The sequence below is a fragment of the Protopterus annectens genome, chromosome 5.part1, assembly GCF_019279795.1.
Source record: "Protopterus annectens isolate FY-2018-M chromosome 5.part1, PAN1.0, whole genome shotgun sequence".
Taxonomy (NCBI): Eukaryota; Metazoa; Chordata; order Ceratodontiformes; family Protopteridae; genus Protopterus; species Protopterus annectens.
The window spans coordinates 53,497,815-53,569,903 of record NC_056736.1 but is presented as its reverse complement, the minus strand read 5'-3'; positions in this window follow the sequence as shown (position 1 = coordinate 53,569,903).

Genomic DNA, 72,089 nt, shown 5'->3' with positions numbered 1-72,089 from the left:
AGGACCTGATGTAAATCAGACTCATATGACATATCATATCATATCATATGACATACCATGTTTTTGCAAGGAGGCTGTGCCCACCACACCCCTGCTCCTAATACAGTCTAACGCTGAGATCGCACTACAGTGGGGATATAGATGTATTTCCAATCCCCACTGTACCGCGATCTCCACATAAGTGTGTTTAACTATCCCATCCATTTAAATTTTGTGCACGACATTCTGATTTTCAGCAGCAGTGCTGCCGACACACTGTCATTCGCACAGTAAACTGATATAGATATACGTAAAGCACCCAGCACACACATACATATATCTTTATATCTATATATATATATATATATATATATCTATATCTTTTTATATATATATATATATATATATATATATATATATATATATATATAGATCTATAGCCATATCTGTATATAGATATAGATACAGATAGATATTTAGATAGATATGCATGTGTGTGCAGTGTGTGTGCATGTGTGTGTGTGTGTGTGTGTGTGTGTGTGTGTGTGTGTGTGTCTTATCTATCTATATGTATGTATATATATATATATATATATATATATATATATATATATATATATATATATATATATATATATTGAGAGAGAGAGAGAGAGATAAACACACATACCAGCTGCATGCAAGATTGCACAAACTCAGAGAATATGGAGAAAGTGAGAGAAATGCATTGCTAATCTTCTTATCTTCTTCAAATCTAACATCCATCACAAGACACCTTTTGAAACATAAAAAGGGACAGTTCAAAGAGACTCACACCCATCTTGTTTATAAAAGAAAATGTTCTGTCATTATTGCATGCTTTATCTTGAAGGGAATCAACCATTTATTAACCTATTGCAAAGTTTAGTTAATCAGTTTTGTCCTAAGTCAACAAACTCTGCAATATTCTCAGTGAATCTATGGTCAGCTCTGCATAAGGCAAGAAAGAAAAGCCTTAAACGTGGAACATGAAAGACTGAAATATGGACACGTATGTATGAACTGAAACCCTTCAGCTAAAAGATTGAAGTTTGAAAGTCCATGACAGAGTATTTTACGTAAGAAAAAATGTAGATCTAACTGCTAAAACTTTGCATTATTTTGGCCAAATATTTTGCATTATAAACTATAAACAGTTATTAAAAAATTCTGATTAATGAATGATAAGTCTGCAATACAAACAAACAGGGATTTTACTCAAAGTGTCAGTTAAGAAACCAAGTAAAGACACAGAAATACATTTCCAAATAGATATTACAGTACACATGGAGTATCTATGTACCAATGCTGCACTCCAAAAAATGTTATTTATAACAGCAAAGATGAAATAAAATAAAAGATATGCTATGCATTATTTTTCTCTGTAGCACTCTGTTAAAGATATTACATTTGAGATAAAGTTGGTGTGATTTTAATTTTCTTTTTCTAAATGGTGGTGCACTGATATGAGTTGGAGTATTCCTTACATTAAGTACTGTTATGTCTGCATAACAACTGCTAGTATTTCAACCACTGTACCTGTTTTTTGTAGCCATCTGATGTATCAAAATGTATGTGATCCTACAAGGTGATAGAAAAGTCTCCAAAGCCGTGGATGAGAGTAAGGCAGTACACACAGCCTATCTGGACCTCGCCAAGACCTTTGACACCATCCCCCACTCTGTAATCATAGATAAACTTACTAACCTGGGCATTAATCCCTACGTCACTCAATAAGTAGATGACTCCAAATCCAGCTACAGACAAGTGACAAGTGGAGTACCTCAGGGTTCAGTCCTGGGACCTGTCTTGTTTGGCATCTACTTCTCTGAAGTACAGGCCAACACTATTGGACTCTGGCTAAAGAATTTCGCAGATGACTGCAAACTGAGAGCCATTATTGAATCCCCAAATTATGTGGATACTCTACAAAAGGGCCTTACAGAAACAGATGCTTGGTGCCAGAGCCATGGGCTCAAGATCAGTGTCTAGAAATGTATAGTTATCCCCTTTGGGAAAAAAAACATGTACCCATGAATTACCACATAGGTGGCAGTACACTAAACACCGAAAGTGTGATAAGAGACTTAGGGACACAGGTGGACGGTGGTCTCACCTTCAATAACCACATTGCCACAACAGTCAGGAAATCCTTCTATGTGGCACACCTCATCACTAAGGGCTTTTCATCAAGAAAAAAGGAGGTCATTGTCCCACTGTACTCATCCCTCATTAGACCCATTATAGAATACAATGCCCCATTTGGTATGTACCTCTCAAGACATCTTCAACAACTAGAAAGGCCACAGAAATACCTCACTAAAAGAATCACAGGCCTAAAGCAGATGCCCTATGCTGACCGCCTTAAAAAACTCCAGCTATACTCTGTCGCATAACATCTACTCCGAGGCGATTTCTGCTTAACATACAAGGCCATGTCAAACCAAGAGCTGTTGGACATGCTACACTTAAAGAAATCCCAATTCCTGAGAGCCACACGCTCCAGGAATCTAAACCTTGTCATCACAATAAACAAAACATGCTGGAGGGATAGGTTCCTGACCCAGAGTCTCCCCAGACTCTGGAATAGACTGCCCATACATGTCAAGCAGAGCGCCTCTTTGGCCCTCTTCAAAACGAACCTTGATGATTAGATGGGAGAAAGGAAATTCACCCCATGGATCACGTCAGTCACCCTATTAGACAGGGGTCCAGGAAAGTAAATAGTGTGGGAAGAAATAGCCAGGGAATTGTTATGGCTAGGCTTGTATAGGTCCTAGGGCCGATAGCCTAGTACCAACCTATGAACCTATAAACCTATGAAAACCTTTCTGAAGGTAATTAAGATATAATTAAAAGATTGAGTGCCACTGAAAAAGATTTTAATGGAAGCAAGGAGAAGCAAAAACAACAGTAGAAAGCATTACATAGAAATATATAACAGCTACATTTTAAATTGATAAGAAGAGGTAGTGCCACTGTGGAACTTAGATTGCTAATAATTTTGCATTTACCGCTGTTAGGGAATTTTGTTTTTTGCCTAAATTCAGATGTGCACCATTTACTCTAATAGGCTGCTCTAGACCACCTTCCTTGTAATGATAAAGATTCCTAGAATGTTAAAAGCTTCTTCAGGACAATTTTCAAGTTGCTAAGTGAAATAGCATTAGTTCACTTCTTCCTACTAATCTAAGTGCTTTGAAGAAATTTATTCATGCCCGGTAATAAACATGAGGGGAAAAAGCTATTTATTTCCTGTCAGTAAGCCAAGATGATTTTTTCCAGCTCTGTAGAAAAGTTTTGTGTCAGCTGTTGCTAAGTATTTTTAATTTTAACTGAAAATGACGGCATTGCTGTTATTTGAGACTCTTGGAATTTTATGGTTAACAAACCACCCAGTGGGATTACATCCACTGTTTTACAGCCTCCCTTTGCCTACTGTGTAACCCTGGGCAATTCACATAACCAGACTGTGCTCCCAGGATTCTCCTGAAAAGAGGTACTTGTATTTGTTGAGTTTCTATTTCTAGTTTTTCAAATGAATAAGAAAGTGCTATTATGTTAAAAGTGAGTCATAAGAGGATATAAAGTTGTGCTGTGATATACTACACTAAAATAAATGAGACATGCACAGCACTGCACAATCTGTGATTACTATTTAGTAATTTCTTCCTTCAGTAAAGCTTGTTCCTATAAAGAAAATACATAAATGTGAAAGAAGCTAAGAATGTGCCTGCATTATCTGCTTAAACATTGAGCAGAATTAATGTGGTATGGTAACAAGACCTTATGAGACAAAATTCTGAAATAAAAAGGAAGAAAACTCTTAGTACGTATTTACTTCTCACTCCTATTGTTGCAAATAACATTGTTTTAAGGCCCTTAAGTCTGTGTCAGCCTTAAGCTTACTGTCACATAGCAGCCTTTTTCCATTTCAAACTTTTATCAGCTTTTCAAGCAAGATAATAGAACTAAAGGCCTTTTACAAATTAAAATATATATCCTGGCAAAAATCGAAATGCACACACACAGTTCCTGAGAGAATAGAGAAAAATAGCTACCCTAAAAAGCCTTGCAAAATAATTAAATAGATATGTAGACAGACCAACAGATAGGCAGCTCTATAAACAACTTCCTTAAAACAATTTAAAACTTCAGGGATTGGTCTTTGGACCACTCCTTTTTGGCATTTACTTCTCTGAAGTCAAGGTCAATGTCAGTGGTCTCTGGCTGAATACATTTGCAGATGATTGCAAATTAGGAGCAGTCATTTAATCCCACACTGGCACAAATGTTCTCCAGGAAAGACTGATGCAGACAAACAGCTGGTGTCAGGGTCATGGACTAAAACTAAATGTCGAGAAATGCATAATAGTATCCTTTGGGAAGTCATTCACCCCTGGTAACTATCATATTGACAACATGCCTCAGGGTTGGCCCAGTAGTCAGGGACTTAGGGACACATAGACAGCAATCTTGTCTTTGACCATCATACATCTACAGTTGTGAGGAAATCATTCGAGGTTGTGCAACTTATAAACAAAGAAATTACTTCTAGGTCCAAGGAAGTCACTGTTCCACTGTATTTGGCAATCATCAGACCTATCATTGAGTACAGTGCCTCCTTTGGTATGTACCTAACCAGGCATATCCAACAACTGGAACATCCACAGTCGTTCCTCACTAAAAGAAAACAGGGAATAAGTAAAATATCTTATGCAGACTGCTTCAAGGCCCTATCATTGTCTCCTACACCCTGTTGAGGGGAAATCTATGCCTGGCATATAAGGCATTGTCAGACCTCACTCTGATGGACCTCCTGCATATCCACAAAACAAACAACACAGAGTTACCCATTCTAAAGACTTAAACCTTACCTGCGATATAAATAGGACCTGCTAGAGAAAGACAAATATGTATCCCAAAGACTGCCCATCTCTGAAAGAGGCTCCCTATCCATGTGAAGCCGAGTTCCTCCCTAACCTAAGTCAAGTGTAACGTGGACAATTGGATGGGGAACAGGAAAATCATCCCTGGTTTGGCATTTATGTCTCTAATGGACACCAGAAACCTGTAAATGGCTCATGTCCCACGCCCCTGCTTGTAAATGTTTAATCTCCCAGCCCCTTACTTACACTTATCAAGGGTAGCAGAACTTGTCAGAGATTTAGGATGCATAGATAGGCTTAAAAAGTCTCTTCTGGCTGTTAGCCTAGTAAACACCTATGAACTTACTATAACATGCTCAAAAACATTTCTGGTGTCTTATTAACCATATTATGGGATAAAATTAAGAAAATAACAAACTAAAAATACATAGCCCCCACCATTTCTGGAAATGATTTTCTACTAGACTTTCTTAAATTATTTTCTACACTCCTCCCATTCTACCTGTTGACATTAAAACCCCAAATACCCATTCACAATTCCATTATATGCACCCCTTATGCTTCAGAACCATCCAAACCAATGACACATTTCAAACATATACAGTTATAAAAATATTGGCCATCCCCGTTTTCGCCCTATTGTTTCAGGCAGTCATTCTAAAATGTACCCTATTGGGGTGGTTATAGATAGATGGCTAAAACCTATGTATTAGGATATCCTACATATGATTAAAGACTCTTGTTTTTTTTTTTTTTTTGGCTAATCTAACTACCACCATTTGGAAACAAAATTTGATTTTCATCACTACTGATGTTGTCGAATTATTTTCCTGTATACCCAAACAACAAGGGTTGGAAGACTTTTGCAACAGTCTGAGGAAATTTTCCCCACCTGGAATTTGTTTTATTATGGATATGATGACAATGGTATTAGACCATAATTACATTCATTTTGAAGGAGAGAATTTTCATCAAACTAGAGGGGTAGCTATGGGCACGGCATGCACCCCTATTTTTGCAAATTTGGTTATGCTGGAATGGGAGACTAATAAACTATTCTGCAGTAAATATTACAAATATGTAACATATTATTCTAGATTTTTGGATGACATCTTTATACTCTGGGATGGCCCCATTGACAGTATCCAGTCATGTACTGAATATTTGAATAGTATGAGTTCTTTTTTGAAGTTTACTTTTAATTACAGTACTGAGGGTATTGCATATCTAGATACTTACATATACCATTCAAGGCAAGGATTTCAGTCTCGGATATTTAGAAAGAACACATTTTCAAATAGTTATCTGGAATACACTAGTAATCATCCTAGATACATGATGAGAAATATATATAAAGGACAATGTATAAGAGCTGCCCAGATGACTTCTAGTTTTGAGAACATGGTAGATGAAATTTTATACATCAAATCTATGTTCACCAATAGATGTTACCCTGAGAAATTGTTGAATGATGTCACTAATTATGTGGTTGACTAATGGGGTAAGCAATATCCACCCTTATTAGGTACTGGGACCGAAATGAATATTGCAAACTCTGCACAATGTTTGACTAAGCAATACAATAGAGCTTGTGTATTGCAATATTCACCACACGTCAACACAGTGAGAAATAATTGGAATATTCTGATGGTGAACCAAGAAGTAAAGAACATTTTAGGCCATTGTCCTACATTTGTTTACAAAATGGGAATAAATTTGAAGAAATCTTTAGAGTATGGACCTACTACTAGGATACGAAGCAAGAGTAATCACACAAAAAAATGTGGATGTTGTAAACGGTGTTCTGCTATTTGGGATATTAAATGAGTGAAGCTGGAGAACATTAATAGGACTTATATAAACTTTAGATATGGTATTTGCAATAGTAAAAATATTATTTATCTGGCTAAATGCATGTCTTGTCCTGCATACTATATAGGTAAAACTGAACGATTTTTTAAGAAATGTATATACGATCACCTATATAGTATTTGATCTAAGGACAAGAACAACGCACTTTATAGACATATAGAATTACATGGTGATGCTCATTTATTTAAGTTTGCGATAATTGATCAAGTCACCATTGGACAACATGGTGGCAATATAAAGGCTCTTTTGGGTAAAAGGTAGACTGTATGGCAAATTTTGACTGATGCAACAAGGGAGCCAGGACTTAATGAACATATATCAATTAAACCTATATTGCAATTAAAGTAAATCAAATTAATACAACATAAATTATTATAATATAACCACATCAATTTTGTGGATTATTTTGTGAACAACACCTAGTACAAACTGAAAGAGCTATTAGGGTCCACATATAAGATATTTCAGGATTTTTTGAGACCAGTGTGAATTGTTTTGTAGGTAAACATTTGGTCTAGACATATATGTACTTATGTACAAGGTCTTGTTATATAGGTATTGTACTATTAAGTAAATATATATGAGTGTTTTATGGTTTTATTAGTTTCACAAGTTTTTACATGAATAATGAAATGCAGTGTCATGGGGATTGCATTTGATTTGGGAAAGCATTCACCTACTACATTAATTTTACTTATTTATTTATTTTTATTTATATTTAGCTTCTCTCTTTTTAACAGCCTATTTTAATTAATTTATTTACATGCAATTTATACATAGAGCCACTGTGGTGCAGCGGTTAGCATTGCTGCCTCTCAGCAAGAGGTTCTCTGGTTTGATTCTCAGCTGGGGTGCCTTCTGTGCGGAGTCTGCATGTCCTCCCTGTGGTCGCGTGGGTTTCTTCTGTGTGCTCCGGTTTCCTCCCATATCCCAAAGACATGCAGTAGGTGGATTAGACACTCTAAATTGGTCCTAGGTGTGTGTGTGCATGTGTGTGCCTTCTGTGGAAGGCTGGGCACCGGGCTGGCAACTCGACACCGTAAAACTCCACTGCCAATGATGAGCGGACACATGATCCGCTGTGGTGACCCCTAACCAAGAAAAAGCTGAAAGAAGAAGAAGTGCTTTAGTTTTTAAACTTGTGGTTATCAAATTACACAGTTATGACATTTTGTTGTAGTTACAGGAAATACCGAATGACTGAACTATGAGCACTTTTCACTTTAACTGAGTTAATGGAGCGCTACGTGGGCACCAAAAAAGTTTTAAATACTAATTGATTTAGTGCATTCAGTGTTCTGATGAAGTCCACTTTCTAGTGGATGAAAGCGCTTAATTTATTGTTAAATTATTATTGAATAAACATTGTTTTCTCACTCATCCGAGCATTGGCTATACTTGAACAGTACTGTTGCCATTACGGATCAGTTCCAGCTGATTTCTGAGTGTTTTACAATTAAGGTGCTCCCACAGGAGTCGATGGCCTACTGTCCTGGTTTATTATACTTTGCAAAGAACATGTACTACTCTCCCTCTGCTGACTCTACTACTCTGAATTGAAAGATGATATAGCTAATACCATCCCTAAGAAATCTAAACTGCAAATCACAAAGATTTTGACCAATGTCCATTCTTCTCAGCCTATGCAACAATTTTGAAAAGCTCATCTCTCAGAGTGCACTAAGAAATACATGTCAATTTGCATAGAAACATAGTTTTTGATCAGTTTGCAGGACAATGGCAGCCGTTCACAGTTTCAGTGATGATATTCACAAAAATATTAGCAGAGTTCTATGAAAAAGTTAAACATTTATTGATTTCATCAAAACCTTTAATCTAGTTGAATATGAACTATTACATTAATTCCACAGTTACAGCATGAAATTTGCAAGGCCAGCCTACTCTGGTTCAAGGACTTCCTCAACAATAGGCATTTTATAGTCAAATGGGGTCTACCAATTCTCCATCTTCACTTTCCAAATGAAAACAATACAGATAAATCTTAACATCAGTCATATTCACAATATGAATTAAAGATTCCCAACTTATTTCCTACATATCAAAATTATTTTATATGCTGATGATATAACCACCCCATCAATCATAATAAAAAAAATACAGATAGTGGATGATTTCTTCCATATTTAGAATTAGCTCCTCCATAACAAATGTATTTCAAATACTGATAAAATTAAGAGTATGATCTTTGGTATCATTGAAAAACTCAGTTGCCTCTAAATATCTGGCCATCGAGTAAAATAACCAGAACACAATTCAAACAATTCAAACTATACCATTCTTATATGGATGCATACAAATATCTCACACATGGACAATAATGCCCTTCTAGTCTGCCAATATATCAGAACAGTCATTCCCCTAGTAAATGTCCAAGTTGTTCTTAAAAATATCTAAACTAGTACTTGCTTTCATATAATGTGGTAGTCTATTCCATGAATCAGGTACTATCTCAGAGAACCAATTAGTATACTTGTCATTCCTAAAGAATATTCTACATAGGTTGTTTGATGCTTCTCTACTACATTTTGATAACCCCAGACATTCACAGAGGTAGTTACCTCCAAATGCCCTATATTCCTTAATACAGTTTCTTCTTAAATATCTATATGAGGCAATGTATACGTTCAAACATTTTAGTCTTATGTAATAATGTAAATGTTCACATCCATTGATGCCTTTGTTATATTTCCACTGCACTCTTTCCAATTTACTCATGTTTGTTTTCTTACAAGGTTTTTATTTTGTTATTCCATACTGTAGTTTAGGTTTAATATAACTTACAAACAAACATTTCATCATTTCTTATTTCCTAGAATTTATAAATCTTTTTATACAACCTACAGTTTTATAATTATCATTAAACAACTGGTTGATATTAGGAAAACTCAAAGCACACACACACACACACACACACACACACACACACACACACACATATAAATATAGCTATATATATATATATATATATATATATATATATATATATATATACTCATGTCTTTAAATGTATCTATAGTTTTAATTACTGTGCTGCATTAAATACATACCTTTCAGTCTTTCTCTCCCTAATCTCACATGCTTAGTTTTTGTAGTATCTCTCAGGATATTACTCTCCTGTGCCCAAATGGTCAGTTTAATGAAGTTGTTTTGTAGACATGCCATATCTGTACACATGTAATTAGTTTACCTACTTGCAAGTTATCTGCCTACAGACTGTAGAATGTCTCAGATGCCAAAAAAAAAAAAAAAAAAAATTTGAAAGATACAACCTAAACAAGTATGGAACCGGGGAAGAGCCTTGTAGAACTCCTTGACTGTATCCTAGAATTTCACCTGTTCAATTGCTGTAGGATACTTGTCGCATCCTATTTGTAAGCCATGCAGCTATCCATCTTATTAAGCTTGCATCAATACCTAGTGATCATGTCAGAAAAATATGCATTAATATGTGTATTAGTAATATGCTTAGTGCATTTAGAGCTTGAAAAGGGTTAACACATTTATTCTGTTTCATACTGCATAAATCTGTACAAACTGCAGATGCATTCTGACCTTGTATTGTTAGCTAAAATCTTGCTTTTGCCTTGGAAATTTACTGAGAAGCAGATGATTCCTGCTTATGTTAGGAAAATAATGAATAGAACAATACTACTTGTATGAATCTTAGACAAGGAGTTCCGTTTGTGCTGTGAGAAAATACACAGCTGTAGAAGCTATAGATAATTAGGACAAAGCCTGCTTGAAAATATGAACTGCAATCAGCATTTGCTTGTATCTGAGTTAGAAGAGCACCTTGAAATGTAGCACTGTACAATGGAAGCTTGTAAATGAATTAGTGCCCAAGGCCAGGTTGTTTTTCTCAAAGGTTTCTCACAAATCTAGTCATGTCAGCAGAAAATCTGAGTAACATCTGCTGTAGAACAATACTGAAAGTTGTGTTTGATTACGTCAGCCATATAAGGCCATGTCTTGTAAAATAGTATAAGAATAAGCATACTTCCTGTTAGTAGTTAGACAAATCCTTGTATTTGCATGTTTTTGTCTCCTTGCGGCAAGTAAATAAATATGCCTTAACTGAACCTTACGTGTATTGGTCTTTGAAGTTTTTTCCTTTGACAGATTGGTCCTTCGGACCAGAAACCCTCACTTCGCCTCGGATCAGACAGGCCAGGTGGCTTGAAACCGTACGGGGAAAAAAACACATTGGTTCTTCTTAGTTGAAAAGCCCTCCGACTGAATTGTCGTACAAAAGAGGCCAGACACTTTCTGATCTGTGACTGAAGGACGGGTTTACTCGAACCAGGTGATCAATCACGAAGGCTCAGGTAAGGTGAATCTACCTTTTTTTCTGTTTTAGATCAGGGACTAGATTTGTATTTATTTTGTTAAGACTTTGTTTATACAAGTCAGGGACAAAAAGATTACTGTCTTGTCATAGATCAGGGAAACAGAGCAGGTAGGCAGTCATTCTGAAGAGACTATAACAAAATCCATGGTACCAAGTTAAAAATAAGGAGTTACGTAACGATTAAAAGGGTAGGACAAAATGGGTAATAATTGTACAAAAAGATCCCAAAGTCCGCTGTTAACCGAAGATGCGAAATACATGCAGTCACAGCATGCTGATAATATTAAATACTACTCAAAATGGGTTAATAAGTATGAATTTGATGGTAAACTAGAAAAATCCTCGCTTGTCAAACTTGTCAAACAGCTTAAAACCGATTCTAAAGGTCGGGTAAAAAAGCAACGTCAATTAAGAATTCCTCAGGCACACAGGTGGATTGAGGAAGTAAACCAAAGGGAACAAAAGAGTAATAATTCAAAAGCAATGTTTTTTAGATAGGGAGGACAATAACTTAGTAATAGTGTCAGCCCCTCCGCCTCCCTTACCAGAATATGAGGCAAGTGAATATGTTAGTCCACCCCTGTGATATCCTGCTGTCACTGTAAGTAGAGACACTACAAAAGCGAAACCGTTTATTAGAGATCCCGTTGAGACCACAGGCAGGAAACTCAAAAGGGGACATTGAATTATATCAAATGGGTAGAAATTCACGATTTATGAGTGAAGAAGAAATATGCCCACATATAGAAGTGCCTAATCCTCAGGCAGGGCAAGAAGATCAAGACCCAACTATTCTAGTGTATAGACCCTGTACTCCGGAAGACATCCAGAAAGCCACTGAAGGAATTCCCCATCCAAAAGTTAATTTTAGAAAATTCTTAGAAGATTTGCAAAGAATGAGGCTAAGTTATAATTTAAATGGAGAAAAGGTAGAAAAAGTAGTCAGACAAATTGTGGGACCAGATTGGCACATGATTAGTGGTGACTGGAATCCCTGTGACGCTGCGCTCAGGCCCCTCCCACATATCAGTGCAGAATTAGACAACAGAGTGAAAGGTCTTACAGACCGAATCTCTGAGAAATGGAAGCCTAGGGGAGACTGGACTTGCATTAATCAATGCATCCAACAGGAAGGCAAAACTATTGACAGATATTATGCCAGACTATTAGAATGTTTTAATAACCATTGTGGAATGCAGGCTCCTGAAGCTCAGGCACATGATTCCCCATATAAGCAGCAGTTAAAGAATGCATTTTTGAAAGGCAGTATTGCACCCATAAGCAGCTTTAGTACAAAGCACATGGTAGATCATCATACAAACAGGTTACAGTCATTACTTGAATATGCTAGGCATGCCGAAAGGCATTTTAATAGCAAAAAGAAAAAGAAATCCCAAGTATTTTCTGTAGAAGATGGAGCAGAAGCTTATGTAGTACAGTCTGGGAAAAAGGGCAAGAGAAATGCCCAGGGAAACAAACAATCTGATCAGCGATCAGAGGACTTTGAAGGGTGAAAGAAAAGGGGTGAATGTTTTAAATGTGGTAAAAAGGAACACTTGGCAAGGGATTGCAAGAAAAACAAGAAAGCAACCACGGAAGATAAGGAGGGTGAGGACTGACTATATGATAGTCAGGAATCACTAGAAGGGGATAGCAGAGAAGGGACAAATGAGTATGTGATAGAGGGAGTAGAGAATGTGACAGAAGAAATAGTGGAAGTGCAGGAAGTCATGGATAGTGAAGAAAATGAAATATTAGATTTGGCTTTATTGAGCTTAGAGCTCTATTTAGCAGACACGAAACCAGAAGTTACACTCCTGGTAGAAGGGAGGGAAGTCAGATTCTTGTGTGACTCAGGGGCATCACGGACCCTGATACATCCCTCCAAACTGCCAGAGAACTCAGAGTCACCTGATTACATATTAGTGACAGCAGCTAACGGACAGCTGTATCGGGATCCCCTCTCCCATAATATTGTGATAACTGATCCTGTTTCAGGATTGACCCAGAAAAGCAAAATTGTTGTTTATGCAAAATGCCCAGTAAACCTCTTGGGCAGAGACCTTATGCAGCTATTTGGTATAGCAGTAGTTCCGACTATGCAAGGTATGGAAACACAGCGACAAATTGATACCTTTTGCAGTGCAAACAGAGGGTAAAATGTTTTATTGGTACAGCCAGAACTTGGTTATGACTGGTCTAGGGGCAGTGACCGAAGAGCTGATGAACGTAGCCATCAGCAAATTCCCCTCCCTTGACATTGATAAACATCATTTGTTGCACTGTACTCTGTATTATTGTAACACACCAGGACCTGATAAGGAATATGAGCAAGAATTGTTTAGAAATCATGCAAACAGATTGATATTACGTAATCTGTACTGGGACATGGAAGGGAACAGTGTAGCCAGCTGTTCATTGCCCCAGGAGTTCTTTGCACTCTATAAATCTAATTGATTACCACACATTAGGTTAACTAAGGACAAGAATGTAAAATGGGTAGACTTAGGGGGAAAAGTCACGAGATGGGAAAAACAGACAGAGTTAGAACTGTCAGAACAGGGAATACAAATGCAGAAGCTGAACTGGATAACTCAGACCCACCCAGCTGTACACTTGCAGTCTTGCAAGGACAGCTGATTAGCACTCCTATTGAAGGAGGAAGAGAATGCCTTACAGAATATACCAGAAACTCTCTGGTCAACAGGAAAATCAGATGTAGGACTTATTCGTACAGCGGGACCAGTTACTATAATGCCAAAGTCAGCATTTAGACCACAAAAAAGACAGTATCCCTTAAGAAAAGATGCAGAGGTAGGAATCAAACAAATTATAGCAGCTTTACTTAAGGAAGGGGTGCTGGTGGAATCTCCTGATTCACCATGTAACACACCCTTATTTCCTGTTAAGAAAGTGAATGGAGAGTGGCGTATGGTCCAAGATTTACAAGCTGTAAATGACGCAGTAATACCAAGGGCACCTACGGTGCCAGACCCACACACCCTGTTGAATGATTTAAAACCTCAACAGAAATATTTTTCTGTGGTAGATATCAGCAATGTGTTCTTCTCGATACCGATACACCCTGACAGCCAGTATTGGTTTGCATTCACATTTCAGGGGAAAAGGTATACATATACGTGACTACCACAGGGGTATTGTGAAAGTCCAACAATATTCTCACAAGAAATGGCAAGCAACTTGGCGGGATTTACCCCACCATGAGGTAGCCAGATTTTGCTTTATGTTGATGATATCCTGCTGGCGTCCCCCACCCAGCAAGATTGTAAAGAAGATACCATAGCGCTATTACAATTTTTAGCCACTGAAGGACATAAAGTAAACAAAAATAAACTGTAGCTTTGGAAAAAACAAGTTAAATACCTAGGATATGTAATATCCAAGGAAGGTAGGACATTAGATGAGGACAGAAAAGTAATGATTTTGCAAGCACCAAAACCCACTACCAAGAAGGAAATGATGTCCTTCCTGGGTACAACTAATTTTTGTCGGAGTTGGATTCCAAACTATGCCTTGGAATCTGCACCGTTGACTAACCTGATTTATAAAAAGCCTATGGCAGCACAGGATTTGTTACAATGGACACCAGAAGCAGAATCTGCTTTCTGCAAACTGAAACAGTTAATAGCATCCTCATTAGTTTTGGGATTACCAAACTATCATAAACGTTTTTTCCAAACTGTAGATTGTAAGCAAGGTTATATGACATCAGTGTTAACACAGCAGCATGGGGACAAGCAACGCCCTATTGCTTATTATTCATCACAACTGGACCCAGTGGCACGGTCTTTACCACACTGTGTACAAGCAGTAGTTGCAGCTGCAATGGCAGTACAGGCTTCGGCCTCAGTAGTTTTGTTCCACCCTCTCACATTGAGAGTGCCTCATGGAGTCACAATTATTTTACTGAAAGAGAAGGTAGCATATCTTTCCACTGCTAGGCATCTTTCCTGTATTGCTATATTGTTGACCCAATCTCATATGACAATTGAACGATGTACGACTTTGAACCCTTATAAATTGCTCCCAACCCCTGCAAATGGTACACCACACAGCTGCCTGCAGGTGATTGAGCAAAAGACACTGCCTAGAAAAGACCTTAGGGATTTTCCCTTGGATGATGCTGAGGTAACATACTACGTGGATGGCTCATGCAAAAGGAGTCCTGCAGGACAGAACCTAGTAGGATATGCAGTAGTTTCTGATATTGAGATTATAGAAGCGAAATCTTTACCACACAATTTATCTGCACAGGCAGCAGAATTGATTGCCTTGACATGGGCATGTACCTTGGTAAAACCAAGAAATAGTCCAAACCACAGACACAGAACAGGATACGCCAACTTCTCGAGAATAGTTTCACACCAACTGTTCAGTAAAAGTTGTTTATTTAACTTCAAAGTTAAAAAATGTTGCACTACCAATACAGTATTGGTAGTGCAACATTTTTTAACTTTGAAGTTAAATAAACAACTTTTACTGAACAGTTGGTGTGAAACCATTCTCGAGAAGTTGGCGTATCCTGTTCTGTGTCTATGGGCATGTACCTTATCAAAGGGTAAATGTGTGAACATTTTTACTGACAGCCAGTATGTTTTTTCTACTGTACATGTTTTTGCGCAACAGTGGAAAAATCGAGGAATGATAACATCTACTGGCAAACCAATCAATCATGCACAGTTTATTTTGGATCTTTTAGAATCTATTCAGTTACCTCAGAAAGTAGCTATTTGCAAATGCACAGCTCATACCAAGCAACAGGACAGTATTTCAAAAGGTAATGCGAGAGCTGATACAGCTGCAAAGCAGGCAGCTTCAGAAGTATTTCTTTTGAATGAGGAATTACAACCCTCTGAGATTTTAGACTTATAGGTTCATAGGTTCATAGGTTCATAGAAATGTTAAAGACAATGCAGACACTTACTACGCAAGTTAAAAAGCAAAGATGGATAAAACGAGGAGCAATTCTCGAAAAGGGGCTGTACATCTCTAAAGAAGGGAAACCGATATTGCCGTCTAATTTGTTTAGATATGCAGCTTTGTTGAGCCATGGGCAGTGCCATGTCTCAACAGGGGGGATGGTACAGCTGGTGAACCAAGTGTTCACGACATATGGATTCTTAAATTACACTAAAAAATTCTGTTCAATGTGCCATGTTTGTAATAAACATCATGCACAAGGGGCATTAAAGCCCAAGCAAGGGAGTTTCCCTACACCACCGTATCTGTTTCATACTATCTGTATGGATTTCATAGAGTTGAATAAATGTGAAAATACGAAGTGTTGTCTTGTCACTGTAAATATGTTTTCCAGATGGGTGGAAGCCTTTCTGACTAAAAATCCAGACGTGGCAACTGTGTCCAAAGTTCTTGTTAAAAAAATCATCCCTAGATTTGGCATTCCAGAAAGGATCTACAGTGACAATGGCACACACTTCATAAACCAGACCATACAACAGTTAAGTACACATTTTGGTATTTCTTTAAAAAATCATTGTGCATATCACCCACAATCTGTAGGGCTAGTAGAGAGGCATAATGGGATTTTACAGAATAAGCTAAGGAAGTTAATAGTAGAAATGCAGAGAAATTGGGTGTACTGTCTGCCCCTGGCATTGTTGAGCATGAGAACTGTTCCAAATGCAAAAGGATTGACTCCTTTTGAAAAATTATTTGGAAGGGCTTATTATATACCTAAGTGGAAATCTCTCAAGCCCGCAGACCAGGAAGCTGACAGTACACTAGCTGAGTACATGCAAAACTTGTTAAATTCTAAACATTTGTTGCAGTCAAATTCTGTTTCAGATAAAGAATGAACCAGACCGTCAGAAGTGGCAGTGTCCCCTGGAACATGGATCTGGGTGAAGACAGTAAAGAGAAAGAATCGGGCATCACCAAAGTGGTAAGGTCCATATCAAGTGCTTTTGTCGACACCCACTGCAGTCAAGATAGCGGAGTGCGCCTCCTGGATCCACCTGACGCACTATAAATTAGTCAAAAACTTTGAACTGGACAAAAATCTTGTCACATGCCAAGAGTAAAAATGATAGAGTCCAGAAGAAACAGGAATGCAGAACAGCCCTTTCCTCAGAAGTATTGCATAATCATCCTGTTAACTGTACTAGTGACAATAATTTTTTTGTTGTGGCCTTTCCTTTTCCCAGCCACACAGACTGAACTGAATAAATGTGAAGCGTTACTCATAGACTGGCATCCAAACTTTAACACTTACCAGGCAATTAAATATGTGTATGCTGAGACTTTCAATGTTTCAAATTGCTGGATTTGCACAGCTTTGCCGACAGCATACGGGGGGTTATTAATGATTACAGTCCCCCTAGGGGTCAATGAGACCTGGGAGAACTTGATGTATGATACCTCAACCATTACATCACAAGATAAAATAGCATTGCACTTGTCTGTTCCACAAAAGGGAACTGTGTGTTTTTATAAAAATGATACTGTTCAGGTGGGTTGGAGCAATTGCAATGTGACTGTTTCTTATAAATGTTACACTAAAGATAACATTGTAGATCTTATTGTAATACAAAATATGATTCATTTCTTGAATTGATGCACAAAACACTTGAAGTAAAACATAATTCTGTTCTTTATAAACAACTGTCTATAATAGATAGAAAAATGTTTCATGCAGGGTGAGTGTATATTCATAGCAAGGTTACTACTAAAGTAGAGGATTGTTATTTTGTGTGTGGCAGAAAGGCATACAAATGGTTACCTGAGAATTGGTCCGGCAATTGTTTTTTGGGTTACCTGGTTCCGGCCACATGACACACTGCAGTTTTGCCTCGAGGAAAAATTTGAAATGTCCGAAAGGTCGTCAAGAAACCTGTAAATCCAGTGGGACAAATCGATGCACATTGGAAAATTTCCTCTCTCGAACTGGTGACTGATGAACTGAATGCTATGAGAACTGTAGTGCTTCAAAACCGCATGGCTCTCGACTTCACCCTAGTGGCGAGAGGTGGTACTTGCGCTTTAATCCAAGAAGAATGCTGTTTGTATATTCCTGACCATAAACACGAAATAGACAATCATCTTGAGGTAATTCAGCAAGTGTCGGCCATGACCAAACCAGGCCCAAACCCACTGACGGACTTTTTTCAGAAATTGTTTGGGGGGGTGGGGTACCATCCTAATGAACATCCTGATTGCCATTTGTGTAGGAATGCTCCTACTGGGAATATGTGTTTGTTGTGGCATCCCCTGCATGAAAAGACTGATTAAAGATTTTATAGACATGTCAGTTTCTGAAACCTTATATCAAAGTACTGAGTTTGAAGAACTGTTAAAAGATTGAAAATGCTTTCATGAGTTTAAACTGAATGACTCTCTTAACTGCAAATCCTAAGTGGAAGAGGTTAGGAGAAGAAAACAAACTGTGTATGCTTAGTTTGAAAGTAGAATAAAAGTATTAAAGGGGGGGGGAAATGTCAGAAAATATGTATTAATGTGTGTATTAGTAATATGCTTAGTGCATTTAGAGCTTGAAAAGGGTTAACACATTTATTCTATTTCATACTGCATAAATCTGTACAAACTGCAGATGCTTTCTGACCTTGTATTGTTAGCTAAAATCTTGCTTGTGCCTTGGAAATTTACTGAGAAGCAGATGATTCCTGCTTATGTTAGGAAAATAATGAATAGAACAATACTACTTGTATGAAGCTTAGACAAGAAGTTCCGTTTGTGCTGTGAGAAAATACACAGCTGTAGAAGCTATAGATAATTAGGACAAAGCCTGTTTGAAAATATGAACTGCAATCAGCATTTGCTTGTATCTCAGTTAGAAGAGTACCTTGAAATGTAACATTGTACAATGGAAGCTTGTAAATGAATTAGTGCCCACCAAGGCCAGGTGTTTTTCTCAAAAGTTCCTCACAAATCTAGTCATGTCAGCAGAAAATCTGAATAACATCTGCTGTAGAACAATACTGAAAGTTGTGTTTGATTACGTCAGCCATAGAAGGCCATGTCTTGTAAAATAGTATAAGAATAAGCATACTTCCTGTTAGTAGTTAGACAAATCCTTGTATTTGCATGTTTTTGTCTCCTTGCGGCAAGTAAATAAATATGCCTTAACTGAACCTTACGTGTATTGGTCTTTGAAGTTTTTTTCTTTGACAGATCAGTATTTTGTGTAGGACCCTATGAAATACTGAAATTAAGTCTATATAAATCAGATCACAGCACAATTTGTCATTTATAGCTGCTATTATATTGTTACAGAGCATTGTTACAGGAGATTATAGATCTGTTTTCAACATATGCATGATGATATATGGTTTCAAGTCCCATTCTTTCCAGTTCTGACTACAATTTGTCCAAAAAAAACATCGTCCATAATTTTTTTTTCTGCAACAGGAAATCAAAGTTATAGGTGTCTATTACTCAGGATTTGGTCTATTCTCCACTTCCTTAAAGATAGATTTAACAAGTGCATGTATCCAATCTTGAGGATTCTCTCTGTACTAAAATGACCTTGTGAATAATAGGTATAACAGTAGTGGATGTTAATAGCACAATGTATGACCTGCTTTATGGAGCCAAACTGCTTTGCATAAAATTTTGTAAATGTATCTTTAATCTGCTCTGTCTGAGAATAAATTTTAGTATCTACCCACACTTTATCAATTTGCATGTCTTTAATTCTACCATATCTTATGTACCTATAAAATAATTTCCTGTTGTACTCAATATCTTTATGTAAACTTTCTTCAAATTTTTCTTGATCTAGTTTCACACCATGTTTAATTTGTCTGGCCATCTTATTTCATTTTTCAAAAATATAGTTTAACCTTATATCCATTTCTTATATTTTTGTCTCTTATGTTAATTAAGCATCTTGTTTCTATGGAAATATATCCTCCTGACCTTGTGTACCTAGGTCCTGATATTATACATATGTTAGGCTTTGCATTCAAGCTATTTCCTTTCAAAACTTGCCACATTCCTTCTGCAATTTTTTTTCCCACTGAATGTACCACTCTAATTAGTTTTACATTGTAAACGACTTAGGCCTTTGCTTGAAAACATCCAGTGCTACACCAAAACCACCAAAACAATAATCAACAAACGAGTTTTTAGAACAAAGCTATTCTCCCACTTTCCATCTCCAGAGGGACAAATAGCAACTGAAAAAGGAATTATGTACACTCAATGTATGCATAGATTGCCCATAGTCCCAGACACTTCAAAGAAAAACAAAACATCCCTCTAAATCACTGCAAAGAGTATTTGCAGACTGATCCCCATAGCCACACAAAAAGACTATTGCTGTAGTTTGCTAGCAAAATCATAATATCATCTAATACAACAGAAATGCACTTTATTAATAGTATTTCTCTCATATAAGCTCCTGAAAGCTCCTCAAGATAGAAACATTCCAATAGTATTCTGGAAAGCTGATTAAAGGAGTTCTAATTATAATCTAAGATTTCAATCACATTCTCTCCTCACTTTACTTGTCCCAAGAGGTAATTCAACAATATGGATCATCACTTATCCTAAATGACTAATCTTATATGGGAATTGTTGACATTAAAACTAAAATCGGTCTGTTGCTTTCAAGATCCCTATATTTATCTCATTTTCTTTACTTTAAAGTAGTTAGTTATAAATGGTTGAAGAAAACATTACCCCTTTTAGATTATTCTCTTTTCAAATATCTCCATTAATTACTTTAGTATCTTCTTAATTCCAGTACCCCTCTCTTGAATACAGCAATTTTATGAAGTTTTTTTTTGTTTGTTTGAAATGTAACTTCTATTTTTTCAAGCTTTTTAACACCTTTGGCATATACAGTTTTGTAAGGCTGATTACAGTTTTGTTATCTCTACTTCTTGCATTCTCTTCTTCCTAACTAAACCTGAAAATTGCCAATATCAATCAGTGTTCCGATCAAGTTAACCAATAAGCATATCCACATCTGTTCATAAATACATCAGTATATCAATGCATAAATAAACAAATAATTATCCAGACTTTGTTTCTAGAAAAAAATCCTTTGTAAAGTCACAATACATTGTAAGGTGATGTCTGTTAAACTGAACATTTTGGTGTCCAAGTACATTGATCAGCTTTTGCTTTTGTCTTTTATTCTGCATAATATCACCACAACAACTACACTTTGATTAAAAAAAAGAAATATTTTTATTCCTCTTTGTCTTCTGCCACAAGGTAATTGAGGCTAACAGGCTTTAAAAGGAATGCTGAATAGTGCAAACTAATGTGACACACTATTTTTTTAACTGTTCTTTATACTAAATTTTATCATTTGTTAATTTACATTATACAATTCCTCCCTATTAATATTCTAAAACATGCATGCTGATTAGTCAGCCCAACCTGCGTGCCAGTTGTAAATCCCACAATATACCAACGGAAAAAGGTCCGGTCACCTGGACTTTTTTCCGTTGGTATAAACTGCCCCCAAACATTTTTTTTTTTTACAATAAAAAAAAAAAAAAAAAAAAAAAGAGAAAGAAAATGGAGCAACGGAGACTTTCTTTTCTCCGTTGCTTCCATTTCAAAGCCTTGTTGTACTGGGTATGTGTGGGAATGCAAGTCCCATACGCATGTGCAGTACATCAAAATGCAGACTCAGTATACCACAACTGGTGGAAGAATGGCAATCCAACATTATACAAAGACATTATTTAAGAAAAGTATTTTTAGTTTTAATATTGAAATATTGAATAATTCCAAAGCAATTTGTGTGTACTGAATTTCACCTTATTGAAAGGAATCATAGGAAATCTTTAGCTTGCTCATCACAATTTTATCAGATTGATGAAGAAAGGAAATCTAGGAAAAAGGTATACTTTCAACTTAATGTCTTTGTTTACTTCCAGAACTTGGCTCGTACTAGGGTCAAACATGGATAGTCTGGTAAAATTTTGAGAATAGGAACAAATTATTTTTTGTGAACTATGAGAAACACAGATAAAAGTAATAAGTGCTGTTTATTGTTTTTCCTTTGCTCTGAAGTTCAATCCCTGACTGTGTGGTTTCTTTGTGATGCTTCTGTGCCCTCACTGTGTCCATGTGGGATTTCATGGCTTCATTTTTGAGGCATGTATTGACATTAATTTGGTTGATTATGCTCTGTTGGCATTATTTTTGTTGTTGTTGAAAGGTCTTAATTTCTTGTTGGGAAACAATAGGACCATCATTTGTGAAGACCAGTCTGTACCATCAGTCAGAGTTTTCACCTATACCTATTGCTGATTGACTATGGAATGAAGATATTTAAATGATGGGGTCTAGGGTGAACCTCCTACATGTCAGTTTTAGAAATGCTTACATAAGTGCCTTTTAGTGTTTTTAAGAATCATTTTGTTTGATTTATAGGCAACAATTAAAAGTTATGCACAGAAGCAATATTTCATGACTCTTTGGTAATGATATATTTTAATGGGTACTTAGGTTTCCTTATGCTTCTGAGGCACATACAAGCAGGCAAGACAGCAATATCTAAACTTCCTATAAGTGTGTGTGTGTTTGTGTGTGTGTGTGTGTGTGTGTGTGTGTGTGTGTGTGTGTGTGTGTGTGTGTGTGTCCATCTGTGTTTGTCTCTTTGTGTGTATTCTGTAATAGGCTGACATACATTTAGAACTAGTTAGGTATCATAACCTATACTTTCTATTTAACAAATGCAGGACTAGGTCTCTACCTTGCATACAGTGAGAGTAGGGATGGTCTGTGGCTTGTCCTGCAACATGAATAGAAGAAATAGAGTGTCAGTGATGCATAAATAAATAAATACATAACGTATGGGCTATTTATAATTAAGTACTGCCTGCTGGGATAGACTTAGTTCTACATTGCACTATACTTCTTTTAGCCACCGATATTGTTAACATATTATATCACAAAAGATGAAAAAATATGGTATCCTTTAATGAAATAATGCTAGTGATTATTAACAATTTAATTGTAAATAGACTAAAGAAACCTAACCTATTCCAGTAATTCCAGTATGAGTTTTTACTACATTTAATATATGGGAAAAATAGTAACTTGTGTCATAAAGAACTATTTCCTGAAATAAGGCAACTCAAGATAAATAGGGTCAGACTTGTAAGGGTTCTAGGATCATTAGCCAAGTAACCTTCTACAAACCTATGAACCTATGAATGATTTGTATTTACTTTTTCATATGAAAGAGGTAATCCTGTTGTCAGTCATTTCTAAAAGTGTTTCAAGCACAGATACAACATTTACATCAATATAGTTAAAATATTAAGTAGTATTTCTAAACTGAAATGTGAATTTAAAACCTTTAAACTATAATAGAATTAATACAGACAGTGCTTGAAAGAAAAGAGGGCTTCCGATTACCTCACTGGATGTTTAGGTTAGCGAATACCTAAACGTCAATATGTTAATAGCAAAAGCAAAAAAACGCGAACAGCTGATTTATTGCAGGGAAATAATTCCCTTAGCTGTTATGTGGATTTTGCCCCTTTCCCCACTGTAGAGCGATCTCAGAGTTGGTATATTTAGTTAGGGGGGTGTGGGGGCCAGACCCCCCACATCGGAGGGTGTGAAGGGCAAAGCCCCCCACTTCATTTTTGTTTAATTTTTTTTTTTTTTTTTTTTTTTTTTTTTTTTGCGGCTGAAGGAATTCATTCCCTATGTTAAATCGGCTGTTCACTGTTTTAATTTTTCAATATTACCCGATTTACATTTAGGTATTCGCTAACCTAAACATTCGATCAGGTAATATAGACGCAGAGCAGAGTGCATTGATTCCTGACTCTTTCTGGTTGGAGAGTGAGTGGCTGTGCTTAACATGCCTGATTGCTCTTGTTGCTGTTTGAGACATCTACCACAAAAAGGCTATAAGCCTACCGACCTTTGCATCATCTGGGACAAGACTGTGGATCACCAAACAGGCTGTGGCCTGCTTCTCTTCTTGGGACTGGTGCTAACATTTTGCTTATGGTGACAGAAGAAGCAAAGGAGTATTGTATCCAAACATAGTGAAGCTGTGGTGAGACCAGCATTAGTAGTAGCCAGGCAGTACCCATTCATGCTACTTCCCTCTTTTCATCATTCTTGACAAGTTAAGTCTTTGTTTTCAGTAAGTACTGCTTGATTTCTTTCCAACTTCAGAATATCTGCCTAAATACTTCATCCTTAAATTTTCAGGTTCTACGTATTAGTTTACCCTCAAGTGTTTGGCAGTGCTCTGTACAGATTCAGACACCTTGAATGACATTTTTCCTGTAAAAGCACAATTGAAATTTCTCAAATATCTAGTTGCACACAGGACAACTAGTTTGCAATGACAAGCACTGTCCACAAAGTTGCAAACCAGATACCCCTGATAGTGATTGATATCCACACTCCAACAGTCTAATCAATAAAAAAGGGTATGTTGCCATGGATATGAACTTTCCTACTGTCTCAGTTACCATCTTGGTGGACATGGGCATCCTGCGGCAATGTAGAAATTGCCTCATGTTTGCTGACAACCAGTTAATTTTCAAACAAACTGATACGGTATATCAGAGATGTATTTACACAACATCACTGGAAGCAAAGCTCTCACATAAAAGTACTCCTAATGTCAATAAGGTTGTCAGTAGTACACATGCTGCACCATTCACACACAATTCAAAGCAGACATATAGACCCCCCATATACTGAGGCACTTACATGTAACCTTTCTAAACCACAAAGACCTCTTAGACAAAGCACACATAAGAAATACCCTCAGCAGCCCCAAACACACTCTTTCAAAACAACACCCACATCAACATGAACAGCTACATCTCATGGAGCCTCTACCTCTAAGCCCATAAGGCAGGTCATCACACAATCCAACATTCTAGTTATTAGAGACCCATTGTGAGACACACTGATGTCCCTCTCACCAGGCTGAGTAAGGAAAAAGTTACAGTCAATTGCTTAACAGGAGCTAGGATCCACCAAATTACGCATGCACTCAGGACAATGGATTACAATTACCAATATGACTCAGTCATAGTCCATGTGGGAGTAAATGACCTGAGACATACCTCCCTAGACTATATGAAGAGAGACATCATAGAGCTTTTGGAATATGTGTCTCAGGCTGGTATGAGCCTAGCATTGAGCAGCATTTTACCTTCTCCAAGGATGATGCCACAATATAAACAAAATATGATTGAATTTAATAAGTGGCTTAGTTTATGGTGTGATTCTAAGGTGGTGCAATATTTGTCAGCATGGAAGGAGATGATCAGCAGACCATGCTGCTTTGCCAGGGATGGTCTGCACCTCTCCCCTCTAAGCTTTCGAATATCAGCTAAAACATTGTCTTCCCCCATAGTGCCTTTTTTAGGCAATGCCAAACTGAAAGTACTCCCAACATAGCAAATCAAACCCAAGAATATCTAAAGGCATTACAGCTCAATGCTAGGAGTCTAAACAAAAAGCTCCACTCCCTAGAAGCTCTCTTTACCCTAGAGAATGTTGATGTCCGTGCGGTCTCAACTATGTGGTTTAAAGCCATGGACAGCCAACCAACAATACAGGGTTATAATGCCTTCCACACATTTAGACCAGCTACTTCACAGGCAGGGACTAAAGGTGGAGGTGTGTCCATTTACATCAAAAATAAATATACTTCAAGGGTGGTCAAATAGGACAATGCACTTGAGCTGCTCCATGCCCAAATCTCCACAGGTAAAATCCAATACCACTTCCTTGCAAGCTATAGGTACCCCTCTATGACCCAGGAAACCCATACCATGTGTTTAAACTAATTAGAAACACTAACCATCCAACCCAATACCATATTCATGGGTCACTTTAATTACCCCACTATTAACTGGGAATCCTATATGACATCTAATGTACATGCACGGAGATTCCTGGATTTTGTAAACACAAACTCCCTGGACCAGATAGTCAATACACCAAATAGGGGTGCAATCATACTGGACGTTGTCCTCACTAATATGGGAGAGTGCTGCACACCCCCTACTGTAATGTCTTCCCTGGAAAGGTCAGACCACAAAATGGTCTCCTTTGAAGTAAAAATAAATCATGAACCACCAGATAAACCGAGAACATTCAGGAACTATTCTAAGGCTAACCTCCTGCTGTTAAGTGAGAACATGGCAAAATTTCAAGCCCCTGTATGTCCTGCGAACACTTCTGCCTATGCAGAACTGTTCACACTGTTCACAGAAACCCTGTACAAGCATGTTAAAAGCTGTATAGAGGCAGGTGTACCCACCAGAAACACGTACAGAACTATCTCAAAAAACAAGTCACCATGGTGGAATCAAAAAATCAATCAGATGTATAACAGGAGGAAGAAAATCATGGCAAAAATTAGGAGGTCCAGCACCTAGAAAGATAAAAGCAGACACATTAAACTAAACAAACAACTTAGAGGACAAATAAAGTCTACCAAAGCCAAATTTGAGGTAAGGGTGGCCTCCCAAGAGAAGGACAATGACAAAGCATTCTTTAGCTATGTCCACAACCTCAAAGTCAATACAAAATTGTGTGCAGAGCTCATTGTAAATGGAGCCACCTGTACTGATCCAGAAGATATAGAAAACCTCCTGGCTGATAAATTCAGCTCCAGCTTTACTCCTCTCTCCCCTTCATCCTTCCCTCAGGCAATATCATCAAATATAACTCCTCCTACTATCACTAGGGAACAGTTCCTTAATGCTCTCTCGAAGGCCAAGAAAATTGCATGAATGGGCCCAGACAATATCCGAGGATGCCTTCTAAATAGCATGAAACATGACCTAGCAGGGCCTCTGGAATTACCGTTTAACTGTAGCTGCCAAACAGGCTTCATGCCTCATGAATGGAGAAAGGCAACAGTCATCCCTCTGCAAAAAGGTGGGTCATCTACAGACCCTGGAAACTACAGACCCATAAGTTTCAGTAGTCTTATATGTAAAGCTATGGAAAGAATTATCATGGACATGATCAATAAAGATATTGTAAACCTCCAGACACTGCACCCAACCCAGTCTGGTTTCGTCAAGGGCAGATCATGCCTACTCAACCTGGTGGACTACTTTTTGAAGGTCACCAAAGCAATGGATGAGGGCAAAATCGTTCACACTGCCTACCTTGACCTGGCCACTTGAGCATTGTTGACAAACTCATGAGGTTAGGTAGAAACCCGCATGTCACCTGATGAATAGCCAACTGGCTCACAGACAGGACCCAGGAAGTTAGAATTGGGGAGTCCACCTCTACAAAGGTGAGTCACAAGTGGAGTCCCTCAGGGATCAGTCCTTGGACTGCTCCTTTTTGGCATTTACTTCTCAGAAGTCAAGGTCAATGTCAATGGTCTCAGGCTGACTAAATTTGCAGATGATTGCAAATTAGGAGCTGTCATTGAATCTCACATTGACACAAATGTTCTCCAGGAGGAGTTGACACAGACAAACAACTGGTATCAGAGTCATGGACTAAAATTAAATGCCAAGAAATGCATAATAGTTTCCTTTGGGAAGTCATCCATCCCTGGTAACTATCGTATTGACAACACACCCCTTAGAGTCGGCCCAGTAGTCAGGGACTTAGAGACACACACAGATAGTAATCTAGCTTTTGATCATCGTGTGTCTACAGTGGTGAAGAAATCATTCTATATTGCACAACTTATAAACAAAGTTATGGCATCTAAGTCCAAGGAAGTCATTGTTTCACTGTATTTGGCATTCAGCACACCTATCATTAAGTACAATGCCCCCTTTGGTATGTACCTAACCGAGCATATCCAACAACTGGAACATCCACAGAGGTTCCTCACTAAAAGAATACAAGGTGTAAGTAAAATGTCCTATGCAGACTGCCTCAGGGCCCTATCCCTGTATTCTGTTTCCTACAGGGTGTTCAGGGGAGATCTACGCTTGGCATACAGGGCATTGTCAGACCCCACTCTGATGGACCTCCTGCATATCCACAAAATGAACAGTACCAGAATTACCTATTCTAAAGACTTAAATCTTGCATGTGATATAAATAGGACCTGCTGGAGACATAGGTATGTATCCCAGAGACTACCCCATCTATGGAACAGGCTCCCCATCCATGTGAAGCAGAATTCCTCCCTAATCCAATTCAAGTGCAACTTGGACAATTGGATGGGAAACTGGAAATTCATCCCTGGTTTGGCACCTATGTCTCTAATGGAAACAGGTAACCTAGAAATGGTTCATCTCCCAGGCCCATGCTTACACTTATCATGGGTATCAGAACTCGTCAGAGATTTGGGATGCATGGCTAGGCTTAAAAAGGTCCTTGTGGTCGCTAGCCTAGTAAATTCCTATGAACCTCTAAACCTTTGTTTCTAAGGGGGAGTTATTGGAATAAGGGTTAAGGACATTATTAATTCCTGAGTGTAAAATGTGCTTAATGAATGATCAGAATTTATCTGGGTTTATATCTATGATTATTATGTCAATTAGAATAGCATTGTATTTATGAAGGTTGACTTGCTTTTTAGCAAGGTTGCAAAGTTCTTTAAAGGGCTGTAGATTTAATTATGTTTTAAGTTTATGTCACTCTTTCCGTGCTCTATCTCTAGTTTGCATAAGACTTCTTCTGTGATTAGTAAGGCAAGGGGAAAAGTTAGATTTTGCTCTCTTTCTACATAGTGGCAAGGTTATTTAGGGTGCATTAAAAATGTTGAATTGAACCTTTGTATCGCCCCATCTAGCAGAAAAGCTTTTAGAATAATCCAGTTAAATGAGTTTAAGAGCAGCTGAAAATGATTCAGGGTTAAATTACAAGTATTTTTGTCCACTTGTTTGGCATGATGAGTAATATGTCTGCGTTTATATCACGTTATCGAAAGATGAAAATAGTGAACGCTATTTCATCGGCCCCAAAACATCTAAACATGGAAATATTAAACATTAACAGTCGCTGCTCCAAAACACATACAACACAAGCACATCAAACAAACAGCAACCACACACATACACTTAAATTCCTGCATATAACGCTACACTAAACTAAACATACACTACTATCTACCCACTTACTTTAACCCAAACCCTAATTCTAAGATCTGTCACTATCGCACACTCACCTAACCTGCGCCCTAACCCTAACTCACTTAAACCGCCCCTAACCCTAAAGTCTGTCACTATCGCACACACGCCTAACCTGCGCCCTAACCCTAACTCACTTAACCCGCCCCTAACCCTAATATTCAAACAATCACACACTTACCTGAACCCAACCCGTAACTTTCCACCACAGTGCTAAGAATAGTGAAGCCACAGAAATGGCCAACTGAATCCTTTCCTGAGGAAAGAATTTGCTGTTCTGCAGCTTCGCTATTCTTAGCATTCGCTGAATAGTGTTCGATATCAGAACATTCAAAGTTTTAATACTTCGATGTTCTGATATAGACCCATATGTCTGATAGCATATGTAGAACAGTGATCACTAAGGAGTTCAGGAAGGGTTCATTATAAAAGGAAGTTTCAAGGATCAGAGACCATAGTCCAGTAAAGAATGAGACTAGTGTCCAGGGATTTGTTATACTGAGTAGAAGTAATAAAATGTTTAAAGTCATAAAGGATGATGCTAGAAGGATAGTTAGAAGTGAAAGTACTCCAATGGATGTTGACATTACGTAGGATGATGATGGTTTTATTGGTAATATTGTGTGAGATCCAGTAAAGAATGTCTTCAAGGGTAGATATATTGCTTCTAAGTAAATATACCAAACAATTATACAAAGGAGTCTGTTGTCATTTAATTTTATGTAGAAGATAAATAGCTCTGCATTATTGAATTTGAGTAGAGTTTTTATAACAAGTGAATCATCTGTGTTAAGCAAGAGGTTAGCTACCCCTCTGGCTTTTTTGTTTAGCCTGTCAGCTAGAATGATGCTGTATCCTTGGAAAACATTTTCTGAGTCTTTTATATAAGGTTTTAACCATGTCTCAGTTAGAGCTACAATATGTACTATATAACTCACATCCACTAACAGTGCAAGTGCTGACAGAACATATTTATATAAAAACGAGCTGAAAATGTTTTATAAAAAGTTCTAGATTCTCATAATACTGAGCAGTTATTTTTAAAGCTATAACTGCTTTCAAGGCATCAGTTCTATCATTAGTTAGAATCAACTGATCTAATTGTTCTAGTGTTGTCTTCAGTGTGAAAAAATCTTTTCTATTCACCTGTTCATTCTGGCCTGCTACAGGTGGCAGGAAATGATTTGATGTAGGCAGCACTATTTGGATCAAATGTATAGTATGCTCACACTTAGAATGAAGCATGGAGTTTGGCATGTTTCAGCAGTAGCATTGCTTAAGTCTTTTGTCCGAGGAAGGCTTACTGGGAAAAGTGATTGCTGGTCTTCCCATTTATCTATCTATCTATCTATCTATCTATCTATCTATCTATCTATCTATCTATCTATCTGTCTGCCTCTGTCTGTCTATCGATCTATCTGTCTATCTATCTATCTATCTATCTATCTATCTATCTATTACCTTTATTCACTGTACTCACTTCTATTTTGTTAAAAATGTACTTAACTGTCTCTAACAAAATGTATCTATAAAAGCATCCACTTCCTTCAACCTGGGAAACAAACTTGCTGACGGTTTACAGATAAGGAAAAAGTTGTAAGAAATCTAAGTTAGCAGAATTTGGCCAGGGTCCCTTTATCGATGTATAACAGTGACTACTACTTTTTGCTTTAGAAAAATGGTATTATAATTGCTGGTCTCTTGTCATTATAGTCTAAGAAACAGATAATGACATGCCTTGGGATCTCTTTTTTTCTATTTCTGTTGACAACACTTTGTGATCTTTCAAAACTAGGGGGTTGCTTGAGTTTAATAGAGAAAGTTACTTCAGATCTGATGAATGCTACATGGTCAGCCCTTTCCTTGCCAAAAAACAGGTTGATCACCAGATATTATTCTTGCTCCTCTGAGTTTCCAGGTTATGCAGTTTCAGATCTGCATGACGTGTCTTTTGCTGTGCATTTTTTATCTGAAAAGAATGCTGTTCTGACATTGCTTTCTGATGGTTCACCTCTACCTGCTGCGTAAAGACTGTCTTGGACATTTCTTTGAATTACTCCTCCTGCTTTGCATTTGCCTACTTGAGACTCATATTGTCATACAGCACTGCTTGTATTAGTTTAATCAAAGGAACTTGAGGTACTCTGAATATTTTGCAAATCAGAGTTACAGTCTGTGGGTTAGCCACCATGATGATTCTTGGCCATCAGTGCCAGGCTGTTATAAACAGTCATAATTCTGACGTTTATACAAAGAAATAAAAAAATGAACAACTTCAATTTATGTGTTACTGAACTGCAATTCTCTGTAGTGAAGAAGTAACATTATTTCAGACAGTCAGACTGCTCTGGTGGTGTGCAAGGATAAAGCCCTGACTATAGCCCAACTGACTCAAGTTTGATTATCGACTCAGGAAACTTGCAGAGTGGAAGGTTGGGATGGGCATTTTCATCCCTGGATGAAGGTGATCCTATGGGTATCTCCAGTGATCCTTGATGGAGGCTGGGGATATTATCATCAGGAGGTGTGTCCAAAGGGGGAATAGGTAGGGGACATGACTGAGCTTCCACAGAGGTGGGTTGAAATGCCAAATGTCCCCACTGTATGCTTGCCTCTATATTTTCCACAGGAACTACAAGGGATAGGGAAATAGGGTAGGTTTAAAAGAGAAACACCTCTGGAAGATGTTTATCACTAGACTCCCTAGTGCCCTTAAGCCCTGCACCAGTCCCAGCCCTATCCGATATATGGAGGTAGGAGGTGGCTGGTTGACCCAGTGGTAGACATGGGGCACTAGATGAATGCAATAAGATGATGGAGAGAGGAGAACCCCCCCCCCAAAAAAAAAAAATCATTTCAGACAAAGAAAGACACAGAATTCATTAAGTATTACTCCAGACGGTCAGAGCTCATGTTCAGAACATATTGCCTCTATGATTTATTTTAACAGAATCTCCTTCTTGATGTTATGATTGCTGTAGTTTCAGGAAGTGTTTTTAGGAGTCCACTGTGAACAATGTGCTACATGTTTTGTAGTAATCATGAATGTTCCAAAAATGCAGTGGACCTTATAGGAAATTCAGACCATTAGTGGGGAAAAGAGGTTCCAACAGACTAATACTGATAATGCCTATGGAGCTGCACTATGCTCAACACTATTATATATTTTCTTTCATTTAAAGAGAGAGACTTATGTGACAGTCAAGACACAGACAACTCTTCTTCTAAGCTAAATGCAGCTGTCTGTCCGTTTTCTCTTTCAAAATGCCATAATTGCTTACTCGCTGTTCATGAGGTCAGTCTGCAATTATACTTTGAAATAAATCACATCATTTATTCACAGCCATTGTGGTGAGGTAAACAAATGAGAAATGAAGGACTATCAATAGTCCCCATAAAAGGTTAGATAGTGCTTCCTCATATATTATCAGTATGTACTGTAAAGCTTCGACAATAGATTGTTCTGACTTTAAATACCTTCTTTACCTGTAAAAATGTCAGGTTTGTGGACAATGCCATTTATAGGCTGTGAATGTCTTCATCTTCCAAACCAACACTAATTATTGTATAGTATCCTGAGGCTCTTATTTACCTGACACTTTATTTCAGCATCAGTTTTCTTTGAAAAAACATGTAATATCCACAACCTTAAGGCACTTTATGAAGTTTAAACCTGTTCCCTGGCAACTACAAAAATATTCTATTTACTTGCGTTATTGCCTTTCTGTAATCCAGAACAGGTATATACAAAGCCTGTGATTATGAAGTTGTTAGTAAGATGCTCTGAAGATGATGAAAAATTAGATGAGAAAGCTGATGACCATGGGCACAGTAAAAAATGTTAATTACTACTATTACCTAGCGCTATCTAACACTGCAAAACTGAAAATGTATATGTGGCAGTGTTTAAGTTTTATGTTCCCACATCACCAAAGTTAAAAAGAAACCTCTGCACAAAATTGTTGAAGTAGACTATCCTTTATAAATTGAGAAGTAATCTTAGAAATTTCACCAAACAAGTAAAATGTAAAACTTTTGTCTTGTAACTGATGTTAAGAAAGCATCATGGATTAACAAAACTGCAGAATGTTCTTCAGATTAAATATAGAGCCTCACTGGATACTTCTACATTATGAATGCAAATTTCATATCAGCCGTGCAAGATAAGTCTTTCGGAAGTGCCTGGGATGAAGCCAGGATATGAGTAAACTCCATGAAGATTAAAATTGTTTTGTAGGTGAAACTGTAGCTTAAGCCGATGATGTAATGAATTGTAAATTGTAACATTTAAACAATATATAGCAGCACTTCCTAAATATGACATAGTAGAATGCTTCACATTCCATAATATAAATCAATGCACTTGTTCTCCAAGTCTAATTTTGACAATGAATCTGTAGTTAGCAGGCCAATTATGCTTTTTATAACTCAGACTTGCAAAGAGAAAAAAATAACACATGGACAGATCATGCTTTATTTTTGGCTATTAAATCAAAAGGCTTTATGTGCCATAATAGGCACATTCATGCTTATCCAGACTAGCTGCAAAAGACTGAAAGGATGAAAAAGAAAGATAGTCTGAAACTGGATTTTGTTTCTTTGATGCTGCCAGCCAAGGCTTGCACTGTCTTCAAGCAAAGTAAAGTTATACTGTTTGGCTTTGATGTAGACAGGATGAGTTTCAATCAAAACACATCTTGTTCAGAATAACTTGAATAATTCTGAAAAAAAGTTTCATGTTCATGGCTAGATAAAACCATGGAGATTAACAGTATTATACTGCCAACGCTGACAGTTTAACCTCATATTGTCAGTCAGTGAGCATTGACATCCTTATTTGCAGCTAAGTGCTAAAGTACTAATCTATTAACAAGAATTATAAATCTCCTGAAATATGCACAGGCATGCACAAACAATATAGACATAAAAACACATGAGCTTGTAAACAGGCATGCATTTGTACATGCACACACAGACACATATGCAGTTACTCTTGCACACACATACACACACACATGCACAAACACACCCAAAACGTGTGCACACGTAAATAAATATGCATGCAGTCACTGTTACAGAAGCACATATGCACAAACACATACAAATGTACACATGGAAACAGAAACACACACACGTACGCATGCACACACACACACACACACACACACACACACACAAACACACACACACACATCACAAAATGTCCAGACTTTTGTCTCATATTATTAGTGTGTTCCCCCTAATATCTGCCCCTTTCTGGCAAATAGCCAAGGAATAGAGTCGAAAATAATGGCAAACATTTGAGTTTAAGACTCCACATTCTCTGGAAAATTCATGTTTATGAAAACCTATTATTCTATCAACTTTCTAAGTTTGTAAGAGCAATATTTAAAATCTCTACCTATTTGTCCCTTGGTCATTTTAGGCTTTGTCCATATTTTTTCCTCTAAGAGGTAGAGAGGTATGACATGCACACACATACACACACACACACACACATACAAGTGTCCTAGTGATCTTTTTCACTTGTACACTTTCCATTGTACTATCCATTAACATCCACTGAAATGCATTTCTTGTAAGGACTGTTGGCTGTCATAGATATCATTAGTCATGAGCAGCTTACGAAACATAGTCAGGTATTTATTAAGGGACATTTAGAATCTTATTAACTTGAATGTCCTCCATAAATCTTCTGATTTAGCAAAAAAAAAGTCCTGGAATGCATTGCAAATATACATGACTGCATCATTTCCTGTTAGTGATGATCTGAGGAAAGAAATTAGTGGACTATAAGTAGTATCAATTATTTAAAAAAGGATGATAGCTTTGAATGTATATTGGTACGTACAGGTGCAACAGTTTATTTTCATGTTATGAAAACAAGCAGAAAAAGGAGCACCACTCTCAGAAAAAAAAAAAAAAAAAACAGAATAAAGGCTTACACAGGCAGATGGTACTAGTTACAAATTGCTGGAACCTTTGTTCTGAGAGACTGCCTTATCTGCAAATGTACAGAGCTGAGTATATATTTTTTGGTTATATAGTTTGTTAATCGTTGCTTAGATCTCTGTTGAAACTGTTGTCTCACTGTTCTGAGAGACTGATATACAGAGCTGAGAATATTTTTTTGGTTTTAAAGTTTGTACTGTTAGTTGTTGCTTAGATCTCTGTTGAAACTGTTACACCCACCCTCCCTATTTTTGGTTTGTAGTTTAAATTTGGTGGTTTTTGCAGTTGCCAGCCCCACTGTAGATTTGATCTGGGACACTCCCCCAGTCCTGTATCTTTAACACATTCTACCTAATAAACTCTTTCTGCACTTGCTTTTAGTCCTTTTTAATTTAATTGCATTTTTTAAACGTGTTTGATCTAATATTGCTGCATACTCGTGCACTAACTTGCACTGCATGTGAATTTTTTTACTACTGTTTTAGCTACTTTTCTGTAAAACAAAAAAAAAAAAAAAAAAAAAAAAAACTGTAAACCTGTTTCCTACCTTTCCTGTAACTAGTGTTACAGATACGGATTTGCTGTATCCAGGACTGTATGTAAGCTTCTGAACCCCCCAAACCTTTCTGTGTTGGAGGGAAGCCTTCTAGCTTATCAGTGGGAGTGGTAAGCACTAGGTAACCTGTCTACCACATAAGGAGTGGTTCTGGCCCAGAAATTGTAGTTATTGGCCATTTCGGCAGTCTTCCATCTCTCTCAACTTTCTGATTTGAAAGCATGCATTTGCACTTGTTTCTGTCCTGTAGCTCGTCTAGTGCAGATATAGATTCTTAGTTTTAGCACTTAAATTTGCTTATTCATGCCCATCACTTGTTCAGAACTTGTAAGCACTAAATAAGCTACTAATTACTGTAGCACTCAATCTTCCTCTTTACCTAGAGAAAAACAGTTTTTGTACTTACTTTTCTCACTTGCTTAGAGAAAAACAGCTCTTGTACTCACTTTCCTCACTTATCTAGAGGAAAATAGTTTTTTATTCAGGCATGTCCAAGGGTCAGCTCCCAGTGTTCTCTCCTGTCTATCTGATGAATCTGAGCATCTTGAGGCAATGTAGAAATTGCCTAATGTACACAGACAACCCTCTCCTCCTACCACCTAACACTACAACCTGTGAGAGATGCACTTATCTAGCCAAACTGGAGGCAAAGCTCTCTCCAGCCAAGACTGAACTTGACAGTCATGAGGAGAAGGTAAACATTTGCACCACACCACACTCATCACATAGTCTCACTACATCTACACCACCAAAATCCACACATAGTAACAGAAAAACATTTGCAGAGGCTCTCAATAATAATCTGTCTAAGCAACAGAGACCTCCAAAGCAGAAATGCAAGCAACCTCCACCCCCCAACACAACCCAAATGACACATAGCCCACAGACTCAGTGTGCCACTCAACCGCAGCCAATAAGGCAAAAGAACATACCCAATACACTAATCATATGTGACTCTATAATCAGGCACACTGATGTCCCACTCACCAGGCTAGACAAGGAGAAAGTTACTGTCAGCTGCCTGTCGTGTGCCAGGATCCGCCACATAACCCACGCACTCAGGCCACTCCACAACAAGTACAAATATGACTCTGTCATTGTCCATGTTGGTGTGAATGACCTGAGATGTACCTCCCTGGACTACATGAAAAGAGACATGGAAGAGATCTCTGATCTTGCAGCCCAGGCAAGTATGACCCTAGCCCTGAGTAGCATTCTGCCATCACCAGAATGATACTGCAGTACAAGGACAAAATGACTGACTTCAACAATTGGCTAAGCTTCTGGTGTCATTTTAAGGGGATCCAGTATCTGTCTACTTTGGATGACATGGTCGACAGACCACTATGCTTTGCCACAGATGGCCTGCACCTGTCGCTCCTGGGATTCTGGATACTGGCTAAGGCTCTTGCTGCCCCTATAGTGCCTTTTTTAGGCAGGGTTCAAATAATAAATTTACCACCATAACAGGAAGAGGCAAGCAAAAACTGAGGGTAATGCTACTCAATGCTAGAACTCTAAATCTCAAAATGCACTCACTCGAGGCACTCCTTAAAATGGAGAACATCGATATCTGTGCAGTGACTGAGACCTGGTTCAAGGCTCCAGAGGCACCCCTGCACTACCAGGCTATAACTCATACCACACTTTTCGGCCATGTAACATGGACCGAAACACCAAAGGCAGAGGTGTGTCCATATTCACTAAGGATATCCACACCTCCAGGCTAGTTGCTCAGCATAATGCATCCGAGGTTATCCAAGTGCAACTAACTCTGGGCAAAACTGCAATCCAAACTGCAGCTTGCTACAGATGCCCCACCATGCATCAGGATTCCCACTCCTCTTTTCTTGATGTACTGGAAAATATTAGGGCTCAACCAAGTACCCTAATAGTGGGTGACTTCAACTACCCCACCATTAACTGGGAAAACTACTCATGTACCAACTCCTTAGCTCAATGCTTTCTGGAATTCATAAACTCCAATGCCCTAGATCAACTTATCCATACCCCCACCAGGGGCATCAATATCCTAGACCTAGTCATTACCAACATGAGTGACTGATGTTCCACACCTGAAGTCAACTCCTCCTTGGTCCGATCTGACCATAAGCTTATCATCCTTGATATCCACATCCCGCCTCCACCCCCCATTAAGGAAACCACAGTAAAAAATTTCTCCAAAGCCAACTTCATGCTTCTTAAGACAGAAGTGGTGAACTTCATGACACCCATGCAGATGGACAATACAGTTACAACTGCTGAATCCTACACAAATGCACTCTATAAGCACTTACACGAGTGCATGGATTGTGCTATCCCAAACAGAACCAAGACTCTATCCTCCAAAAAAAGGAAGCCAATCTGGTGGTCCCCTGCCATAAACAAACTGTACAACAGAAGGAAGAAACTGTTGCAAAAGAGAGTAAAATCCCATGAGTGGAGGAGCTCCCTGGTCAGCCTCAGTAAGAAGCCGAGATCCCTTATAAGATCCTCCAAAGCTAGCTACAAAAACAAAATCACCACTAAATCCAAGGACAACCATGAAGCATTCTATAGCTATGTCAAGAATCTAGATGGCAACACCCAGATCTGCTCTGAGTTACAGCACAAAGGCATGAAAATTACAGAACCAACTGATATTGCCAACATCCTAGTCGATAGGTTCAGTGCTAACTTTACCCCCCTCTCACCGCCTAAAGAGCCTATAGCTATACAGGAAGAATGCAGAATCCCTGTAATCACAACTACGCAGGTAAAAGCTGCACTCTCTAAAGTCAAAAATACAGAATTCATGGGACCGGACAACATCCCAGGGTGCATTTTACATGAATTTCAGAACGAACTGGCTCCCCACTTAAGCACCATGTTCAATAATAGCCTCGCATCAGGCTTTGTGCCCACTGAATGGCACACAGCAACAGTTATCCCACTCCACAAAGGGAAGCCACCACTGATCCCAGGAACTAGCAAACTATTAGCCTTACGAGTCTGGTCTGCAAGGCCATGGAATGTATCATCATGGAACTCATAAACAAAGACATTAGTAACCTCCAAACACTAGATCCCACCCAGTTTCGGTTTGTGAAAAGCAGATCATGCCTCCCGAACTTGATTGACTTCTTTGAGGCAGTCACGAAAGCCGTGGATGAGGGTAAGGTGGTTCACACAGCCTATCTTGACCTCGCCAAGGCTTTCGACACCATCACCCATTCTGGAATTATAGCTAAACTCACTAAACTAGATACAAATCCCTATGTCACAAGATGGGTTGCCAACTGGCTCACTGACAGAACCCACACTGTAAAAGTTGCAGACTCCAAATCTGACCTCAAAGCAGTGACAAGTGGAGTACCACAGGGTTCCATCCTGGGACCTCTCTTGTTTGGTATCTACTTCTCTGAAAAACAGGCTAACACAGAAGGCCTCTGGCTAATGAAGTTGGCAGATGACTGCAAACTAGGAGCCATAATCAAGTCCCCAAATGATGTGAACATCCTACAGAAGGGCCTCACTGAGACAGATGACTGGTGTCAGAGCCATGGCCTCAAGCTCAATGCCAAAAAGTGCAGTGTCATCCCCTTTGGTAAAACTCTGTACCCATGAACTACCACATAGACAGCAATCTACTTAACAGCGAATGCGTGATAAGAGACCTTGGGACCCAGGTGGACAGTATTCTCTCCTTTGATAGTCACATCACCACAGTAGTCAGGAAGTCCTTCTACGTGGCACACCTCATCATCAAAGGGTTCTCATCCAGGAAAAAAGAGGTCATTGTTCCCCTCTACTCGTCACTCATTAGACCCTTTATAGAGTACAATGCCCCTTTTGGAATGTACCTCACAAGACATCTGCAGCAGCTGGAAATGCCACAGAAGTACCTCACAAAGAGGATTACTGGCCTCAAACAAATGCCCTACACTGACCGCTTCAAAAAACTCCAGCTTTACTCCATAGCATATCGCCTACTCTGAGGTGATCACTGCCTAACATATAAAGGTATGTCAAACCCAGAGATGTTGGACATGCTACACCTAAAGAAATCCCAATACCCCCAAGCTACATGCTCTAGGGACCTAATCATTCCTGTCCCAGAGACTTCCTATACTCTGGAACAAGCTACCCATCTATGTCAAGCAAAGTTCTTCATTAGCACTCTTCAAGAAAAATCTTGATGAGTGGATGGGAAATAGGAAATACATCCCGGGGATCACTTCTGTGTCTCTATGGGATAGTGGCACAGGAAAATAACTTTCTTGGGTGGCGTAAGTTATAGAACCTTGCTGACTAGGCTTACGTAGGCCCTTGGGCCAATAGCCTAGTACCTACCTATGAACCTATGAAGGTTACACCTTGATTGCAAAATGAATCAGTCTTTCATAGAACTGGGCACAGTAGTTTACTAAATGGTACTCGCAGGTTTCAAGGAATGTGAAAAATATACATTATTTTATTTGATAATACAGAAAGTAAATGCATTCTTCTCATCAAGAGTACAGATAATATATTACCAAGTACTGTACAGAATAAAAATGAGGAATTACTATAAAACTACACTGATGCAGGCAACATAAAATAATAAATCCTTGCACTAAAGATGGTATTGTAATATTACTTATGTTGGACTAAGCTCTTCTTTGATAAAGTCAGGTCTATACACTCCAGTAACTTCTAAATGTACCATATCATTTGCAAGAAAACTTGTATGGGGCATGCATACTGCAATCATTAAGTGTAATTTTGTAGGAATAAGAGACAACCATGGTGGTATACTACTTAGAAAAATATAGTTTGCTGCCATAAAGTCTAAACCTTTAGTATATCAATATCCAAATCTGTATTAATGCATTGAGAAGGACATAATTTGAAAATAAAAATAATAATGATAATGATAAGAATAATACATGATTGAGGTCTGAAACATCTACTCTACCAGAAACAAGGGCTTTACTGGGTTCATGATTTTTATTCAGTGGTATTACAGAAACATAAGTATCATTGGTCTGTTATATCCTGAAACTAAGAGATTTCAGGATATTTAGTATATAAAAAAACAAGTTATAATCTCCCTGTATTCTTCCCTCATCACACAAATAACTGAGTCCAACACCCCTTTTGGTATGTACCTTTTGAAACACCTGCAGCAACTGGAGTGACCACAAAGGTTCCTCTCAAGGAAAATTCAAAGTCTTCAACATCTGCTCTGTGTGGATCATCTGAAATCACTGTCACTTTATTATGTTTCTTACACACTACTCAAAGCTGATCTCTGCCTTGCATACAAGGCAATCTATGATCCTGATTTATTGGAAATGCTGCATATCCCTAAGTCAATTTGCACATGGGTTACTCGCTCTAAAAACCTTAACCTGGTAAGTGACATTACTAGAACCTGCTGAAGGGACAAATTTGTCTCCCAGAGGTTACCACACCTTTGGAACAGAGCAGTTCATTGGCCCTCTTCAAATACAATCTGGACAATTGGATGGGTAACCATAAATTCACCTCAGGGATTCCACCTATGTCCCTCTTGGAGAGGGTAATAGGTACTGAGCTTGGAAATAAGGGTAGAGCTTGGCTAGGCTTGTAAGGATCCTAGGGCCATTAGCCTAGTAACTTCCTATGATCCTATATTCTTATGAAAGTCAACCACAAAAAGGTTTCTATGATGTATAATTAGCCAGTTGATGACTAAAAGATACTGAAGTCCAAATGTGGTCTCATACAGCAAGCTATAATAAAATAGGAGGCAAACAGAAAAATGCAACAATATCATCAGGATTTTTCGGGTCTATAACAGTTCGCTGAAAACACTTCAGTGAAAACGCATTCATCGATCCTCATTCAGTTAAAATCACTTCCGCAATTTGCTGAATTCTCCCAGGGCAAAGAAATGCTTGCCCCGCAGCACAACTTTGCCCTTTTCTCCACTGTAGTGTGATCTTGGAGTTGGTAGATATAGGTATGGTGGGGTGTGGGGAATTAGATTTAGCTACATGTGGGTCTGTTGTGTTGAGGGGCAAGTATTTCTTTGCCCTGGGAGGATTCAGTGAATCCCGGAAGCGATGTTTGCTGAACAAGGGTCGTTGAATGCATGTTCACTGAAAAGTGTTTTCGGTGAACTGATATATGATTATTTATCCAGAATCGAAGTGCTTCCTGAGGATCTGAACCTCATATAATTGAAATGGCCTCCTCTTTCTTTGAGGTAAAAATGCACTATATCATTTTTCTCTTAAATACTTTCTTCCACCAAGCTCCGATATTTTGCTATATTAAAGTCCCTGTTGTCTTAAATATTTTATCCCCTTTTCTTTCATTTCTTCTACATTCTCTGTTGAGGTTCATTTACTGCTATGGTATTTGTGTTGTTGTTTTTTTGTGTGTATACAGTACTAAAAGTGTGAAGTTTTCATATCTTTTAATGCCTACATACTCATTGTTCTTTTCTGAAAAAAAAAACAATTAAGCAATTATCACTTGGAATGGCAGTTCAACAAAAACATGCTTAACCTCTTAATATAAATAATGCTATAAACATTTACTTAAGTTTTTTGAAAAAGAAGGGCTGATTTACAATTGTAGGATATGAGGCTATATGAAATTATTTATAGACATGATGCTTTTTGTTTAAAGGAACTTTAAAGAACATCAGAGTGGGAATACTTAATATAATGACAGGAATGATATATGCCCATACATTCTTGGTGCAGCAGACTATTGCCTGGGATGACAACTGTCTAAGGGGTTTAACTGTGGCCATGTATGCACTCTTCCTATATAAAGAAGGGTTGCACAGTGTTAATGCTTGTTTAATGGCATAAGTGACCACAGAGGTTTTGTAAATGATGGAGCTAATACTCCCTCATCTTTGAAGTAGCTTTTAACTTCAGGAGATTTGACTGTGAGCATAATGACTATCAGATCTCAGTTACATTTCAGATTGTATGGTGCCTTGAAGCTTGGCCGTATCATCAACCCAATCCTAAATAAATGAAAATGGCCACACTTGTCTGCTGTTACTAATTATGATTTTCAGACCACATTCTCAGTGGATCTCTTTTACAAGGGAATCCTCTATGGCTGCATTTGAAAACTTGTGCATTTTTTGAAGGCCATCAACTCATTTTCTTCCTTGTGATCCTTTCTTCTCAGTTGCGATTTATTGCTTCCTCTTTTCTTTTTTCCCGATCAAATTGTTTTCCACTACATACTGATAGTAATTCTTATGTAAATCTAATGAGATGAGAAGTCAGTGGGTACAGCTGCTTTACTATTGATGGCAACCTCATTTGCATATATGTATTTATTTATTTATTGTGATCCATTTCTGGTCAAACTCATAGATTACGTTTGGATCACTACTCATTGTTGTCACATTTGATGTCTGAACTGGGCAGGACTCTTCCTCCAGTCTTTCCCTTCTTTCCCAATTAGACTTTACTCAAAACTTCATTAATGTTTCTATCATCCATGATAGACTTAAGTACACTTGGGTTCTTCATATTACCTCAATAGATGTGTGTTGCTGAATCTATATCACAAGAGTGACTTACCACAAAGTCGACTGTGACACGATCGAGCCGACATAATATAAACATCACAATACTGAAGGATGGGAACATCGACAGAACATTCACTACAATGTTTGCCCCCTGCTACCCCCACACTCCCTGCTCAAGAAATATCCCAAGTTCAAGATGACAGTATAGTGGCAAAAGGGCAAAACCACAGTCTCTGTTGTAGTGCAGTCTTATACAGCCACCTACTGCTACCATTCAAAATTCTGTATATGTTCTGGTCCATCGATATTTTCCTGTTTTGCTCATCTGGTCTAGATCTACTGAATGTCAATCTTCTAGTAAATCAACTTTTTCAAGTAGAACTCTGTGACTACTTAACTAAACTAAGTGTAATGTCCAGTGTATTTTGTAGTTAAAAAAGTCAGATAGGACCTTAGATTTAAATAAGCAGAAAATCAATTTCTTGTCTCTGATCAATAAGGCCCATGGTTACCTGAACAATGACTAAAATGTTATAAAACTCTTAAATGCATCCTGGCTTTATCTGACCTGGAGTTCAACACATCACAGAGATATTTACAAGATTGCCAGAGTCCGTAACCTACCTCAGGAATCAAAACTGATTCCTCATGGATCCAAGCATGAAACCCTGTCAGTGTCTGAAATCAAATATTTAAAGACGGCTTCATTACCTTCCATGGTTCACTCTAGAGAAGACTTTCCATCTTAGTTTTAGTCTAAGTTTACAGTGTTGCATTACTTTTATCTCAACTTCTTTATCTCAAGCATGCAAACTTTTACCTAAAGATTGAGCCCATGAGCAACAAGATTGCTTTTGTTTGCCTTGATTTAATTATTCCAAATGATTAGGTTTTCATGTGATGTTCCCCTTAGTTTATCAAATTGTCCAATCTTTCCAAAATAATGATAGCTATCTAGTGGTGTTATAGAAGGCCTTGGTGATCCCTTTTCTGAAGAAACCTTCTCTCATTGCAAACAGTTTTGAAAGTCACCCTTATTGCTAGACTTCCAATGATTCACTATTATAAGAGTACTGAATTCATGATCCACATCTCTAGATTCTGCACTAGACATTATGCTAAGATGCTACTTAACTGCAATCTCGAATAATTTCCTAATTGTGAGAGATTATCAGTGTTATTCTGCCTTGCTCCTTCCTGATTCATCTCCCACATGTGTTTCTACAGACTATAATATTTTGCTTAAATGCATACAGATTTACTTTGGGGCTTCAGGGATTGATTGAGATTTGATTGTTGTTTTTGACATTTCTGGACATGTCCAGCTGGCTGTTTCTGGTATTAATACTTTGGTCAGTTACCATGTCACCTTGAGCGTCCCATGGATATAGAGTTCAGTTTTGGTTTCATTACTATTCTCTGTATACATGCTGTCCTACCTGAACTGACTTGGAGGAGGTGTTTGTAATATCAGTGCAATGCAGATAATATGCAGCTCTACCTGTCCTTCTTTTAGGATGATTTGCCTATTATCAACTACACTGAAATGTACAGGGAATGCCTCCCAAACTAGATGAACCATGATCACCTTAATTTCAATATTTCCAGCCCATGGCTTTTCATGGACCTTGAAGGGCTCAAAATTTCTGGCTTTAACTTTTTCTTCTTGGTGTCACTGTTCTGCAAGTAATATTACAGCAAACTGACATTGAATGACCAGCTGTCTTCTGCTGTTAAATTATCTTGTTTCCATAGAAGTAGTAGTGCCCATATCAGTTATTAGGCCTCTTTGTGCGTATGCACACACAGATCCCATCTCTTATAGACTACTGCAACTCCTTTTACCTAGAGCTTCCAGACACAGAACTTGATAGGTTGCAGCTTGTACAAACTTCTCAGGCCCAGTTACTTACGGTTACTTCAAAATGTCAACACATTGCTGCAGTTCTGCTGAAATTGCAATGGCTTCCTATTTATTCTCATATCTTTGATGCTCTTATTTTGGTGCTCTTGGCACCACACGATACATGTGCTCACCTTATCTAAATGAGCCACTCATCTCATAGGCTCCCTAAACATTCTTTACATTTCTTTTCCTATATTTCACCATGAAATTTCAGTTTTTCTTTCTTTTTTGGTAAATTCTTTTAAGCTCTGTAACCTTCTAATCCAGTAGAAAAGAGTGTTCCTCATGTTACATGGTATTAAGAGCTCCCAAATGTCCCATCTGTGTAGAAAAGCAATTCAACTTAATTATTTCAGGATTTATCTGAGGATCAGTTATTATTTTATATCTTTTTTTTACTGAGTACTTTACACTGTCACTTAGCTATAATCACCTTAATGAAATCGGATTTGAATTTATAATCTCTTAGACAGAGGGTTGCCAACTGTCCAGAATTCTTCTGGACTGTCCAGAATTAAGGGGCACTGTCCAAAAAATGGAGATTGCCTTTTCCTGACAGTGTATTTTCCAGAAAAAATAAGTTCATCTATTATTATGGACAGCGCAGTGGTGTAGCAGTAGCATTGTTGCCTCATAGAAAGAGGTTATCTGGTTCAATTTTTAGCTGGAGTGCCTTCTGTGCAGAGTCTGGATGTCCTCCTTGCGTTCATGTAGATTTGCTCTGGTTTCCTCCCATGTTACAAAGACATGCATCTGGAACATTGCTCCCCTGGCCTCTGCTGAAAATTGGCATCATTCTTTCTTGGTAAACAAATGTTAAATAAATAAAAAATATATATTATCCTTGCACCTCACATAGAGCACCAACACAGAAGCACATTTTCTGCTAAAACACAACATTTTGTCAAGCCGTTATCTCAACCAACGTAAAAGACCCATTTTCACTCTATTGCCAAAATACTCACTGCCACTGAATTGCAGCCACGTTTATTGTTTTATGTCAAAGTCATGTGTTGAAATGCAGTATAATACTTGCCGCAATATTTAGAGTTTTTTCTTTTCACTAAAACAGCAGGACATTTGATTTTTTTTTTCAGGACACAACTGCCCAAATCAGGAGTTCCTTTAAAAGGAATGACAGACTGCACTCCAATGTACTCAGTAGCAACTATGCCCACCTTTTCTGTTATGTAACTGTTGACTTTTTCAAGTGCAGAAAATAGTGGGGTTCAACTTTAAAAGTTGCCTATGCCTTTGCATGTGTCATCTACTTTGCAGAAACATTCACATACATTAACTGCGTTGGCAGATATAAGTGTTTCTGTGAATTCTAACGAAAGAAAAATCTTTGAATTCATCACACTTGGATTACAGTGAATCAGTTTCCCTAATTTGACAACTGCTTTAAGAAACTTGTGTTAGATGCCCACAAGCTATAGCTTTGATAGGTGAAGTCATTTTTTTGGCACTTTTGTTCTTCTGGCTTCCAGATGAGTTTTAATTTTTGTGGAGGGTGAAGTTATGACTTGCAGTATGGCTGCCTCCAGTTTGACAGGTGTGAGTGGTTTTGGAAGTACTAGCCCATGTCCTGACAATGAGTTCAGCAAGTATCAGTCACTGCTCATTTCTAGATATGCTAGCAATGAAATGACTTAGAATTTTAGCAAGCGAAAGAAGTTTACAATGTAGAGGAAGTTATGGCTTTACTAAACCAAAGCATAGAAGGTATGGGCAATTCTGATTACTTTGGAACAGCTGCAAATGGGATTAGACATTTGTGCTGCTTGGCTTTCACTGTATCACCACATATAGTTCTATATTGGCTGTTAGGACTGCAGTTGTAATATGCATAGAGGTATGTGGGTGTACAGGATTTCTAACAAGAAGAGTCTTGTCCACATGTTGCACTAGTAATGTAATAATGTAAGATTTGTGACCTTTATCTTAGCAGTAGTCTTTACTTTTTATAATGGTAAGATGTATATCAAAACAATGATATGCATCCACAACTGTTGTAAATCAGCACTTTCATATCAGCACTTTTCATGTACTCCCCCAACAGCAAAACACTGATGTTGTTTATATTATTTAGTATTTATTGTATTATTTGCACACATCCTTAAATATTTTAACAAAAGTTAAGAATAAGTTGGCTGACGAGATAGATTGCCCATTGTCTTGCATACTGGATAAGCATAACCTAGAGGTCATAGCCAAGGCTTTTGGAATTGCATATTGACTTTCAGAAACTAGTCCCCATTAAAAATTCATGCAGTGAAAGACTTGAATGAAACCAAAAACTGTTTAGACCACTATACAGAAATCCATTTCACAAATGTATACCCATAAACCATACTGTACAATACAGTAGCATATATATTGTAAAAATTACTTTATCATAATAATTGCTTGATCATCTCTATTAAATTTAAACATTATAAAGCAACATTTTGCATGTTGAGTACCATCAAAATTACATGCATGTCCAGAATTTTTGACATGCAAAGTTGACAATCCTACTTAGACATCTGATAAAGCAACCTGAAGTCCTGGGGTCCATGTGTAAAGATGATAAGTCAGCACGCAAAGGGGAATAGTATTGCTGCATTTGAATTCATCCTCAAGTCTTGGTGAGTACCTTCATAAGGTTGACCCTGTTTTTCACAAAATCTCACCAAGACAACACCAATATATATAGACTGTATTTAATATATATATATATATATATATATATATATATATATATATATATATATGGATATAGATATCATGGACAGAAACAAGTCAAAAATAGCTAGGTGCACAAGACCCAGGATACAAATGTGCCCATTCCTTGAGGGTGCACTGGTGCCAGGACTGGGAAAAATAACAGTGTAGAAATCTGTAAGAAACAATCTTACAATGGGGCCAGGCCAGGCCCAGGGGGAAGATGGGTCCCCCCTGTTGTAGAAGGAAGTAGCAGTCCACAAAACTCACAAAAATTGATAGGCTAAAGAAGAGCCATAAAGATGACAGAGTGGACTATTAAGGATAACAAAAAAAAATATGTACTGTTAATATTATTCAAAAAGCCCAAACTTTCCAGACACAAAATATACAAAAAATTAAGAGAAATTAAAGGAAAGAAAAATACTTCAACAAACAAAACTGTCAGAAGCCTCAAATACAAATTTGTGTTTGTTACTACAACAGATTTGTGAAAAACAGTATATAGAACAAGAAACTTTGATCCATTTGGAAAAAGAAGTATCTGAGGAAGTGCAAAAATATAAACAACAAAACTTAGACATTTTTGAAAAGAATAAAAAAGAGATATGGACATGGAGAAGAAAGAGGCATTTGATATGGTGCAATATTTATGCAACGGTTAAAGCTAAATTAGTCAACATAAAGAAGGAAGCCGAAAGATATTTGAAGAGAAATACAGGAAAAGGCCTCCAGATATGCGAAATTTCACAATAAAAAATAATATCACAAAGAGGGAATGCAGAAAAGAAGATTAGTAAAGTTAAAAAAATAGAAGTTGAAGTTATGGAGTGCATGCAAAGTGAAGGATTTGGTGTAGAAGGTCTAACACAGGTTACATCACAGCATGATGGAATGATTCCCCAGAATAAGGAGAAACAGGAAGATCAGGAGACACCTGAAGAAGAAATGTGGACATGGGAAAGAAAAATATAATTAATATGGTGTAATATCTATGCAAAGGAGAAAGCAAACATAATCAATACAAAAAACCCCAAAGATATTTGAAGTGAAATACAGCAAAAGAATCTGGAAATGCAAAACTTTACAATGCAAAATATAAGACAACAAAGAGGAAATTCAAAAAAGGAGATTAGTAATGGAGAAGTTAAAGACATAGAAACTGAAGTTGTGAAGTACCTGCAAAGTGAAGGATTCAGTGTAGAAAATCTAATTCAGAAAGCACCACAACAGGATAGAGCAATGGACATCCAAATTAAAGGGAAACCAGTGGAATGGAATGTAGATAGTCAGGTGCCATATGAAGATATTTTGGAGCCTTCCACAGGAAACCAGTATAAATGTTCACTTGAAGCTGGACAGCAAGGGAAGGAACAGGAACTGTGGAAACTCTGACACAGTTAATGATGAGGAGTGATAGGCCAGTGAGTTGTCATATGACAAGAGCAACAGATGGCACAGGGTGAAAATGAAGAGAATGTGCCACAGGATGATGTGTGATAGAACTTTCTATAGAATGCCCACAGGAAATGGAAAACAAAAAAATGTGCCCTCAGTTTAGAAAAGAATGAGTTAAGAGAAGAGTTGCTTGACTTAATAAAGACACATAGACATACATATTAAGATCAATGAAAGAAATAGACTGCAGAAAGTCAATAAAACCCAAAAAGTCAGAAGTTAGACAAAACAAATGAACACAGCAATTTGGACTGTCCATAGAGATCCATGTGATATAACAGAAGTAACCAGGATATTTTACCGTGAAGCTAAATTAATAACTTATAAAGTTCTACCACAAGAATACAAGGTAGTAAGGGAAAGGAAGCAGAGAAAGTGAATACCATCATAGTGGTATAGAATAGAGAAAACTATAAAGCAATTAAGACAAGAAGTGTCACTGTTAGAGTATAGAAGAAGGAACAAATCAACAAAATACGGAGAAAGATATATGTCATAAAAGCAATGTGCAGTATTAGAGCAGGTCAGGATCAATCATGCACTATCACAAGTCACAAACTAAAAATCTCAGCACAGGTGGAAAAACTTAGATGATACACAGATAAATATAAAGGAAAAGTACAAAATAAGCAACTTATTGATGATTCAAAAAAGTTTTATAGAGAACTGGGAAACAAGGTAAAAGGAATTGAACGAGCACCAAAAAAGATGATATAGATATATTTTGGAGAGGTTTTTATGAAGATGCTAAATAGCTAAAAAAAATTGAAAGAAAAATATAATAAATAATAAGAATTTTAAACATACAGGATATGAAATGGGATGAAGTAACAGCCAGAGAGATTGAAACAAAGTTAAGCAAAGCCTCTAACTGGAAAACCTCAGGCCCAGATGCAGTACCTAACTTCTGTTTAAAGTACTGACATCTTTGCACAAAGATTTAGCCATGAGTAAGAACTATTTACATGTGTATCCTGAACAGACACCAACCTGGCTAACAACAGGAAAAACAGTGCCCCTACTTAAGAGTGAACCTTCAAGCTACCCTAAAAATTTTAGACCAGTAACTTGCCTTCCTACAACATATAAACTCTACACAGGAATTGATGTCAACAGAGTTTATAGTCATTTAGAAAAAAAACTCATTTATGGCAATAGAGCAAAAGGGCAATAACAGAAAGTCATATGAAACAAAAGATCATTTGTTGTTAAATAAAGTCATAGTGGAGAACTGTAAAAAGGAGACTAATCTAAGTATAGCATGAACTAACTACAAAAAAGCATTTGATAGTATCTCACATTCATGGATAAGAGTGCTTAAAATGTATAAGATACAACCTACACAGACTGATTACATTTATTTGTTTTTTATTATTTTATTTTATTTTACATTTCTTTACTGGGAGTGTCTGACTGGGCCTGAGACCCTTTTTCAGTGGAGGCTCGGGTAGAAAAGTTCCAAACAGAAAAGTTAACAAAAATGACAAAAATAACAAGAAAAGATATTCTCAACAATAACAGGTTAATGTAAAACATATTACAAAAGTTTCAAGAAGACATAGAGCAGGATTCACGAAGCCTCTGTGTAAGAGTTACAAAGCTTACACGGAGGCTGCAGTTAAACGTTGTGACATCAGCATGTCATGCATATGCATGAGGGCATTCTGAATCACACCAAAGGCTAACACGGTCCATGTAAGACAGTAGGGGCATGTCTGTAGGGCGAGCCCTGCAAATGGACACGCCCCCAGAAGAGTAAAAGTCCCGAAAGTAAACGCCCATGACAGAGTCCGTGGAAATGTGAATAAACACAACACAACACATGCCACCACAGACTATGAACATAAAATGTATAAATGAACATCTTATATTTTTTTTATAAGTTATAAAGATGTTTGGCCGTGAGCGCGCTCATTTGCGCGGGCGTGCCTGGCGCTTAGCCACAGTTAGCAGTCAGTGGAAAAGCATATAAGAACTAAATATGCAAAGTAAGCCAAGAAGCAATAGCGTAGCTGTAGAGATGTTGGCTGAAGAGCAGGCAGTTATGGTTCGAGCCCCCACAACATCAATTTTTATTTTTAGTGAAATAAGCACAAAACAATTCCCTGACATATATGTACATGTATAAAATTATATGTTATGTAAAATTTAATGAAATGGGTCATGTATTTTGAAGAAATGTGAGATAATAAAAATAAAAAAAATGTCAGATGTGCCTATAGCTGAGCTGCAGTCTAACAAGTTGAGTTTATCTGCCTGTAGGTGAGCAGTGTTTTAACAGGTTTAAAATCAGTGCCCGTAAATGAGCAGTGTTACAACAGGTGTAAAATGAGTGCCCGTAGGTGCGCAGTGGTTTAATAGGTGTAAAATGAGTTCCCGGGGTTGAGCAGCATTTTAACATGCTGAAACTGTGTGCCCATAGGTGAGTTGAGTGTAACATGCGTGCTGACAGCCAAACCACGCGTAAACCAGTGTGATCCATATGCGCGGAGCTGCGCACCACGCCAACAAGCTAACTGATGGGCAACGTTAAGCAAGCTGTATCAAAACTGCCTTTACACAGATACACCTCCTTGCCTGTGTAGACAGTCATAAAATATAAAAAGCAATGGCCAGGTTCGAACCCAGGATACTATGCAACGTAATCAAAGTACTGAGCCACTAAGCCATGACAGTTGCACTTAGAAATGCAGTAATAGCATATATATAGGAATGAATAGAAAGAGGAGCATGACAAAGCAGGTTATGTGAAGCTGATACAATTCCAAAATGGCCAATCACAAATAAGTGCGGGAAAAATGGCATATATAAGCCCCATAGGAGGGAATACACAGCATAACCGATTGTAGAACTGACTTGCAGCCAGGATGTCAGGTGTAGGAGAGGGTAGTTGTTTCTGAGCACAGAGGTGGGGCGTTGAGGAGTCCAAATATATGGTTTGGATCCTCATCCATAATCATGAGGCCTAACTCATGCAGGGCCAGGTCCTGTGGGGAGCATATAGGGCTGAGGCGTGGGACCGGTTGGCACATGATCTCACCAGTGCCACAGGAATACCAAGAACTGGTGAGCAGATCCATCACCACCATGCGGACCTGAAGAGATGGAAGCAGGACCAACTGAACCGTTGGACCCAGGAGGCCCAGTAAATGCCCAATGCCCCACTACTGAGTAAGTTACATGTAATTATTTATGTAAGAAATTAACCTAGCTGATATTATGGAGATGTGTATTCCAATATTACTTCATTTATATTACAGCTGCAGGTGTCTGTTCTGCAAACCGTCAAGCCTATGGCGATAGGCTGGTGTGGTTGCGCCACCAGGCAGGTCAGTAATTCCCTCCCTGTAACTGTAAATAAATATATAAGTATGACAGTTAGCAAAAGAGTGCAGTGTAGTCACTAATTAATAAAATGTGCAAGTAACAGTGTAAGAAGGTTTGCAAGTATTGCTTGATTACAAAAGTGTGATGCAGCCTGTAATCCAAACATAAAAATGAAACAAGTCTGAAATAAAGATGTCCCATCTGTAATATAATAGTACATAACCTGCAGCAGGCTGAAAAGTACAGCTGCAGAAGCTGAGTAAAACACATGTGTGAAATATATCCCTGTTGAAATTCAGAAACATGACATAAGTGAGACTGTTGGAAAGGATTGTCATAACTAAAGGTAAAACATGTCAATAAAGCCTAGAATTAAGTACCATCCTGAATTGTAAAGATAAAACAAGTGAGAGAGTGTGAGAAAAAGGTATGAATCCACCAATAAAGTAGTAATAACTCCTGAATAAAGTATATTGCAGTCAGTACAGAATTAAACGAATGTGACAGGCAGAACCAAACAGCAACATGTGTTGAAAACAGTACTGAAGCTGGAATGTGTGTCCCAAAATCTGGATATGTTGCTCTCAGTCTGCAATATGCAGATAGTATGGTTGTCTGAAATACCAAACATCCACAGTTGTCTATAGCTATATAAAGCAAATGTAGCAGGATGATGTAGCTGAACAGAGCTAGATATGGATGTGTATGAATAAATATGAAATGTACATTGATGTAGCAGTAGCATTCCTATCACCAACCTGAAGTAGTTATCACATAGGAAACTGTGGGCAGAACTGTAGTGTGTATATATCTGCAGCTAGTAGAAATGTACAGCATATGTATTGGTTTTTGAAGTTGTTAATTAAATATGTCTTCACCCTACCCTATAACCACAAATAATCCATTCCATGTGAAATTTGTATGTGCAATCACAATTAACACCCCTGGACATTTATCCTGTTGGTTCATACATATTTGCATGTACGTTGATGCATCTGCCCTGTTCATACATCCAAACCTGATGGCCTGTTGCCATCAATCAACCCTGCATGTTGTTGGATTGTGTATTGCTATTCAAATTATGCATGTGTTATGCTTGCTGTTCAATGGCTTGAATTTATGGGTGTTTGGTTAATGGGAATACTAATGCATGCTGTTACAACTAAATGTGAATGGTATTGTACGTTACTAACCCAAACTGTCATAACATAATGCAAAACATAGGACAACAGGGAAGGCGGGTTCCAGTGGACCCACCTCTCCCACCTTATCTGACGAGTGCACCTGGCAGTAGTGCCCAGGCCAGACTCTCCTCTGGTGGCCCTGTGCCACCTGCAGGTGGAAGCACTGCAGGGGATGGGGCTCGTCCCCCCTCTACAAGCGTGGCCGAAGGGGAACATCCACTCACCCTCCGTAGTGTCCAGACTGTGGTGCATAGGGAGATCCAGCATGCTGTGCTTGGGCCCCTACGCCAGCTTGAGGCATGGGTGGCACAACTCACGGGCGTGCCTGCTGCCCGGCCTACACAGCCCCCAGCACAGCCTCGTCCTGGGCAGTGAAGGACAGTGGCAACTGCCCATGGGTGGGGATCTCAGTTCCACTGTTGCCATCTTTGGGCTCATGGGCTCGAGATATCCAAACATCCATTCCCATCAATTGTGTAACCCCCCCCACATGTGTCATACACCGCCCCTGTATGTGTCTTGTTTGTCTTGTCTGTTAACCTACCCAACCTACCTCCCCAGCTATACTGACTTCCTGTACCTGACATACCACTCTCACCTGAAAAAAAAAAAAAAAAAAAGGCACTCTGTACCCACAGAAAAATTACGCCCCATACATAGCTGCCCATTTTGCACACATGTCTGCTGGACATGTAAACTGGCAATTACAATTGGCTGTACAACAAGTATTATTGTTGTCCTTACACCTCTCTCAGGGGTGGAAGGTTTCAAATGTCACACCAAATTACAAACATATGCACAGCTGTTGCTGATGAAGAAATGGGCATCTATGGGCCTTACCTACATCCCTCCTGCAAAACCCGAGCTTGTTTCCCTACTGTCCTACCCTCTTTGTGACCCCTTTTTCACCACTTTCGTATCTCCCTATTTTCTTTTCTTTCAAAGAAAATAGCACGGGTGTGCGCGAGAGTAAGCACTTTTAAGCAGTAGTAAGCGGGTGTGCGCAAAGCTAAGCGCCAGTGCGCATGCATGACCTCCACGCAAACCAGCGCTAACCCACTTCCAACTGCTTAAAAGTGCCTTAGTCACTCTGAATGACAAGGCCTGTAGTTTTCTCAGCAGCAAAATAAAATACCTCCCTCAGTCTCGAACCCAGGACCTTGGAAACACTAGTCTGCATGACTTACCACTAAGCCACAAGTGCTATACAAGAACATTGTGCTGAAAGAAATATATCATAAAATAGTAGGAATTAATTTAAAGGGAATATACAAGTCTAGTACACAAAGCATGTCATGTATATTTGCTGTCAAATCTAGTGGATTTGTAAAATAGTACTGTGTGCTGAGAAACAGTCATGCTAGTTGGTAACTACTAGGTAATAATGTCACAGTAGCATCTGGCAAGCCACACACAAGCTCAGAGCAGGATAAACACAGCCATAGTTGAATAGTTAAGAGTTCAGACATAGCAACTGTGACTGAGTTACAGGGATGTCCCTGATGTGAAAACAAATGCCAACTGTGCCCCACTGACACCCTGCCAAATCTACTAACAATAGCTTACAGAACAACATGCATTGCAGTGTCTACAACACAGCCTGAAATATGAGAGACATACCAACCCTTACACTCACAGAACAGTGTCCACAGCAAACCAGCATGGTCCCCACCTACGCCTACCTAACAGACATTTTTATAGCACAGGCCTGTAATCACAGTCAGAACTGCAATCACTATACAACAGGCTGCATGTAATTAGTAAATGCTGGCTAACAATTGGTGCAGAGGCCATCACATGGGCCTGTGCAGATACCTACAAAAGCATCCTGTACTCCCAGTCCACACATGCAATACTGTCATTGCACCCACTGGAGGTAGAGAGAGAGGGAGAGAGAGAGAGAGAGAGAGAGAGAGAGAGAGAGAATAAAGACAGAAACAAAGAGAAAGAAAGAGAAAGAAATAACAAACCTGAAACAACAAAGCAAAGAGGCAGAGAGCAGGCCAAGCAACTGCAAGCCTACACAAACAGCTGCAACAAACACAGGTAATGTAAAGTACTACTATAATACTCTACATACTGTGAACCCTCCAGATGTGTTATTGGTATGTATCTATGTATATGAGGATGTGCATAAGGATGGGGACATACTGAAACTGTCACTGAAGGCTCCACATGCATATGTATGTGATGGTAGCTATGTGCACATAGCAATGTAGGTTGTAGTGCAATGTACAAGTAGGCGGCACAGTAATGGGTGTTCAGCAGTACGTTACTGTGTGTATACATATGTGGAACTAAAAAGGAGTATATATATATATATATATATATATATATATATATATATATATAAAAAACATGTGTATACATATGTATATAAAGATATCTATGTATATATATATATATATATATATATATATATATATATATATATATATAATATGCATATGTGTATACATAGATAGAGAGGATTGTAGAAATACATAGACAGATATAGTTTCACAGTGGCATAGTTTAGTACTAGGCTATCTGCAGACAGTGTATAGAATAGATTTAGAAACCTGCGCCTCTGTATAGTAGTGACACAGTGAAGACCTCCCTATATAATAGCATTAGTGTACTGTGCCTCTGTCTAGTAGTGACACAGAGAAGACCCCTGCTGTAAACCTATGATCTCCCTTCCACTTGTCAAGAATGCACATGAAGAGTGTCAGTGAGGGTCTCTGCCTAACATAAACTGGGATCCTGTTCCACAGTATGGGAAGCCTCTTAGTGATGGATCTGTCCCTACAGTATGTCCTATTCATATGTGTGCTGAGGTTTAAATCTGTAGCTGCCGTGCTTCTGATGGATTTGGATTGTATGAGGTGGAACATGTCCATCACTACCAGATTGGACATGGCCTACTACATCAGGCACAGATCACCCCTACATAGGCAGTATGCTATGGAATAGAGCATGAGTTACGTTAGTCTGGCAGCATATGACAGTTGATGTAGACCCTTGATCCTCCTGGTGATTTACTCATGGGGTCCCCCTAGCTGTTGCAAGTGCCAGGTGAGGTACATACCAAATGGGGCATAGTACACAGTCATGGGCCTGATAAGGGAGGAGTATAAGGGTACAATGGCCCCTTTTTATGTGGATGTGAATCCCTTCATGATAAGGTGGGCAAGGTAGGAAGTCCATCCAACCACTTTGGCAACGTGGGTGCCAAATGAGAGGTCAGCATTGCACAGTGTCACCAGGTCTCCGATTACTTTGTCTGTACTCAGTGGGTTATTGTCTATGTGATAATATGTAGGTACCTTGTCCGCCCAAAAGAGTATGAGTATACATTACGTGGCATGCAGTGTCAGGCCATGACTCCGCCACCAGTGGTTGGTGTCCATGAATCCTGTCAGTAGGATGTATGTGTCAGCAGGTGTATCGCCTATGGCGCCTAGTATGCAGTCGTCTTTGAACATTGTCAGCCACTACCCTCCCATGTCTGCTTCCACATCTGAGAATGATATGCCGAACATGAGCAGCCCCAGGACAGAGCTCTGTGGGACACCACATGTGACTGGCTCTGACATGGCACCAGTAGGTTGACTATAGGGTTTATATCCGTTAGCTGGTTTGCAACCCATCATGTGACATATGGATTTACATGGCAGCTGTTGATCATGTCTATGATGGCAGAGTGCGGTATTGTGTTGAATGCTGTAGGCAAGTCCAGGTAGCTTGTACTGACCGCTATGCCCTCAACAATGGCTATAGTGACTGATATGAAAAGGTCAACCAGGTTCATAAGGCAGGATCTGCCCTCTACAAAGCCAAACCGGGTGGGATCAAGTGTCTAAGTCCCCAATGTCTCTGTGTATGGGTACCATAATGATCCTTTCCATAGTGTTGCAGACCAGGCTGGTTAAGCTTATGGGGCAGTAGTTACCAGGGTCTGTAGAGGTGCCTCCTGTGTGGAGTGGGACTACTGTTGCTGTATGCCAGTGACCAGGTACATATGCTGTAGTAAGGCTATGGCTGAATAGCATGTAATGTGCATGTGTAGCTCCTCTTGCAGTTCACGTAGCATGCAACCTGCAATACAGTTGGGTCCCATTGCTGCTGTGTTTACAGCTCCACTGAGGGTGGTTCCCAGCTGGACATCTGAGATGACAGGGAGGTTACAGTCAGCTGGGATAAGTAATTCCACATGTGTGGGTGAGGGAGTGTAGAAACCTGCACTGAACCTGTCTGCCAGACTGTTGGCATTATCTGTGTGTTCAGTGTAGCGTATGTCACTGCGAACTAACTGTGAACACAACTGAGGGTTCCCACCCAGGTGTGTAACATAGCAGAGGAAGGCCTTGTGGTTAGCTGTAGTGACCATAGCAATGTCCCTCTCATTGTTGGCCTTGCATGTTTGTATGACAAAACCTATCTTTCTACTAATGCTGATGAGAGATGCCGTAGCTCTATGGAAGTATGCTCTGCCATACAGTAGCTACCATCTGTTGTTATACAAGTTGTTCAATGCTGGGGTCCACCAGACAGGACACCTGCCCTTGGTGGAGAGGGTCATGGTTCCATTTGTGATTGCATGATCCATGCATTCTTGGAGATGTCTGTAGAAGCATATGTGAGGGTGTCTGGGAAGTGGATTACACTGGCCCAGTGGGCATTAAGGATACCAACTCAGTTATAAGACATGTAAAGTCGGCATGTGAGAGGTTTCCCACTGTAGTCTGTTGTGTTGTGGGGGAGGTGGGATATGTATATCCAGGGTGATTAGTCTGTGGTCAGATGTGACTAGTGAGGGGTATACTGCCAGTGTGTAGCACATTGTCCCCATGTTTGTGATGATCAGGTCTAGTATATTTTCTCCTGTTGTGGGAGAGGTGACTAGCTGTTCCAATGCATTTGACATAGTGAATTCCGGGAATCTTTGGGCTAGGGTGTTTGGGGTAGAATAATGCACCCAGTGTATGTTAGGGATGTTGCACTATCCCAATATGATGGTGTGTGGTGGGACATTCATATCCTCCAATGTGTACAGGAAGGCTGACTGTAAACCCTGAGATTGGGAGGGTGGTCTGTAACATGCTACCAGTTGTATAGCAGGTTTGCCTACGGTTATCTGCACCTGGATGGTCAGTGATGCTTCAGGTGTTGCCACTAACCTGGAGGTGTATGTGTCCTCCATGAATATGGACACACCCCCTCCCTTTTTGTTTTGTCCCGAGACCTGGGGCCAAAATGCATGATACGGGGTATAGCCTGGTACAGCTGGTGCACTCTCAGGAGCCTTGAACCAGGTTCTCACTTACTGCACAGACATCGAGATTTGTAGAATAGGTACGTACAGATATATGTAATACACACATACATATATAGATATCTGTAGATACTTACACATATACAGATAGATCTGACTGACAACAGATATGTCTGTATATGACTATCTTTCACTCTCTCTCCCACCCCCTCACACTCACTCTCACCCTGTATCTCTCTCTCACTCGCTCCCCCTCTCTCCCCACATCTATACGTATATATCTACATCTATATATACATATGATATATGCATATATACAAACAGATATATATCCATATACAGATATAAATATATCAATACATATGTATATATATATATATATATATATATATATATATATATATATATATATATATATATATATAGACTGTGTGAGGCACATGTGTGCAGATGTCTTGCTACAGGTGCCTGGTGTTACAGGCATGGAGTGAACACCAGTGTGGATACTGGAATACCATACCCCATTCAAAAACACTGACACCAGTAACCACCACATATGTATATGCCTGCCCACCACTGCATGTGTCAGGGGGGAACAGGGTCAACAAGTGTACAATAGGCTCCACATTGATATACACAGTGGCACACTAGTCCTGTAATACCTGTACATAGAATGTGTCAGCGGACATTGTGTGTCAGCTATGGACATGTAGGTCACTGTACCCCTCCACACCCCACAATGTCCTACATGGTATGTATATCCCATGACAGCTACAGATATGGTGAAGGACACAGACATACGCAAATATCTGTGTCAATGCAGTCAAACACCACAGAGCACACACAGACTACCTACATAGAGGTTACCACCGCTGAATATACATAGTTCGGTCACACCCATGACAGTTGTCTCCCAACCATGGTAACACCCCCAACATCCACAACACAAATTACCTACATCTGTCGTCCTTGTCACTGCAGTATAGAGCACATGGTGGAAGTACGGGACCCTACCCACAGATATGACATATCCTGTAGTAGACCACAAAGAATTAAGAAGCAAGCATCCCCATGAGTAGATGTCAGACATACCCCTGCTGAATGTTATGCTGATAGGTAATATGCCATATGAGTCACCCTGTGTAACTGTTCGTAAGGAGCAGGTACGATCATAACACATGTGTCACAAGGGGCAGGGTAGCATAACAGTATGCTGCTGTAGGCCCAGGGCCAAAAGCACACTACCTACCTAAGACACAATGCACACCCATTAACACATTGCAAACAGAATATGTGAAGTGGAATGAGTGTGCTAGTGACTGGGTGCATGTTGTGTACTGGTGCGATTGCTCACCATGACTGTCTGTCTGTCATGGTAGTGTGTGTCCTTGGTGAGAGGCCAGAGACAGGTGTGTGGGGTATTGCGATCAACACATACTACATTGCCATAAGTTGTGCTGTGTTACCCTGTATGTCACTGTGGTGTAGGTAGGGTTATGGCAAGTAAGAGTAGTGTGCAGTATCAGTGAAATATGTAACGTGCATTGTGTGCAGTGCATGGGCTGATAATGTTCCCCATACAGTACCTTGATTCAAACCCCCAATGTGAGGTTGTGTATTGTACCTGAAACAGTGTGTTGACTGCTGCAGTATACTAGTCTGTTATATGGAGTGTGCCAGGTACTGTTGCACAGTTGTTGGATGAGCACTGATATCTGGTCATGTACATGTGTATCCCCCAATAAACAGACATATGCTATATATGGTGCCTAAGTTATATCACTGCAGTCAAGTATAATGTGTATTATGTGTGCTATAGTCTGCTGACAGATATTGCTGACATATTTCCCTTCTCCTTTTCAGGGACATGGTTCACCAGCAGAACCCAGTCTACTCCGCTGCAGAGGAGGAGGAGATACACCAGAGCCTGGTGCGGGATTTCACTGTACTCTTTTCCTGCACCAGCCAGAACCAGCAGGAGAGGGCTGCACTGTGACAAGACCTGGTATGTTGGGTAAATGACATAGGCACACATAACCGGACATATGAGCAGGTACGCCATCACTGCAGTGATTTAATTAGAAATGTCCGTCAGCGTGCATTGGATATCCACAGGCAGCAGCTTGCCACAGGTTGTTGGGTGGCTAGACATCCCCCCTCACCAGACTGGAGGGAATACTCCTGAGTGTTGTGGCTCCAGCACAGCAGCATACATATGTAATGATGGAGGCTGGAGCCACACAGCAGCAGGACACAGAGCGTGCAGGTAACATGCCATGTGTATAGTGACCATTCTGTATACTGTTAGGTTATGCATGTGTGGGGTGTGTCCTCGATTTGTAGCTGTTATCTTGGTAATTATTGTGCATTAGTGATAACCTCATTATCTGCAGTACACCTGTGGAAGCTAACTGTTGCACTACTGAACTGTAACATGCCCACAGTATCAATGGCACAGTTGTGCCCACTGACGATAAATGTCTATTTTCCGCAGGTCCCTCTGCTGTACCAGCAAGGCAGCCTATCCATGTTGGTGAGTGTGTAATACCATTACCTTCACTACTCTGTATACTACTAATAATAATAGGCTGAAGCAGTAGTGCTATGTGTTTGATTGCAGGTGTGTTTGTGTCTGTGGGTTGATATCTCATATACTGAGGTGTGTGCATGTGTGTGTGTGTGTATGCATGTGTGCATGTGTGCATGTGCCCACATGTGCATGTGTGCATGTGTGCATGTGCCCATGTGTGCATGTGTGCATGTGCCCATGTGTGCATGTGTGCATGTGCCCAGGTGTGCATGTGTGCATGTGTGCATGTGCCCATGTGTGCATGTGCCCATGTATGCATGTGTGCATGTGTGCATGTGCCCATGTGTGCATGTGTGCATGTGTGCATGTGTGCATGTGTGCATCAGTGGTGGCATTGTGTACACATTGTAAACTGTGTTTCCTGTCTTACTCCCACAGGTTCTGGTGCTGTTCTGGTGTCATGCAGCAGGGAACCTGAATCAGCTGCTGTGGATAGAGATGATGATACCTGTGTAATGGCACAGGTAGGTGTGCCAGGGTCCGTCATTGATCAGCCAATTGACACTACACAGCTGTCGACCCCATCAATGCTTACAGTCATCCTGCCAATACATCCTTTGTCACCAATGTCCCTAGGTGATGGACAGGATATAGTGGGCATTGACCAGGGTAATGTGGTATCAGTGGCACATGCATCCCCACACTGCAGCCATGGCCAGGGCCCTGACACGGTACCACACAGGCAGACGTCCATGGGTTCTTGTGGGAGCATCCGTGGGCGTACCACCCTGTCAGACATGCCCACAGACGTCTTTCAACCTCAGCTATGTTTTGGGCTGTAATGCAGGCACTGTCATGTATGGAACGGTACCCCAGACAGGGTCTGAGGGAGCTGAGAGCATGTCGCACAGCCATGAGTGACAGTATGCGTGATGTTGCGGCTGCCATCCACAACTTCACCGAGGTCATTGACAGACATTGGGGGGACACATTAGATCTGTTCCACAACTATATGTCCATGAGCCAGGGCAATGGTGGACGGTTGAGGCGTCAACGTGGCCGTATGCCAGCAACAGCAGCAGCTGGCAGCCATCGCGGATGACAACAGGGCCGCGGCCGCTCACATAGTGCCAGCAGCAGCCACAGCAATGCTGGGTCTGTGCTGTCATCGGACCACCCCAGGAGACCACGTGCACGTGGTGCTGGACAGTCCCAACAGGGACCTGTCTCCAGTCAATGAACACCTGCTTCTGATGACAGTACCCAGTCTGGATTGGTACCTGATACGGTCCGTAGCACCCCTGCCAGGCACAGGTACCATGTCCGTGGCCACAGACAGTGATCTGTATGTCCTGGCAGGTACAGTCTGCAGCTGTTCACAAACACCTGTATATGGCAGCCATGAGGTGGGACTGTTTGCATTCATACACACTTGCAAAGTGATAACACCTAGGGCTACCGCATACACGCACACACTGCATCAACATTGCCCCATCTTGTACTGCTGTCCTTCACCAACACACACACACAGACATGTCAATTGGTTGTATCAGTGGCAGACTCAGGCATACCAGGTACACATCCTGTGCATATGATGAAACTGTGCCACCTCCTGCAATCTGTAAGATCGGTGCAGGAACAGGTTAACATGGTGCTGATGCACAGGGTGACTACATAGATGTATTGTAATAGTATGATGTTGACAACAGTACAGTGTAATTACAGCATTGTGGGTATATACCAGCATGCCTGATGCAGTTACAGTATGAATGTCATTTTATTGTTTTATACACCCATATTAATTACCACAGTGTTCTGTCTGTACATCTTTGCATACTGATGGTGAGGCTGTGAAGGGATAGCCACCTACATAGGTAGCACAGGGGATACAACAATGCACATATTGATACTCAATGATGGCTATGTCAACTGCGAGTTGCATGCTGTCCACACACACACCTCTGCAATGCAGATGTTTCAGGATGTTGATATCTGTGCAGTACTACACAGCAGGTTCAGAGCTCACAAGAGCACACTAGCACTACAAGGTCACACCTCATATCATGCATAACAGCACCAAAACACAGAACTAACTATGACAGGAGGGAGAGTGTCCATAGATGTCAAGAATACTGTGGTGCCAGGACAGGTAGCATACATCATACTACATCTGGAACTGCTGAGTGAGGGCTCAGTGTCTGTTATTTGACATGTGTATTATTACAGGTATGAGCACTTGGGTATCAGGCCAGTCATTCAACATTACGAAGGTACATGGTCTATACACTTGTGGGGGTTGCAGCTGGACCCAGCCCGTCTGACCTGGGAATGTCTGGGTACTGGCTTAGAGTGCCTGCATATATGCACTGTTACATACTGGAAGTCGTACACCTTGTGTGTTGTAGCATAGTCTACATACAGGCCTGCTGACTGTAGCTTTGTTTGTATGCATGTTTTCCTGTTATGTTCCTGAAACACTGATTCCACCTGCGGTGCAGATATACAGTGCCTCTGTGGCTCCCTAGTGACATCTGTGTTGCTTACTGTACTGATGTCCATGTGTCACTTGACATAACGTCACTGTTTGTCCTGTTTGCATGTAGCTTGCCTGTAACACATTGCATATGACGTACCTCACATTTGCTCAAGACAGCATTCATATATGCCAGCACTAACAATTCAGGAGCACTACCCCCTCACATAGTCACCTTGAGTACCTTGTTCCCCATTGGCCCTATGTGTCGTTAATTAGTATGGGAGTCACAATGCTATGGTAGCATGTGCAAAGGTCACCTGTCGATCTACTCTCAGGTCCAGTTGGTGAATCTCTGAGTCATGTGGCAATGTTACAGCTGCCTCACATACACAGACAACCCTCTCCCCTTCCCATACATGTACAACACATGGGAGAGATGCAACCACATAGCCAAACTGGGGGCTAAGCTCTGTTTACACAGCGCTGGCATTTCCTGTCAGGTGGAGTGGGATACTACAGTGAATACAGTACCAGTCTCCCATAGACCTGCCACGACCACAGTCCAAACACAGACACACACAGGTACATTATTGGGCTCTCAGAATAGCATCCTGCCTGAGCAGCTGACACCTGCAAAGCAGACACACAAGCACACATTACGCCAGAGCAGAGCACATGCGACACATAGCTCACAAAGCCTGTGTGCCAAACAGTGTCAGGCCATATGGCTAGACAACACACCTGCTACGGTTGTATGATGTACCTCAATTGACACGTACACGGTGGTCCTGCTCCCAGGCTGAACAAGGTGATGGTCACACTGAGCTTCCCGTCGGGCACTATGATCCACCACATAACACAAGCAAAGCAGTCACTCCAAGGCATGTAGCAGTATGACTCAGTCACTGTCTGTGCCAGTGTGTATGACCTCTGACGCACCTCCCTGGACTACATGTTAGGGGACATGGAGAGGCTCTCTGAGGTTGTGGCACAGGCTGGTATGACCCTGGCTTTGCATAGCATCTCACCCTCACCATGAATGCTGCCACAATATGTAGACAGGATCATCGGTTTCTGCACTTAACGTATCTTTCAGTGACATCCAAAGGGAATCCAATGCCTGTCAGTGTGTGATTACATGCTAGACATGCCACATTGCTTTGCTTGGGACAGCTTCACCTGTCACCTATGGGCTGTTGTATATTGGCAGAGGCTGTTGCTACACACATACTGCCTTTGTATGCAAGGCTGACATTACATAGCCACCTACACAGGTATCACACGGGATGGGACACTAATAGCAATGCTACTCAACAGCAGCAGTGTAAACCTAAAGATGCATGCAGTGGAAACTGTCCTTAGCATGGGGTACAGCAATATCCGTGCAGTAACAGACTCCTGGTACAAGGCCCCCAGGTGCACACCATCAGTGCCAGGTCATTCCTGATACCATGCTTGTCATCCCCTACACATGCACCAAAACAGAACAGGGGGGATGTATCCAAAGGCACCTGAGATACACACACTCCCAGGTTGGTGGCACTGCACAAAACATCAGAGACTCTCCATGTGCAACACACTGTGAGTTAGACTGCCTTCAGGTTCATAGCCTGGCACATACCACACTCCCATACCCAGGAAACCCACTGGCCTTCCTGACAACACTGGGAATATGACGGTCTCTACACACACCATTATATGGTTGTACTGCAACTACCCAAACAGAGAGTGTGAGCATTATTCTAGCTGCAAGACCCTATCTGAAGGTGTCTTATCATTCATTCCCTGCATTGCTATGGAACAACTTGTTACCACTCCCACAATTGGTGACAACATGCTGCACCTTTTCATCACCAACATGTGGACTATATGCTCCAGACCAATCATGTATCCCTCTCTGGTGGGATGACACCATCTACAACCCACACTGTATAGTCACATACCACATGCAGCCCTTGCACAGAACACCCCAGTCATACAGTTGTCTGATGCATATTCCATGTATTCACATGAGGCAGGCTTCGGACATGGGAACTCTTGCAGTTCACAGGTACATATGTGTAGGTGGCACACACATACATCATGTGTGCATTGACATTACTGATATAATGTACGTCATGCAATATTGGGAACAACACCCCACACACATGGACAAACTGTGTGACAAAATTACACATGGCATTTGTAGGATACAAATCCCTACCTAATTATGTTAGATCACTTGTGAGAGTTGCATTAGCAGAGCACGCTATTTGCATTACTGGTGGGATTGCTTTCTCCTGCTGTACTTATAGGGTGCTGACATCATCAGTGTTTAGACAGTGGAATATGCAGCATGTGTTGTGTAGTACTAGTTGCCAAAAGGGACATTTCTCATACACATGGAATTGCAGACACTACTCCCCCATACACAGTCACACACACACACTGGGCATTTGCAGGATTCAACCCCCTACCTAACTATGTTATGACACTAGTGAGAGGTGCATTAGCAGAGCGCACTATTTGCATTACTGGGGGGGTTTGCTTTCTCCTGCTGTACTTATAGGGTGCTGACATCATCAGTGTTTAGACAGTGGAATATGCAGCATGTTTTGTGTAGTAATAGTTGCCAAAAGGGACATTTTTCATACACATGGAATTGCACACACTACTCTCCCATACACAGTCACACACACCGGGCACTTGCAGGATTCAAACCCCTACCTAACTATGTTATGACACTAGTGAGGGACGCATTAGTAGAGCACGCTATTTGCATTACTGGGGGGATAGCATTAACTTTGCACAGGCACAGTGGCCTACTGTACTGTGGAGGCAGACACCAAATACACTGTGGATAGCCTTCTGTATTCCCAAGGGACAACAGTCAGGTATTGCACTCTACGGCCATATGTTTACCTGGCAGATGCACGTATCTGTTGCTCATATACTGTTTGTGGGTCTTTATTGCCATAGCCTTCCCTATCTCTATAAACAACGTGTACTGTGGGAGATGTTTGCATATGAGTGGGATCCAATTCTTTACTTATGTCTCTGTTGTACCTTCACTGTGTGCACTGGGCAGATGTCTGTATTGTGGGAGGTTCCTGTGATAACACATAGAAATGCCAGATATGTGTGTGCAACTGCTGAACTGTGACATGGCCTAAGTGTGTGAGCATGCCCAGTTCACAGTTTGTATGGCTTCTTAACTGCTACATCTCATTTATCTAAGTGTGCGGGCATGCCCAGTGTGACCTTTCCTTATGTTTGGATCTGTGGACCAACACATTTCTGTCTGTGTGTGGACGCCATCTATATATCACATGTACAGTTGAGTGTTGGACATCAGGTTGTCTTCTTACTGCCCAACTGCTGTGTGTCTGAACCTAACAGGCATTATGCTGTGCCTGCAGGGTCACCATGGGATAGTTTGCATACAGTTGTCATCATCCTTTCCTGCAGACCAAACAGTTGTATTGTTGTGTAGTGTACTGGTGCAAAACTTTCACTGTGGTGGACAGTATAATCGGTTTCAGTCTTATCACTGCTTGTAATGTTTATAGTGAGCACACCAGACTGGTTGAGGGCCAGTTGTGCAGATATGACCATGTTGCATTTTGTTCAGATATGGACAGCTTAGTACATGATTGTCCGACATTGTTAATGTATTCCACAACTTGTGTGGACAGTGACAAACAATGGCCATGTGCCCTAGTCCATTTGTAATGCTAGTCAGAGAGTGTTTGTCCTTCAACCCACATTTACTGGTGTTTGCCATGACATATGTCACGGTTAGTGTGCTGTGCCTCTGTCTGCCCATGACATACAGGTGATATCCAGGGTACACCTGCCATCTCCCATCCAGTCATCATGATTCCTCTGGATGACAGTCACTGAGGGACTCCCTGGATATCCTGTAGTGGGAGTTTAGTTGTGAGTGGTGTGAGCTTATGGGTTGTGGACCAATCAGTACAGCATGTCCTGTTTATGTCTGTGCTGGGGTTCAGGCCTGTCAGCTGCATAGGTCACCAGCATTCAGTGTTTACATGGTGCCAAATGTCCATTGATACCAGGTTGGTCATGGCTCTATACATCAGGCACAGTTCACCTCCAGCCAGGCAGTATGGCACTGCGTGGACACATGGCATCTGTTACAGCTCTGCAATCCTCCTGGTGGGGTATTTGTGTGGTCATTCCAGTTGCTGCAGGTTTCTGCTACGGTACATCCCTGAAGGGCCATTGTACACAATTGTGAGGCTGCTGATGGATGACTGGAGAGGCACATTGACCTACCCTAACCAAGCTGTGCTTACCTTCATGATTAGGTGGGTATATGGTATGTTTCTGTAACCACTACAGACACATGGTTATCACATGCAGGATATGTATCACCTTGTGTCCCCAGGTCTCTTATTGCTCCTGATGTACTTACTGGGTTAACACCTATGTGGTAATTTCTGGCCATGTACTGTGTTTCCACAGGGGTTGACTATACCCTATTCTGCATTTAGCTTGTTGACATGGCTGTGGTACCACTTGTGTGTTTCTATGTGTGCTTTTTGTAGGTTGCTTGTGTCAGCTGGAGGGTCCGATATGATGGCCAGTTTGTCATCTGCTGTAAACCTGTTCAGACAGAGTCCTTCCATGTTGGCCTGTGCCTATGTGACATATATAGCATACAAGAGGGTTCCCAGAACCATGCCTTGTGGGATGCCAGTTGTACCTGGTTTGCAGTCTGCCATGGCTACAGCATGTCTGCCAGGTCAATTCTGTCCTTGAGCTGGTTTGCAACCCATCTACTTGCATAGGGGTGTATAGTTAGGCTGGTGAGCTTATCTGTACCGCCAACTAGGGTATTGTATGGAAGGGTTTAGCAAGGTCCAGATAGGCTGTGTGATCAACATTCCCCACATCACTGGGCTTGGTGCATGTTTCACATGAGTCAGACATGTGTACAGGTCAGGATCTGCCCTATGACAGCCACACTGGGTAGGGTCCAATGTCTGTAGGTACCCAATCTCGTTATTCATGGGATCCATGATCATCCTCTACATTACTTTGCCAACCTAGATATTCGGGGTTGAGGGGTGATAGTTTGACGTATCCATTCAGGCACCCCCTCTGTGGTGTGGGGCCACTGTTGCTGTACACCGCTCTTTGGGTACATATCCTGTGGTAGGACTGATAGTGCACAGTAATGCTATTTACTGTTCCATTCTTCTTACAGTACTTGTTGGACACAACCCAGGACACCATCTGGTACCATTGATGCTGTGTGCTGTCTTTTGTGGATGCTGGCTGTTACCTCAGCATCTGCAATGTAGGGGGGCCAGCACTCTCCTGGTATAGATATTTGGCAGTTAGGTGCTGGTGGGGAGTTTGCAAAGAATCTGTTAGGTAGGATGTTGGCAATGTGTGTGGGTTTGGTGTATTGTTTGTGATATTAGAGTGCTGCAGAACATATCTGTGGATTACCACCATGGTTCCTACCATCAGGTAGGACAGCTGTGTAATAATCCTTTGTGTCCTGCACAATTTGTATCATCATAGGTTCATAGGATCATACTAGGCTATCTGCCCTGGCCTTGTTTGAGCACAGACAGACTGTTTGTGGGTCCCAACACCCCTTGCAATGTGCATATCATGCCCACGTAGGGTTTACTTTCCTAGATGTGACACAGGGATGGCCCCCAGTGTACACCTGTTATCTCCCATGCACTTCAATGGATTTCTCTTGTTGCGTTTGTGTGTGGAGCTCAGCCTATCATGGACTGGGATTCTGTTCCAGAGTGTCCTGAGCCTCTGGGTTATAGATCTGTCCCTCCAGCACATCCTATTAATCTATGTGTAGAGGTTCAGATATCTCACTGTGGTGTGTCTGCTGGATTTGGGGTTTCTGCAGTGGAGCATATCCATTCATTCTGGATTGGGCATGGCCTTGGACATCAAGCATACATCACCTCTGACTGTGCAGTATGCTTTTGAATTGGGCTGTGGTTTCTTCAGCCAGGCTGCAGATGTCCAATGTTTGGACCCTTTTTCCTGTTGGTGGGGTACATTTGGGGTCTTTCTGACTGCTGCATGTGTAAGGTAAGGTACATGCAGACTGGGGCATAGTTGTCACATATGGGCCTGATAAGGGAAGGGTATGGGGGCACAGTGACCTCTGTAGCTCTACATGTGCATCCTTTCATATTAAGATTTGCAATATAGCAGGTCTTCCTGGCCACCTTGGCAATGTGTGTGTCGCATGACAGGTTACCATCCACTTGTGTCCCTAGGTCCATGACTACTTCTTCCATACATAATGGATTGCCACCTGTTTCATACTTTGTGTGTGCCTTGTTTGGTATTTGTTGGGACATTCATACTCTGTCGTGTCTTCAGAAAGGCTGGCTGGGGTACCTGGGTTTGTGTGTGGGGTCTGTAGCAGGCTTCAAACAGGTACACAGTTTGAGACAGTGTTAGTCACCCGTGGATAGTCCATGCTGCTTCTTGCTGTGGTACCAACCTGGGGGTGTGGTTATTCTTGATAATTACTGGTAGCCACACTCCTATTGTCATGTGTTCCATGTCTTGGAACTGTACAGCATAGTATGAGGCATAACCTGGTAGTATTAGGGTGCTCTTCTGGGCCTTGCCCAGGTTTCTGTTACAGAACACATATTACCATTCTCCATGCTGTGGTGGGTTTGGTCTGCATGCACCTTACAGGTTAGACTTCTGGCATTGGGTAGCATTACGTCCAGGTTATTATCCCTTGTGTTACCTATGTTGGTGGGTTTGTGTTTCCAGACTTACCTATTCCAGGCACAGTGGGGGTAACAGCAGCCTTTGCCAGTATCTACACAGCCAGGTGTGCTGGGTGCATGCCATCCCTAGCAGGTGAGGCATCATGTCTTGCTCAGCATGTCAGCCTAGGCTGTCAGCCATGTGTTCCCCCTTGCTAACAGCAATACCTCAGCCAATTATTGTACTTAATCTTGTTGTCTTCATAGTGTGGCATCATGCTTGGTGAGGGTGAGATGTTAGGTTGGGTCTTCATGTTTGCCTATACTAGATGGTGTTACATTGCTTAACACATGGCAATCATGCCTCAAGTGGTGCTGCAGGGCTGGCTCTGTTGGATGCACATACTACACTCCCTGTACATGTTTGAGAGCAGATTATGTCATTTTAGGCATCCCTGTTACTATATGAGTGAGTCAGAGAGGGGTATCATTCCCAGGCTTCCTACTGAGCCAGTGTATGTGCTATGCATTGCCTCTTTGCCAAGGCCAGGGCATACTCGGCATGCCTCCTTCTGCCTACTGGGGCAGGCTCAGGTTGTTCCTCCTCCAAGTCACGCTCTGCCTGTGATGGCCTTGGCAATGGTGGGGGGCTGTTTGGCCTGGCCCAATGCTGGTCCTGCTGCAGCTGTTTTTGCAGGATCATATTATGTAGCATAGCACATACCATGACAATTTGGGTACATGTAGTTGGTGAGTACTGCAAGGATCCACCAGCTGTGTCCAGACACCGGAACCGTGGCTTGAGCAGCCCAAACACACGCTCTATTACATTACATGTTTGTGCGTGTGCCTCATTATGGCGTTCCTGTTCAAGGTGTGTGCGCATTTCTGATGGGTGTCATCAGCCACGGCTCCAGTGCATAACCTGCATCCCCCACTAGGTGTCCATGTGGGATGTCCCCATTGGCAAATGTCTGGTACAGCTGCCTCAAATGCCAGATATGAAAATCATGGTAGCTCCCAGGGCAGCCAGCACAAACATTCATTATTATGCCCTGGGCATCACACATGACCTGGCAGTTGATGGAGGGGAAGCCCTTGCAGTTAATGTAGGCCCTACCCCGCTCACCGGCTGGTGCTTTGATGCATATGTGCGTGCAGTCTATTGCAACCACTACGTCAGGGTATTCCGCTATTTGATGGAAGAGACGCATATTGCTTGCCAATACCTCATGGGCATTGGGGAAATATACATGATCATTGACATGTGCTGACATGGCATCCAGGAACTGGTGCAGTACCCTGGAGGCTGATGCCTG